The 59,465-nt window shown below is 37.3% G+C and overlaps 1 long non-coding RNA gene across 4 annotated transcripts; it reads left to right on the forward strand.

Annotated features, from left to right (window-relative positions):
* Positions 1–10,799: 10,799 nt before the first annotated feature.
* On the forward strand, positions 10,800–54,019 carry LOC134529769 (uncharacterized). 4 transcript variants are annotated; one of them, XR_010074701.1, is made up of 7 exons: positions 10,811–11,001; positions 15,715–15,758; positions 36,197–36,364; positions 36,749–36,880; positions 41,521–41,622; positions 49,452–49,578; positions 51,659–54,019. It is a non-coding gene; the product is annotated as an uncharacterized LOC134529769 (long non-coding RNA). The 4 variants fall into 4 exon arrangements; XR_010074700.1 differs by having other exon boundaries at positions 10,811–10,958; XR_010074703.1 differs by lacking the exon at positions 36,197–36,364 and having other exon boundaries at positions 10,800–11,001.
* The last annotated feature ends 5,446 nt before the right edge of the window (positions 54,020–59,465 follow it).

Here is a 59,465-nt window from a genome sequence, read left to right on the forward strand (position 1 = left end):
AAAATATGTAATAATAATATTGCAAGATTCAAACTCATTAAATGCAATCTTGAGATCTATGAACAAAGGATGCTGTAAATGTTAGAATTTAAACAACCTGAAGGCGAGGATTTTGATGTATATTGTTACAAAGCGACATTATTACGGGTGAGGAAGTTGGCAATCATGTGAAAAATTAGATTAGAAGCGTCTATCAATAGGTTTGCTTGACTCGAGGTCTCTTGTGCTCCTCGGGAGTTGAAATAGTTGGAGCAAGTTAACCTGGTGGCAAAAAGAGTCGGTAACTTTTAATACACGAAGAAAATGCTATTTGTTGTAAAACAAAGATGGCTGAAAATATAGCAGACATGGTGAGAAATTAGTTTGGAAATGAAGATTCATCTGAAGATAAAACTGCTATTGATTTACCATATATTGGACTACAAATTATGAGAGAGCTTGATGAAGGTAAAAAATATAAATATTGCTTTGACGTCCTTCTGCTTTAGGTCCCTGATTTCCCGTTTGCGAAATTTTCCTCTTTTGCCCGCGTAGCTCTCGTCGGTGAGGAGTGAGTTCAGGCCAACGTGGCCGGGACCGGAAAATACGGGACCTGGAGGGAATTTTAGGTGGGAAGGAAGAACGGTAAGCAGCTCCAAGGATAACTCGGTGATGTCCGTTTCCCTTTTATTTTTGCATAGAGATCCTGCCGCAGCCTGGCTGGCACATCGCGGAATGAGCGCCCTCTCCGCCGTGACCCGGACTCCCGGAAATATGTCTCGTCTTTAGAATACATCGTGACACGAACAGAGGAGGTAACCCCGTAGCTATGAATCCGGTTACGATTGTTCTGTAATGATGCACAGCACATACGCGGTCCATCACGTAAGAAGAATAAGGTCTTATAAGTATTCGTACTGACTGAGAAGTTGGGCGGTTCAGAGATGCGCTTATACAGCCTATGGCTTTTGATGGTGAAGTCCCGGGAAAACTCGTAAAACTGAATGCGTTCAGCGATATAACGAATTCAGCTCAGCTGCAGAGACGACCCGTGACGTTTCACTGTCGGTAAACTTCGAGATAAGAAAACGCGCCTCACGAGCAGCGCGGAGCGGAGTGCGCGTCTGCTCTCTGTCGCGTCCTGAACACCACTGTCGTCCCCTGCCCGCTAGCGAGCTGAGGCCCGCGGGCCGCGGAGGAGGGGAGGGGAAATCGGCCGGCGTGGGAGAGGCCCGCCCCGCGATGCGCCAGGCTGCGATTACATTACTAACATGGCATAAGCACTTGAGAAAAATCACAGAATTATTAACACAACATAACGAGTAATTAATTAAAAAGCGAAATTAGACATGAATTAATTAGTTACGAATAAATGACAAGCGAAGTATTTACACAGTGTTTCAGACGTGAGAGTTTTGTTACGTTACAAAATATACACAATTGTTGAGGCTCGTGACCATTTAAAAATACATAAAAAGCATAATTATTTATAACACAAAAAGAAGCCCACTGGCATGCTAGGGCGCACGCGGGTGCGTCCCTGACCGTAGCACTTCACAGACGGTGCACTGGGGGGGACAAAACCTCCCTTAGGTCCACGTCGGTGGACAGGTATGGCCTCTGCATCAGGGAGGGTACGACGACTGTCGTCAGCTTTTTGACTTAAAACCGCCTGTGGTATGCATAAGCTAACCTATACTAGGAAATGATTGGAAATCTTGTGATTGTTTAATAAAGGACACCAAATAAGTTATATTAAAATTAATGTCCGCTTCAATGTCGTCATCTATTAAAATATTACCGTCACCACCAAATGTAGCTTGATAACATATTGACTCCATCGTTAAAGTCATGCCAAAACAACCAGCAGACGACTTGCCCTCGCAATTCTTCCTCGAGAGGAGGAGCATCGAGAGCATGACCAAAGTGACTTGAGAGCAACTTGCCCCCGCAAGTTAAACGACCATCCGCCATTCTGGTTACGGAAAAGGGCGCCCCGAGATTTGACAGGTCAAAAAGAGACCTCGAGTCTGCCGTCCGCCGCGGTCTCGTGTTCGAGGTCGGGCGCAAGTCCTAGCGGGGTGGCTGGCTTTCTTAGAGATTTCTGTTCCGGGGGGGCGCCAGGTTAGCTCGGTGTCTAACCGTGTGATGGTCGTGGGTTCGTTGCCCCAGCGTGGCCCACTAGAACAGTCGGTGGTGATGGAATTTGTTTCCTGATTAGGTTGGGTTGTTTAGGTAAATTTACATACACTGTTCTGGTTGTTCTACGGGTCGCACGTCGCGCACGGGAGGTGCGGGTGGATGTTTTATTGCTCACGATTTACACTGGTTCATTACATTGGGCGCGAGGTCTACTCGGCGGTACATGACTGCCAGTGAGGCGTCGGAACATGTAGAAGTTTTGGTTACACTATTATTACAATTACACTTGACAACACGGCACCCTGTGGTGCGCTTACGTACACGATTACACTCCACACGTTATCTGAGAGGGACACCTGCGTGCCTCTACGTGTGTTTACTTATTAAGCCCTCACGCCAGTCGCAGTTGAGGGAGAGTGTTCGATTAGAGTCGGCTAATCCCGTAATTGGTAAATTGTGACGCGCGGGCCCACCTGTGTGGACCGTGGCTCTCTACTAAATTAAAAACACGTTTACGATTGGATGTAGCCTGTGCCTGTGCACTGGGTGATTAATTAAAAATTCTGGGGTGGCGGGAAAAGGCCCGTACCATATACTGCACGGCCCCACGTAATGCTTTGTGTGGGGCGTGTTAAATTGACGCGGCTGGGATAGGCCCTACACCCGAAAAGGACCGGGTGCATACGGGGAGTATTAAAAAAAAGGTTTTCGGTTGTGACTATAATTACCAAATGGACGTTCGATGAACACAAAGAAATGATGGTTCCCCGTGGAACGTGCGTCCGTCACGGTCCGCGAGTCGCACTGTACTGGCGTCTGGCCCTGGCGCGTGGGGAGGGGTGAGCTCCCTGTCGCGTCAGAGTTTCCAAAGTTACGTTATTCGTAAAAATCTATATAATTAACTAAATTTAAGTGTCTCTAAATTCACATAATAAAAAATAATGATTAATTTAATATCTATATATGTTTTAGAAATGACATTTAATAAGTTTGTCTAAAATAAGTTTGAATATTAGAGTCAAGCTGGAGACTGTCTGTTTCTTGATAACTACTCCAGTGGCGAATGATAATGCTAATTTGGGGCGGTTTGAGTTACATCACATATTTCACTATTGAATTTAGGCTGAAGACCGCAAGGGTTGCACTCACAGCTGTTTTAGTAGAAAGCTACACGTGAGTGACCCGGGCACTCCTACGTCGCACTTGTGATGCGTGATGTTACTAATTCAATGTGGCGGGTTCGTTAATGTTTGGTGAATTTACTGTATACCTGGCTTGGTTTGTCTTGCCAATTAATGAAGGGTGTTGAAATACCTTAGTACCGTGGCGCTCGCCTGACACGGGTGGGCCATGGCTACGGGTGCGTTCCGTTAGCGGGGTTGGATACTGGCGGTTGCAGGTCGGGCTTTAGGGTGGCCTTCGGCCGGACGACGTCAAGTCAAACAAACCTAATATTTCCGGAAATTTGAGTGGGAGAGGCAATTGCAAATCTCGTAACCTCTTGAGAAATGTTTCCCGATCTGCCATTTGTGGACACACTAGTAAAATATGGTTAATGTCGCCTAATAATGCTCCGCAGCTAAAATTGGGGGTCTCTAAAATCCGTAATTTGTGAAGATGCGTGGGAGAGGCATTATGATTGGAGTGTATCCTAAATGAGGTTACATACGTACGTCGATCGAATGAGTGGAATATTCTCAATAGTTTAGCGTTTATATCGGGATGCAGTGATGTATAAGCGGATGTATGTGCCATACTGTATTGTTTCCAACATGAGTCCCACATTCCTCAGTGGATCTTGTATAAAAGCAGATATAGTCCTGACGCCGTCCCCACTGCCTGTCTTGAAATTACTGAATTTAAATTACATGAACAAGGATTTTGACTCGAGGGCAGGGATCTTTGCCTCCTGGCTGGCAGGGAGGAATCGACAAAGGGCTCCCCGGGCTGTTTAGGCCACCCAGGATGCCGTAACTATTAAAAGCACACGTAAATGTAACTGGTTTTATTGATACGTCACACGATACAGTACTTCACCTGGTACAGTACATCTTCACATAACTGGCAGTATCATCGTCTACCTTTTCATCTCTGCACACACGGCCCTCGATTGGTGGTACTGGTTCACGTCCAGCGGAATTCCTGATGACTACCCCACCGAGGGTCACAGGCTACCCTGAGATTGACGGTGATGACGATGAAGGCACGTGGCGAACTTAGCTGTTTAGGAGAGTGGTAGTCCGGACGGTGAGATACAAGGATAGCTTACTAGTCACTTAACAAATGGCTTATACAAAACACTGAAATTATACACTACACATGGATTGACGTCGACCCAAGTGTCTCCCCGGCTCCTTCAGGCCGTTATGCCTCGCCAGCGCCATCTCTTGAGTGTGTTGTGCGACGCAAGTGTCGGTGACGTGCGACATATGTTTCCTATACAGGATATGACTTATTATTTTATTATAAATATATTTTTGCTTTACGTTTTTGTATATTTTTATTATAATTAATTTTGTATTGAAGGGTTTTGTATTTTATAAGTTTTAATTGTTCAACGGGCGCCAAGGCCGCGGCTTCCGCCTGTGACCAATCAGCGTGTTCCGCGGGCTCGCGGAGAAGGGGGGAGACGCGGGCGCTCAGGCGCAGCAGGAGAGTGGGAGGGCAGTCGTCGCCAGGACTCGGCAGACAGCGGTCACGCGAGTGTCATCGCTCCGCGCTAGCGGGAGCAAGTCGTGGACCCGGCACGAGAGGCGACGGACGTCTTGGGGAAGTCGCTCCGGGACGGTGAGGCAAGCGGGCGCGGTATTTGCAGAGCCAATAGACTTTTGCCGTGCGGAGACGTTTTCATAAACTTTGCAGTCGAGCTTGTCGTTGAGCAGTTACGTTCGCGAGTTTTCGTTTTACTTTTCGCACAAGCGTGTTCTGTTGTCAATTCGGGCGAGTTGCGATTCTTTGTTTCATCCTGGTCATCCGCAGTCTTAGGTTTTGTGTTATTTTTCTTTTAATTTCTTTCTGGCCTGTTCAGACAGACATCCTATCACGCGCGGGTCTTAAGGAGTATATTCTTTACCGTGGGAGTGATAGTCATCACGGCGGGACGTCCCGTAATTTTCTTAGATGGATCAGTGCGCCGAACCGGGTTTCGACCCACCTCGAATTAGTCACAGACGGAAACGTGGCAGCCCCATGTAAAGTGTTCGGGGTCTTGTGCATAAAGGACCATCAAACTTTATTAGAATTGTTTTCATTTAATCTCTGGAGACTAAGTTCCTCGGCCACGCGGCCTGAACCCCCTCTCTACCGAACCCTGAGTAGCCGGCAGTACAGCAGCATTGTCAGGAACTAGTCGACCAGATCACGACAGGCTGATGGCGGAAACTAAGACTAACATTTAAACCCCGGAAATAGAGTTTACCATGGAAATGTCCCGGAGATCGGGATGATACTGATATGGTGGTACCGCTCAGGGAAATTAATATAATTAGCAAGAGATTGTCCTCGTGGTGGCGTGGGGCCACGTAAGCTGGTTACGAGCACAGTGGTACCTGACGTGGAAACTCACTCGCGACCGCGGCACGTCCCAGGAACTGATGCGTTAGAGAGTCGATATTCGCTTTAGGCGCAATGGCGCCCCGCATGGGCAAAGTTCAATTCTCCTGTCGGAGCGATTAAGGTGTGTAGTGCTGGCACCTTGTTGGGCTGCCCAAAACAATAGAAATATGTATTACACTAAACGACTCGTGGACGAGTCACAAATATTTAGCAAACAACCGTACGACACATCGTACGGTCGATATAGGGCCGACTGTGGAGCGGATGAAAATGGATTTGAAAATATTACCTATTGAAGCGACATGCTGATTCTGGCGCGAGAAGTGAAGGCTCCACATGCGCGGAGATACCGGCCCTGGCGACTGCTGGAAGGCGTCTGACTAATTCTCCCTGGCAACTCGGCCAGGGAGGGGGCGATTTCCCACGGGAAGCTACGGAGCGTGGGAAGATGTTGACGGCCAGTTTTGTGATATTAAAACATTAACATTAACATTAATTAACTATTTGGGAATATAAAATATATGAAAAGTTTTAGTTAATTCTTTTAAGTAGAAATGCATGTGCACTATTTCTCAGTTGCATATTGCCACACCCGGCCGGGCGCTTTGCACAACACAGCCGGCCGTGCCTTTCGTCACGCCGTTCGATGCACTGCACTTGCTACGCTGTTCAGCACGCGTGGGCGTGTTCGTTATACCTGCCCTAAATCAGGTGTTGAGGATACATAACGGCCTGTGCTCTCAGAGGGAGCACCGACAGCGGCGTCAGTCCTAATGATGAAATTCTGGTCACTAATGTACTCTCATGTGCAGCGATCTTGGCCAATTTATCCGCCATTTCATTGCCCCCTATGCCGATATGGCCTGGAATCCATATAAAGGGAATCTGATATCCATCACTTTCTTGTTGAAAACAGATGGAGCGAATCTCCCATATCGTGGGCTCCAAGGGGTGAGAAAGTGAGGATAGAGCTTGAATAAAGCAATATGAATCTGTGAGAATAATAGTGTTCCCCAGCTTCTCTCTAACACTATATAATATGGCTTTATAGATGGCAAACGTTTCGGCTTGGAAGATTGTAGAATGGGAAGGTAGTTTGAGTAGGCCTGACTGACGCGTATGTGACAGATAATATGCCGCACCTACATTGTCTCCATCTTTGGATGCATCTGTGAATATGCATCGAAAAAAGGGTAATGAATGTAGAGTATCCAAGAGTTTCTGTTTTGTGTGGTTAGGTGGAGCTGCTTTCGGACCAACCGAAGTATATGTCGGTGTGTAGAAAGACATTTCATAAGGATGTGTATAATTATTAAAAGGAGAGAGGTTGTCAATAGAATGATTGTTAAAGAGCGTAGGTAGCATATCTGGGATCGGTAGTATGATTTTGTCTACTGCTCGAGGAATACTGCTGATGCACCTGGAACATGACTTTATTATCGGAGTAATGTAAAAATTCCTCTACAAGTGTGTGCGGAAACCAGTCCAATCAGCTTTGAGTATATTTTACTTGACGTCGTCCAGCCGAAGGCCACCCCAAAGCCAGACCTGCAACTACCAGTATCCGACCCCGCTAACGGGACGCACCCCTAGCCATGGCCCACCCGAGTCAGGCAAGCCTTCGATGCCAAGGTAGAATCAAAGGCCGTGTCTAATAAGTTAAACACCTCGACCCCAGTTCACTAATAATCAAACATAAATTAATAACAACTCCACTATTAATTAAAAACCCCGCCTAAGGAAAGTGCGACGCAGGAGTGCCCGAGTCACTCACGTGTGAACTTACCTTAATCAGTTTGTGAGTGCCTCCTTTGCGGCCTTCAGCATTAATTAATTATAGTGTTGTGTTGACGTAAATATTACCTCCCTGTTTTTTATATGTAACTAGCCACTGGAGTAGTCAGCATGTGACGAACAGTCTCTGGTGTGACTCTAAGTATTTAAACTTAATTTACGTACATTTTTTAACCATGACGCCGCCGTCAGTGCTCCCTCTGAGAGCACAGGCCGTTATGTGTCCTCAACACCTGATCAGTGCCGCGCCTCGAACGCGCCCGTGCGTGCAACATAGTGCAGTGCCCCGAATGGCGTGACGTCAGTCACGGCCCCCTACGTGTGCAAAGCACCCGGCCGGGTGTGGCACTGCGAAACTAAATAATTTGTTCATGCATTTGATAAAACAAACAAAAACTAATACTTGTAAAATAACTAATAATTAATGTTAATTTAATAATCATTTTGTAAACTGGGATCATTCATAAAACTGGCCGAAATCATCTTCCCGCGCTCCGCAGTTTCCCCGCGGAATTTCCCCCCTCCCTGGTCCCGGTGGCCAGGGAGGTTAGTCAGTCGCCATCCAGCACTCGCCAGGGCCGGCAGCTCACGCACGGGAAGCTCTCAACTTTCGCGCCAACTTCACCAGTCACTGCAATAGGTAATTATAGTAAAACCGTTTAACTCAGCTCCCCGGTCGGCCCGAATCGTCCGTTCGAGATTTCGCACGGTCCTTCAATATAATGTGCAACCCGATAGAGTGCTTTTCGAGTGCTACGTAATTAATTAGGTGACCCTCCATGGCACCTGCGCCTCACGCTAGTGAAATCCCACCTCGGGAATTAGTTCATCGCCCACGCGGGGCGGCACTGCGCCAAACGTGAACTCAAGTTTTAAGACGAGTCATTAACTGGGACGTGCCACGGTCGCGGGCGCGATATCCAGCCGGATCCCGCCGCGTCTGTACCCAGCGTAACGTGGCCCCAGCCACCACGCGGAGTAGCCACCATTGTAGAACCACCTGTGTGGGTTACCCGGACCTGGTCCGAACCCGGGACTAACCACAGTGACTGTAGTGTAGTGTTTTTTATTAAGTAATTTTGTATGACCAGTCGTCCACGTATTTCACGTTGCGTTCCGCAGACTTTCACGTAGGTAGGAACAGACTTACCGCTCACCCGAGCATCCCACTCGCAACTCGCCGGGAACAACCCCTATCAACGTACTTGCCACCGTGTTACCGTGTGGCCGTAAAAAGTCTGCCAATAGAGGGTGGCGTGCGTGGTGCTTAGGTCGACGATGAAGCGGCCAGTCACGTGAGCGTGTCAAGTGTAATGTGTGCGACGGAGTAAACCAGCTAAAAGTACGTGCGTGTTTTTATTAATACGGCGTCCTGGGAGGCCATAACAGCCCGGGGAGCCCTTTGCCAACGCGTCCCTGCCTGCAGCCACGAGGCCAGGAACCCCGCCCTTGAGATCAAAACTAATCAAAACATTTCTAATTCACGTAAAATTCAGATCAGGCAACGGGGATGGCATCAACCATAATTATTAAAGGTTATCTGCCAATCAGATTAATGATTAATAATAATTAATGTGTGAATTTAGAGCTGCTCTCAGTGCTTTATTATTAAAATAATTTCCGAATAACGGAACTTTAGCAACTTTAGCGCGAGAGAACGCTGAGACCTTCCCTCACGCCAAGGGCACACACCAGTACCGAGCGACTCTCAGACCGGGGCGGATGTGCGTTCCACGGGGAGCCATCATCCTTTGTCCACACCGAACACTACTTCTGGTAAATATAGTCAATCAAACCAAATCTCTTTTATTCGTTACCTTAACTCCCAGTGCGTCCCCGGTCCTTTTACGGTGTAGGGCCTAATCCAGCCGCATAATTTTTAAACTCCCCACAAGAGACATTACGTGGGGTAGTCCACTTTACGGCAACAGGCCGACTCCCGCTAACAGTGAACTTTCATTAACGTCGAGAGCATATACACCGACAACAATCACGAGTGAACTTTGTATCTAATTTAACTGCATACCGCGATTCCCACAAGTGAATCCAGACACCGCCCAATTAACGATTTTCGGGATTGATCGCCTCCAATCAACCTCCCCCTTAACCACAACTGGCATGAGGGTTTAACTAGTGATAGTGCGTCACAGCACTCATATTGATCTAATTGTAACTTTGTAAGGTAATTCTGTGTGCGACATGCAAGTGTAGTGTAACTGTAATTTGCGACTGTAATAATTCATCTAATTAAACGGCCATTCCGCACCCCCATTCACGACGTGCCAACAACCATCTAAATCTCGAGTTCGTGTCTATTTTTGCATTCAGCATCCCTACACCAGCTAGGGCCCCCTCCAGCCATGAACTCCGCTGACGATCCTAGTGGGCCACACAGGGGCAACGCACCCACAAGTCCCACATTTGGTTAGCTGCTGAGCTAACCTGGTGCCCTCCTGGAACACAGCAATATAATTGTAATATCTCAAGTTAGTTATGCCCAGGTTCTTTCAATGTGCCAAATCAAAACATCAAGCAACATGTACCACAGGAACAATGTACTATACAAGATCATGCAATCAGGATGAAGTGATAAATTTTCTGTGCCATGTTAACATTGAACTCCATGACCATAATTCCCCTGTATTTTGTTAAAAGAAAAACAAAATCCCTAAGTTGGCGGAAGATGAACTCTTTGGGTGTGTTTGGATGGGTCTCAACCCTGTTTACAATTTAGGCTCCCCCAGAAAGTCACCACAACAGCAAAATAAAGAGCAAATTGCTAATAAAGCTTTCATTGCTTACGTCAAGGAAATTTCAGAACACGTGGTCAGAATTCTTAGGAAGCATGAGATTTATCCTATTGTATCGGAAATATTCAAATATAAAGTTGAAAGCACTGAATTTAGTGTTCACTATGACTGGTCATACTGCTGCCATTCAAGTGGCTGAAGAGAAAGGCGATACAGAACACAACTTCAGAAGGATTCCCTTATAAAAATTGGAAAGATCATTTTATTTATTTATTTTATTTATTTTCTTAGCACCCAATAGACTCAGTTGATGAGCAGTGTCTCTCTGATTATAGGGCTTGTAAACATGGTTACAAAATTAATGAAATACATGTAGATTATGATTACATACACTATTTCTAATATATTTTGTCGTATTTTAGTGCTGAACTTTTCATATACAGTTAATTTTAATAATTTTAAATTAAAAATGGCACTTATTTAGTTTTTTTTGTCAGCTTGGTTTTGTGAATTTGTAGGTGAAATTTATAAATTAACGATTTTTTTTTGTTTAATTTGTAGGGAATTGTTTTTTGTTTTGTTGGCAATTCGTGAGATTTTAATGTGGTCAGTATCGAAATGTAGTTATTTGTAGACTGGTGTCATAATTTCAGTGTTATGATTATTTTAGATATTGTTATATATGAAGTGTCATTTTTGGCAACAAAAAATTAAATAAATAAATGGAAGTCATAAGAGGTACGAAAATCATCATTTGAATTTGTGTCTGTGCAGTTTTGTGGTTAGTACTTTATTGGTGTTCATCAATTTACGTCGTTTTGGAATTAGTTATTTACGTTCGTAACTTGTCTACTGTATTAATAGAAGCTTTAAAGATATGGTTATTTGTAGGATATGCTGGGTTGCTGAAAGAGGAAAGTACACAAAATCATAAATAAGCGTGTTAATTCGTAGCTGTTTAATTTTAGTTACTTTTCTACCTCTGTTGGTATGCAACGTTTGACTCTATAGCCGTGTCTCAATTTACTCTCTTTCTTATCAAAACAGAAGATAAATTTTGAGTCACTACGCCTTAAAATATCTGTAAATGATGTTTTTGGGTAATTCTAATATTACTTGATTATCCTGCCAAAGTGGGTCCTGAATAAACTCTGTTGTGGATAGAACGATGAATGCCAGAGATGCGAAGAAATAATAATTCAAGAGTACCTTTATATAATGAAAAATTATTAAAATTTGTTTAACAAATTATTTACAATTTTAATAACTTCTTTATCAACATTATCTCATTTTAAATTTGGTACCTAAATCGTCTTTTACAACTGTTGATTTGTTAAAAATAGTTTACTAACAATTTTAACTAAATTTTTTGAGTTTTTATAATATACATTTTAAAAATTCTAGTTATTTTTGATGTTGCTGAAGTAAGTTAACCAGAATTTCACTTCTCCGTTTAAACTACACCTTCAAAAATATACCCCTTGTGAAAATTTAACACAACCCTATGGAATGTAAATTAACTTAAAAACCCACAAATCACTATTTCATTTTCATTTTTCATTTCATTTATTAGCGTCCTATATTTGACACCTTTTCTGTAGTCTGTATGAGTTTTTAGTGTGGCTAGTGCAGATATCATTCGTTGAGAAAAATATGCAATACCTACACCATGGTTTCTAGAATCCTGTCAAAATAATAAGATTTTGCAAGAACTCATACTTTCATAAAATTTTACAGTATTTTAAATGGTTATTTGCTGATCGAAGCAAACCTTTACTGTAATCATGGTCACCTAGAACTGCAAATACCTAGCCTTTTTGGGAAAAAGTCACACTACCTATGGCTATGTAATACATTCTGAATTCAGTGAAATATTTAAATTAGTATGTGATATCACACAATAAGTAATTCCTAAGTTCATTATATTGTATTGTGTATTCACAAACCACAAAAATTATATCCGTACATTCAACTCTAACGGACACCTTCAGAGTGATCAGTTAATGTAGGTAAATCCAGAAACTGAAATTTGTACAACTTAAATCCACTTGTCATTACATGTTTACAAGTGTGCTTTTGTGAAACACTTGTAATTGGATTTCTTTATTCACTTTGGAAAATATAACTTGTAAGTTTTAAACTTTTAATTTTGTTAAATGAGCCTCATGGAAATGGTGAAGAGAATTTCATTACAAAGGAAAAAATTATAAATGAAAATACTCCACACAATGTAACAAGTTAAGAATGTAGAATAATGTAATATGGCAATAAAAATGGAAAATATCTTACAATAATCAGAGATAATGGAGTAGGTAAGGTGTGTATCGAATTTAAGCTCAGTCCTCTTGCACTTTATGAATCAGTATGGCACAGTTTAACATATTCATTTTCCATTAGAAACATTTTTTGAGGTTCTTTTTTTATTTCTTTAGAGGGTAATTCAATATTCAAAAATTGTCACTTCTGTAAAGCTTTTTTCTGCTAGAATGTTACGGTACCTAGTGGGTCTCTAATTGAAGCTGCTCATTAATTACTGCTGCTCAGTTTATCAACCACGGTAGTTCTAAGCAGCATTCAGTTTTGAGTATTTTGCTATTATTTTCTAATTTACTGAACTGAAAATGCTTTTCAGAATAGTACCAAAAGTTAACTAGGAACTCACATTTTTTAATAATAATATATGTGAAGACAATTTTTCTTGTGCAGTATATTGAAGTAATTTAAGAAATTTAGAAAAAAATGTACCTTCTGGAATAAAGTACGGTTCAGAGAAAATGTTGATTTGCACCTAAAATGCAATAAAGTTATTTTTTGCAACAGGCAGTAGGTAGCAGTTTTTCCCGGCAACTTTGAATGTAGCTAAAAAAATTTTTAACATGTTTTCATGTTTCTATAATTCAACTACTGTTTCTCAGTAATTATTTAATAGGTTTGAAATCAAGTTACATGTAATTTTTTTACTCATTTATGAAGTAAAACAAAACTTAATCAACTATGAAGTAATTAGTAAATATGTATTGTGTATTTGTGTGGCTGCAAAAAAAATTGAGCAACAAAAATATAATGCATAAGTAACAATCTCAAGTTGAGGATAAGTGTAGTTTCTAGCATAGCATAACTCCTGCCCCTGTACTAATATTTTGGCTAAGAATGTGTTAGATGGCCTAGGTTTTCTTAAGGTTCATAATTATTTTATGATAATGTTTCTTCTATTATGCATATGCATTTCCAGAATTTTGTTTATGCTAAGAAATTTTAATTAATTATTTCTTTTGGTTAGTTTGTATATATTTAGTTGAATGTAGTTTTTTTTTTATTTTTGTTCTATTGCAGTGTGCTTAAATTGGTTACATTAACAGGGGTATTAATTACATTTTTAAATCACCTTGTGGTTTGTGAGGCTGTAACATTGTAGAAGTAGAAGCAAATAGAAAGACCAGGGGTGCGACACTGTTGCCAGTAAGTTATTTTCATGCCTCAAGTTAGTGCGGAGTTAGGAAAACCCATTCACATAGATGCATGACATCGCAGCATTAGACCAGAAGGTTTGCTGGGTGCTGTCTTGCCAGCCAATTAAGATGAACCATGCGGTGGTGTGATGTGATGTACCAGACTTTCAGAGAACAATTTTTTCCTATATTTTTCTATGTACATTCATGTGCCTGGTTCTGTATTGTGATTGGCTGGCTGACCCACTGGGTTGCCTCCGTTTGTTTTCACTTTTGTAAGGGAAGGCAACTTCTTTGTCGCTTGATTGTCACAGCGTGTGTTCGCGTCATTGGCAACCGCATAATTTTATTTGAATGGCGTGACGGGATAATTTCTAGCCTTGTGGACAGGGCCAATTGAGTTTTAACTTTTTTTTTATATAATTTTTGGGCTGATTAATTATAAATTCGACCCCAGGTGTCGGCTTTAGCCCAGGGTGAAAGTTGTCACTCCAGCTCAACCCCTCTCCCCCCTTTCCCGTACCACCGTGTCTTCAATTTTTTTTTATATAACCGAGCGATGAGCTACAGTTAATATAATATCTGTGGAAAGTCATCTGGACTTGAACTGTAAATTGTGATCTATGTGTCTTGGAAAATAATAAAACAGAAGACTGTTTAAAAAAATATTTTTTATTTAAATAATATTTTTTATTTAACAAAATTATAAAAAAAATATCCATTTTATTAATAGTCTTCCTAGCTTTGATGAAAAGACGAACCTGCAAAATAATCTTTGAAGTCATTGCATTTTAACATCATAAACTTTTCAAGTGTATGGCCTATAATGAACTTGTTGCTATAGTGGGTTGGTTTGCCAGGCCAATCTGGAATGTAAGAAGTTCTAATAGAAATGTTTAATGGAAAAAAAAAAAACACTTTTTCAACCAAGTAAACCTTCACATTTATAATATAGTTACAAGGTTTAGTTGGGATACAAAGGTATTGGTATAGATAATCTGTCTACCTTGCAGGAGCGTACACAGAATTTCATAGTGGCTTTCTGTATAAAAACGGGCATTTTAAATGTTATACTTAAGTTCTACTGTTGTGACAGGAGCGACAAGAGGTGCTTTTACTGAGTGACACTCATGTACGTCCAGGTACCAAGTTGTTTTATTGTAGTCTAAGGGCACTGACAAGTACTGCTATAACACACTACAACGGTAAACTGTAAACTTTGGAACTATGGCACTGTCATTTCAAAATGTAGCTGTGCTGTTTTGTCACGGTGTGGTCAGGCTAATTAACAGAACATCAGTCTCTGGAGATAGCCAGTGTCGAACAGTGGTCACTCGTGCCTTGTGCCACTGCTATGGGAGGGGAGATGAGTGCTCTCACTCACAATGGCTAGAAGACTTGGGGATGCTGACATGAGAGAGGTTTAATTGAATCAAGTGTAATCATCAGAATGGAAAACAGTTACTGCAAGAAATTGAATGAATTCCTCAGGATTCATGCTTCTATCCATGGTCCAAATCATACTGGCTGTTCAGATTCACACGGAACCATGACTTCCAGCCAGGGATAGGAAGTGATGTCACCAAACCCTTGATTGTTCTGCCAGTATGCATGTTAACATAAAAAAAAACACATGACAAAAAACTGTGGTTAATCAGTCAGGTTTCTGTTGATTTGCTGTCATATGTGTAGTAATTAGTTTTTAACGACACAGCTGATGTCCGCGATAGCCACTTTGCCGGTGGGTGGGCTCCGATAACGCTCGAGAAATACATTTTGTCAAATTATAAATTTTGTTTCAGGAAAAATATTTATTAAAAGAGGTTATATACTACTTACTATTATTTACCTTTATGTTCTTTCATAAAAATATAATTCTCTTAGTCAGAATTTATTTGAGATTTAACATTAAAATATTCCTCTGTAAACGTGCTGTACTCATCTGTAATGTGTAGGCCTATCTTACAGAGCAAGAATCTTATGTTAATCAAACACAACTGTTTTGTATTGCATACCTGGGGTAATAATGTTTTTTTTTGTTGCAGTGCCAGTACCCAGGAAAAGTCCAGACCGAAATGATAGAAACTAGGTATGTTCATAAAGTATTTATTTCAAGACTTCAGTGATTATTAATTTACTGGTTGTATATGTTGGTATTACTCAATTTTGACGTGTATGAGAATTTGTAATTATGTTTAATCAGGGTGTCTACTAGGTCACGAAAGTCACGAAAAAGTCACGAATGTTGTAAAAGGTCACGAAAGTCCCAAAAAAGTTACCATTTTTTAGTATATTTTGGTAAAAGTCACGAAAAAATTAATTAAAAGGCTAATGTGTATTTCTTGTGCACTGATCTTGTATTTACCATATTTTTTTGTGCTATTGGCAGCTTGCATTTTCAGGAAAATCATCGGTTAAAATGTTCCCACACAATACATTTTCCTGTGTTTAACTAGGCCAGTCCCGCCATTTTCGCCATAAGACGTTTGCTTTAAAATACCTTTCAAAATGTTGCTTGCAGCTTCTATTCTCCTACGTGCAACGTCATAATTTTCACATAGGCTGCAGATAAAATTTTAATAATAGCGATTTGCTCTTCATTATTTAAAAAAAAGTCCATTAGAATGCTTTGAAAACGTAATTTATTCAATTCCATGGCGGCCATGGCGTAGTCAGTTTCATTCTTACTTTACAGAGCGCACAACGATCGCACATAATCGATTGTAGCTGTCAAGGCGTCAATGCGCGAGACCCGCGTCCATATCAATAAGTATTTAACCAAAAATTTGTGCACAAAATGTGTGATGTATTTTCGTGTTTTGATTTTGTTAACGACTATGTTTACAAATTACAAAACACAAAATCGCTTAATTGCCGCCACATTTTATTTTCCAACTGAAATCATTGTCGAAGAGGTTAAAGTGCTACGGAATGTTATTGTAATATTTTCTGTGATATACATAATGTGCTGAAAATGTTTGCCAACAAATGTTAAAGTGTTTTAGCGCTTAAAGTGAGACAAAAAATTGGCATGCGGGAAAGCAGATCTAATTAATTTTATTCAATTAAGTTTCAAACTAACCTTCATTTGTTAACTTTGTATATTTTTGCATGCTTTTACTGCAACTGCATGCTAATAATTTTATTTCCAGTGTTAATTGAATGAAAAGTAACTAAGAAAAAGAAAATGCCTGGCAAATGTTCTTTTAAAGAATATTGGCTCTCAGATGAAAATGATAGGTTTTCAAAGTGGTTGCGTTTTGTTAAAGATGACAAGTACAAGGCATTTTGCACACTCTGTAAATTGAAGTTTGATGTAAGTCACAGTGGTTTGTCATCTGTGAAAGTTCATGAAGCAGGAAAAAAACATCTGGAGCTGTCTTCTGCCATACTACAAAGCAAACAATCAACACTAACACAAGCTCACACATTTGGGTCAGGAAAAAGATTCTACAACTTCCACTTCAAGTAGTTCAAGAACCGTGACTTCTATTGATAAATCATGTACTGAATGTGTAACTCCTTCAAATTCAAAGTCACAACATTTCCCAGGTTCTTTAAATAAATATTGTGTTGATGAGAATGTGTGGAAAGCAGAAATATTGTGGTCACTTAATAAGGTAATGACACACACATCTGACAGAGGTACATGCGCTACTAGTGATTTGTTCCCCATAATGTTCCCCGACAGTGTTATAGCACAAAAATTCAAAATTCAGAAGGATAAAATTGGTTATGTGACATCCTTTGGCCTTGGCCCTTTTTTTCAAGAAAAACTTGCCAATACTTTACAGAAGTGTACATTTTTTGCAGTTTCGCTGGACGAGAGTCTGAATCGTATTGCGCAAAAAAGACAGATGGATATAATTGTTCGTTACTGGGACCCTAGTTTAAACATGGTTTCAACTCGCTACCTGAACTCCGTGTTTCTAGGGCATGCCACTGCAGCTGATCTTCTTGAGTCTTTCACTTCAGGAATGCATGGTTTGGAATTGCCTCTGAAAAATGTTTTGCAGATAGCCCTAGATGGGCCAAATGTGAACCTCAAGTTTCTGAAGGACTTCAACTACATGATGGAAAAATCTGCAGACAACGAAGAAGATAAGAAACTGATTGATGTTGGAACTTGTAGCAGCAAACCACGGTCTGATTACCATTTTTGTTTTGCTGGGTGGATCTTTAGGTTTCACAATGTTATTAGTAATGAACAGAAACAAGGTGTGATTCCGTCTGAAATATAATTACTCCATACTGAGTAAACTTATAGCAGATACAAGAGAATATTAACGTACAATATTAATTACATAATTAAACAGCTCTCAGGTATATTCAGAAAGAAAGAAAGAAAAATTATGGGCCGGCCGTACATGAAATTATCAAAAGTTTCATTTACTAAAAATACATAAACCAATAAAAAAAAATACAAATATATTTAAACCATCCCAATTTACAGTAGCGCCGGAGGTCGGGGCTTCGTTTCGGAGATCACGCTTGAACATGATGCCAGGGCGCTTGTGTCCTGTTGAAGAAGGGAGATGAAAATGCCAATTCGGCGTCCGGCTCTCGGACCCTGTCTGGAACAGTCTGAATCAAAACTGATCAGAACTTGTACACAGACAGTATACGGGGCAGAAAATGCCCGGAAAAGTTAAGGGGAGGTTGAGGAAAGTCGCGGATCGTCACTCACCAGACAGGGGAGTTGGCTTCTATTTAGAGATGCGTCGCCAGCCAGGAACTGGATCCCGCGAATACGCGGCTGGGCGCGGTCGTTTTCATCATTTCAAAAAAAATTAAAAGAAAAATAACTATTACATTTTGTACTACGCAGACGGACTAAACTACTTGAAAAAGATTATAGGGATAGCATCCCTTATTTAGGCGACTACATAGTCGGTTGCGGCCGGATGGAAGTCTTGCAGTGTCTCGTCGACTCGCCGATAATCGCAAAATGGTCCGTCTGCAGTCGCGACGCGAAGTGTCTCTCGAAGAACCGCGTCTCGTAATTAAAAGTAACTGTTCTATCAAAAGTAGAGAGGGGGGGGGGGACTGGGAGTCCGGACCGAAAGGTTCCGAAGTTCCCCGAGTGGGCATCATAAAAAAACTCTGACTGATGTCTCTAAGTTGGTAGCACTGGCCGACCTTAGCGCTACCTGTTGAGGGGTGTCTGAAATAAAAAAGAATCGACTCGCCCAAGGCGTCTGCTTTACCAAGGGAATAAAGGGCGCAGTCTAGTGCTGCGCTCTGGCGGCCTACAGGGTAAGTTGGCTGGGCGGTTCGCGAATTTGCCGCTAGGTATCGTGTGCGGTCCATCTTGGCACACACATTTTTTATGCAAGGCGTCCTTGGAGACGGTCGCTGTCTGCTGGGGTCTCTGACCGGTCATTGGCCTTAGACGAATTCTTAGAACTGAAAAGGGGGGGGGGGGTGGAGTAAGGGGGGGGCAGAAAACGCAACGACGCTGGGAACAATCATCTATGACGTGCTTTTCGAGGAGAGAACCTAATACGTATTCGTGACAGTAAAGGCTATGGTCAGCTCGCCTCTGAGAAATGGTAACAGCTCGTCCAGAGCTGCTGTAGGCGGTTTTAGTCATGAAGTGAAGTAACGTTACGGGCCTGGGGCGTGCCTGTAAGCGAGGGAAATTTTAAACTGGCAGCTAACAAAGTCTTAGATCTGCAAAAGATCCTATAGGTCTCTGGGAAAGGTGCTTTTGTCTACTGGTACAAAGTTTAACTTAGGGGGATACACCAGCCTAACAAAGAGTAGATCACCCAAAGTAACCAAATTATAAAGAAAAATAAAATTTCCAAAAATAATTTAAAATTATATAAAATTAGAAAATAAAAAAAAAGTGTCGAAATTCCTAATTTCCGACACATACTCCCCCACTGAAAGGCGGAGCCAGGGTAAGCAACCAACACTGAACATAAAATGATTGAAATCTGTCATACTTACCCTGTACCAGAATCGACTAAGATAAACTACTTACAATAAACGCAGAATTAATTCCATGACCGTTGACTGTAATACCTTATAGGTCGAATACGTTTATAATTAAATGGGTCCTTTAAAACTCAGTTTTAATTATTTTAAAATATATCCTTAAATTCATATAATAAATAAAAATATTTAATTCAAAGCTTAATTTTATTGTACCTGTATGCTTACATCTATTTATGTCGTTGCTATATTAATGAAATGAAATTCATCCCGTTGATCTCTGATATTGGATATCGTGTAGGAACACAAAATGGGTGCTGTGAGGGAGGCCGAAATGCACTGAGGCCGAAACAAGGGATAAGCGTCCTTGAGCGCTCAGTGACGAATGGGGATTGTAATCCCTGTAAATGGGTATGGTAGCCCTGTATATGAGCGTGATAGCTCTGTAACTTACAAACTAAATGGGAATGAAAACCCCTGTACAATAGTCTTTCCATAAGAAGCCGAAGGCATTGGGACTCAGCCCTGCACAGTCAGGCGATGGAGAATACGGTAGAAATTTGCTGCTTGCCCGAAGGCGAAACAGAACCTCAGTCCCAGGTACCTACATTTATTAACTCACTTAGACTCCATGCTCAGACTGAAGGTTGATCAGACTAACAGACTGGAGCACAGGCACCTAAGAGGGAAATTAACCCCTGAGTTAGTTCGGGTTCGAAACCCAAAAGATCAACGAATTTCGGATGAATGATGGATAATGTAAAAAAAAAAAATATTTGAACTTAAAAGGTTTTCATGTGCACTCAAATTTAATTAATAAAAAAAATGTATACAAAACTGTAACACCTGATATTATAGTCCTAAAAAAAAATATAACTAACTTATAATTAATTTTAATTTTCGCCGTCGGATCTTCCATGGCGGGCATGAAAGTTCACACTGCCTGAGAGGGGATTTGAACATAGGTCGTCCAAAGGGTGTGTGCTCGGGATCTAACCCAGTGACACTCGGTGGTCATAGGATGTTTCACCTAGAGGACCGGGTCGTGGCTCGTTGGCGCAGAGGGCCCTTACTTTAGCGCTGTTCGGTGGCTAGCTTGACCTTGCTCGACTTTTAGGAAACACACAAAAATAAAACCTTGATGCCACCTTGGAAGTCACAATTGCAAAACAATGCAAAATCATATCCTCATAATGATGCAAAATAAACTACTAACTTTGGAGAGAGTGCAATAAAAAAAATGTTAACTTAAAAAAAACTTTTGTAAACATAGATGTACGAGCTGCAGTGCTCAGTTTTCTGTACGTAGCTGTACATCACCTGACAATAAAAAAATACTTAATGTTAAAAAAAAATAGGAAATAAATGGTTTACAATAAAAATCGTAATTACAAAATTTATCACTCACTTACTTTGATAGTTTAAACTTTATCTCTTAGTTGTTCACCTATACGTACTCTATCTTAGCAAAAAAAATCATCATCGCAGTGCTAGCATAAATAAAACGTGTGGGGAAAATTCGACCGACACACTGACAAATATAATCTAATAAACCTTTAGTTGAAGGTAGTGACTGCACCTCTTGTTGGGTGATCACGAAAATCATTTAAATAAAAGCTAGGCACGTGGATGGGTATGGTAACACAATGAAATGATATGTCGAAGTTTATTCACGTTGCTTGTGAACGATGCAATTGGATTAGAGTAGTTGTGTATATTTCTTAAGAGTATATTCATATTTTATATTACTTACATAATGACTGGACCCTTTTTCAGATTTATTTTATGTATTATTAAAAAAATTAATCGTTAAGTTAAGACGCTTAGAAAATGTAAACAATGAGTTTCTTAACATTAGCTAAAACAACATATTTTATATTATCATATTATTTGTATTATTAATATTATTATAAGTTATATAAATATATTATGTTATATCTTAAGTTTCCCTAGATTAAGAAAATACTTTGCTGCTAGATTTAATGCAGTATAGATTATTTATAGTGCGTGTCTTGGTGACATAAAAATAATATTATTAGGACATAAATACAAAGCATGGGTGGTTTGTTTACAAAATACGTGGCATGTGGGAGGAGCACACAGGAGAAGAGAGGGGGGTCCCGCGATGCGCGGTTGGTGGCCATGTTATGAGGTGACGAGATAACATGGCGGCACGCGCAAGCGCAGAGAGACAAAAATACAAACAAACACGACAGTCCGAAAGGACATTATAGTAATTTATTTTTTTGGGGGCCTCATTAGTAAACAAAATACTGGTCGAACACACAACGTGCTCTGTTTATTATTATTACGACCGGCAGACATTTAAGTTGGTATGTCTGTCTGTGTCCCGCAGAGGTAAGCGACCACTGGGACTTGCTGGTGGAGGGGGGGGGGGGGGGTGGTTGTGGAAGTCCGCACTAGCGGGGAGGCATGTACGTATGATAAGATTGCCGCTGTCAACTGACGCGGCAGCCCTCGGCCGTCGGGCGAGGTGAAAGGAGGAGGGGGGGGGGTGTCTGTAACCTTGTGTGTGTCACGTCTGGTAAACGCGCCGCGGTCGGGACAGCTGAGGACAGCTGGCGACGTCTTGCGTGAAAGTTAGATTAATATTGCTTGTAAGGAATTAAAGTTAAAGTTACTTATATTCGCGCAAAAAAAAAATACAACAAGATTCCCGCTCAAATATTTATATAAAAAAATGAAATATCTAATAATTTAATTTACTTTATGTTATTTTTACTGGGATTGTTTAGAGACGAAATCACACACTAATAAACTAGGAACCCCAGCTCTGCTACCATTTTTGTAGCAAGGTTCAAACCATGCTAACTGCTATTATTTTTGTAGCAGGGCCATTCCATTGTCACGGGTGGGACACTTGTGCAGCATTTAATTTATTCAGGGATTTAAAATAAGCTTCAAAAAATATTTATTGTATATTATTTTTGCAGTGTGTGAACTACAGTCACAATGCTATTTATTGGTTAATGGTTTACTTTTAAATCTTCTTCTGATAATTAAATACTAGTGCCTAAACATTTGTCACGGGTGGGACAGAAAAAAGACATAGCCTTAGACACAACAAGTTTCTCGGAAAAAACTCTGTGAATTTATGAGTGTAACACAATTGAACTCATAATAATCTTATATGGGAGGCATTGATCTATACATTACCACATGAGAGGAGGAGCTAAAACACCAATATTGAAAATAATATACAACTTTGTACTGTCACGGGTGGGACCACTCCGTGTCACGGGTGGGACACGATGAGAATTAATCAAGTAAATAAAATTTTAGACCAACTAAAAACTGCATGTTAAACAGTGAATAACTTTGAAAGACAAATTCTACACTTGTGAGAAATTAAAAATAATATAATCAAAGTAATAGTAGTAACAAAAACAAAATGCCCAAAATAATATGTTGTTGGCAAAAGTTTTCTTTTTAACTAAGTTCATGTTTGTTCATAGACATCCAACTGGCAAGGAAAGTCATAAATAACACTATTTCTTATGTTTTTCACTTCAGGTGTTGGCAACAGAGAAAGAACCTGTTCAAATTGCACATAGGAGACATCTTTTTCATCGGCCCTAAATAGTTTGCCACTCACTCCAACAGTTCTCATGCACATGATTTTCAGTTCTCCATCACCTTCTACTTCACTTTGACAAATGGCTGCATACTTATACTTGACAGCATTCTTCTTGCTGGTCGTGACAAATTCTACGAGCAAAAATGTTCCTGGCACTACATTGGCAACATCTGGTTTTGCAACAAATTGAAGAACATCTTGTTTGTTCTTGGGAATCTTTGCAGCATTGGCTATTATCATCGTGATTATTTTCAGAATCTGAGTACACATCTGAATATCTTAGTTTAAAGACTCTACATTTCTTTAGTTCTGAGTAAAATGTACAGCCGATACTAAGGTTTTCACTGTCATACCGTCTGAAGTAATGTTTTGATTGGATACCGTTGATAGCCAGTACATTTTTCCATCTTTTGTCCAACAACTCCCTATTATCCTCAATTTCTGATTTTGAAAGGAGTACAAATTTTACATTTGGGACTGCAGATGATGCAGCAGCAACAAAGTCTTCAGCACATTCTACGACACATTACCGTTGTTTCACTCTGTTCCACACCGCAGGTTTTGAGAGTCCCCCAATACCATCTACCGCACCCTTACCGTGCGAAGTCGCAAAGAAATACCAGTCACCTTCAACACCAAAATCTGTTGGCATAAAACATAGGTTTGACAAGGTAAATTTGTTTTTGAATTGGCTAGCACAGCCATCTGAAAAGATTTTTATGTATTTCAAACTTTCAAATTCTTGTGCCAGTAAATTTGTAATTTTTTTTATACATGTATAAACAAAATACTTGTCATGGCTTAAATCATTGCTTACAATAGCAAAAGAACGTGTAGCTCCTTTTACCCATGCACAAGCTGAGAAGACAGTAATTTGTTTGTGGTTCCAGTGAGCAGACTGGATTTCATCTTGGGGCATAGCAGAATAATTTTCTGCAAAATCAACTTGTAAAATAACATCATCATCCTCTAACATTTCTCTCATATCCTTAAATGCTTGTGATTGAGCTCTTTTTATATACACATGCTTTTTAAATACTTGTAATTGAAGTTCTTTTAGTGCTTCATCAACTGACCCATTAGTTTCAATGAGTTTGGGGCGACCTTCTATATCTTTCCACTGTTTCCAGTTGGTTCTAAGGCAGGATGTATCTGTCTGCTCATCAATTAAAGTGATAAGATTATGAATGCATTTAGTACAGTTTCCAATCATGCAGTTCTCATTTGTCAAATCACAACAGATTATTTCAAGAAGTGTGGAACTATTTGAGGGAAAGTTTGGAACTTTTTTAGCGACAGCCTCAAGAATAAAAGTGAAATTTGAATGGTATTTGCACACACATACATTCTGTGGCATTTCACTTGTCAGAATAACATGCTGAGGACGCAATGTATAAAATGTGGACAGTTTTACTGCACCAAGGTTTTCAGTATTAAATAACTGATACGCTTCCCTTACTGTCATATTCATATGACGTTTTTGTAGCGTCTGTCTTTGACCAGTTTTCGGATCCTTAACTGATTTGACATCCCTAATACCAGGTGACAGGCGACTGATATCATCACGTTCATAAAATTGCTGGACTTCAACAGCAGTGTTTTCACTTAGTGCATTGTTCAATCTTATACCTCCCCTGTTATCCAATTCTGGAAAGATAGTTTTAGCCTCAGTGCCAGGCATATTGTCAAACACTAGTTTTTTTATCACTGCTACTTTTTTCCTTGGGCTACTTGGAAGAGATTTTTTTACTCTATTTACAGCCTTTCCAAGTGACTGAACACACAAATATGAACCTAGTGGTGAGGCAATGTCAGTAGCTTTATTTTCAATACTTGCATTCTTTTTATTTTGCCTGTATTTTCTTTTTCTTTCAGCATCTTTCCGTCTTCTTTCCTTACACAGCCGAATAGATGACATTTCTTTCCCTTTCATCGGATCCTATCTCTTTCTCGTTCCTTTTCTCGATGACTTCTATATATTTTCTCATCCTCTTTAAGCTTTTTTCTGAGCTTTCTCATCCTCTCAGCTGATGTAGTTTTCCCCATGCCTGCACAAACAATACCCCAGAAAATTGTAGATGTATACTGCAATACATTTAAAAAGACAAATTTAAACCAAGTAATGAGATCAATAATTATTACCTACAATATTTGACTTGAAATTAAAACTGCAAAATGAGTTACTGTACTATTGGCATAATTAGGAAAAAATGTCAAAAAGGAGGGCATTGTCCTCTTTTAAAATAATAGGTATAATCTATGAATTTAGCTGACAGTTAGTTAATGCATCACCAGCGCCACTGATCTTGTCACGGGTGGGACAGGTCAAAATGTTTATATATATATAATTGTACTATCTTCATCTGTCCAAATTTTTTGCAACATGATTCACTCAACTAAATCCTTACTTCCACAACATTATAACCCTAAACTCAAACTGGGTTTTACACAAGATACACTTAAGTAAGTTTTTTGTCACGGGTGGGACAACTAAGCACATGCTTTTCTTTTTTCGATAATATCACAAAAATGGCTTACCTTACAAAACAAACTTCATATGCAGCTTGAAGAACAAGATATTAACTTCACTATGAATAAACTGAGAACACTGAAAGTAAGTAATGAAGTATCTACAATGTTGCCAAACTAGACAACAAAAATTGTGTCACAAGCTGACAACTTTCAACACTTAAGACACAACCAATTACTTTCATACATTTAAATATATTTTCAACTTTTTTGTTTTGGCAAATTAACATAGCATATATTTACTTCTCATTTCCCTGAATAATAAACAATTATTCACATTTTTAAAATTTTGGCTCCAGGCTCACTTTGTTATGGAATGGCCCAGCAGCAAACCATGGTCTGATTACCATTTTTTTTTTGCTGGGTGGATCTTTAGGTTTCACAATGTTATTAGTAATGAACAGAAACAAGGTGTGATTCCGTCTGAAATATAATTACTCCATACTGAGTAAACTTATAGCAGATACAAGAGAATATTAACGTACAATATTAATTACATTCTTAAACAGCTCTCAGGTATATTCAGAAAGAAAGAAAAAAATTATGGGCCGGCCGTACATGAAATTATCAAAAGTTTCATTTACTAAAAATACATAAACCAATAAAAAAAATACAAATACAGTAGAACTCCAATTATCCGAATTAATGGGGACCGGGACCCATTCGGATAATCAAATATTCGGATAATTGGATTTTTTTTAAAAAAAATTGCCATTGGAGAGAATAAAAGCTACGTTTTGATATTGCACTATTTTTTTATTGAATTAAATGAAAGAAACATGAAATTTTCACATGTTTTAAATATAAATAAAATGTACTTATGTACAAGTTTAGAAATAAAAATCATTGTTTTTTAAACATCTCCGTCAATGTAAGCTGTTTTGCGGTCTTCAACCGTTTTCGGGCAGCCAGGTCACGCATTCGCTTGACGGTGAGCAGTTGCAAGTGGTCACACTCGGGCTGACGCTCCATCCACTTCAAAGCAGTCTCGAGGCCGGCAAATGCTTCACTAGCTGATGGTCCAGCGTCTACTTCAACATCAGCAGAAAGTTCTTCTTCCACTTCCACTTCAACATCTTCTCTCACACTTACAACAATTTCATCGTCATTGAGAATTTGAAAACCAGGGTCAGACGTGTCACAAGCCATCCACTCTCCTACATCTTCAGCACTTACTTCTGTACAACCAGGAATTTTTACAATCATTTTTCTTATTTCCTCTAGTGACAACGCATCTTTATCATCATCATCCTCTCCATAGTCTTGTTTCTCATTTTCTTCAGATTCTTTTTTTTTGTTCTTCTCAGACGGTAGGCCTTTCAGTTTATTCCACGCACGTCTTAGCGTCAGTGCCGTAACCAAACTCCAAGCTTCCGCTACCATGTAACAGCAGTCCTTTAAATTTATTTTGCTATGATTTGCCAAAACCAATTCTTCATCTTCAGCACCTTCGATCAGCAGTTTTCTCAGCAGTTGCCTTCTGTAATGGCGCTTCATTGTTTCAATAACAGACTGGTCCATGGGTTGCAGCAAACTTGTAACATTGGGAGGCAAAAACGTCGTTTTAAACTGCCCATTCTCTCTTTCCAACAGTTCTGCTGTAGGATGAGTGGGTGCGTTATCAACAATTAAAAGCACCTTACTGCCTTCTTTTCCCACCGATTTTTGGTGCTTTTTCACTTCAGGAATAAACACTTCATCATACCATTCGGTAAACAAAGCTGCAGTCATCCAGGCCTTGGGTTGACTTTTGTAGAAGAGTGGAAGTTCTTTACGTTTTTAAATGCTCTTGGATTTCTTGATTTTCCTATCAAAAGAAGTGGCAGTTTATGATTTCCAGTGGAGTTGGCACAGTTAAGCACTGTAACACGTTCTTTACTGACCTTATGTCCAGGGGCACTAGATTCCCTTTTAGAAGCCAAAGTGGTTTTTGGTAATGCTTTCCAAACAAGGCCAGTTTCATCGGCATTATAAACAAACTCCGGATCATAGGATTCTGATGCAGTTTTAAACTTTTCAATAAAATTTTCAGCAGCTGCAGAGTCTGCTGAAAGCTTCTCACCAGCCAAATCTAACTCGCGTACACCATGCCTGAATTTAAAATTCCTTAGCCAGCCGTTACTAGCCTTAAAATATGAATAACCAAGCTTTTCTGCTAAGATTTTGGCTTTTTCACAAAGGATTGGACCTGAAATCGGATTTCCCATAGAACGTTGCTGCAAAAACCATTTAAACACGGCATCTTCCAAATTTTTGTTGGTTGCTGTCTTCATTGTTTTCCTGGAGGAACTTCCATCTTCATTTTCAAGCACCGAAACAAAGTTTAAAAGTGTTGACTTACTGTTTTTAATGTCAGAAATTGTTGCTTGTCCAACACCATAAATCTCAGACAACTTCTTACCCGTTACGCCTTTATCGAGTTGCTCTATAATTTTCAGTTTGTCCGCTAACGATAGCACAACACGTTTTCTTTTCGAAGCCATGGTATAAAAACAATACAGTACATACGTATTGTACACGCACAAACAAAAGTAAGCCGTAGCGAAAGAGTAGCGTCCTCGAGCAAGGTCAATAGCACACTAGCTAATCAAAACAAACAATGACAGGTGCGCCGTGACTGCAATGCGCCGGAACTTGTCTTAACTTGCCGTTGTGCCTACACACGCGGGGGGAAGTCAGTGTAGGCACAACGGCAAGTTAAGACAAGTCAAGTCAAGACTTGTTTGTGATTCGGATAATCGGCGATTCGGATAGTCGGAGTTCGGATAGTTGGAGTTCTACTGTATATTTAAACCATCCCAATTTACAGTAGCGCCGGAGGTCGGGGCTTCGTTTCGGAGATCACGCTTGAACATGATGCCAGGGCGCTTGTGTCCTGTTGAAGAAGGGAGATGAAAATGCCAATTCGGCGTCCGGCTCTCGGACCCTGTCTGGAACAGTCTGAATCAAAACTGATCAGAACTTGTACACAGACAGTATACGGGGCAGAAAATGCCCGGAAAAGTTAAGGGGAGGTTGAGGAAAGTCGCGGATCGTCACTCACCAGACAGGGGAGTTGGCTTCTATTTACAGATGTGTCGCCAGCCAGAAACTGGATCCCGCGAATACGCGGCTGGGCGTGGTCGTTTTCATCATTTCAAAAAAAATTAAAAGAAAAATAACTATTACATTTTGTACTACGCAGACGGACTAAACTACTTGAAAAAGATTATAGGGATAGCATCCCTTATTTAGGCGACTACATAGTCGGTTGCGGCCGGATGGAAGTCTTGCAGTGTCTCGTCGACTCGCCGATAATCGCAAAATGGTCCGTCTGCAGTCGCGACGCGAAGTGTCTCTCGAAGAACCGCGTCTCGTAATTAAAAGTAACTGTTCTATCAAAAGTAGAGAGGGGGGGGGGGGGGGGGGACTGGGAGTCCGGACCGAAAGGTTCCGAAGTTCCCCGAGTGGGCATCATAAAAAAACTCTGACTGATGTCTCTAAGTTGGTAGCACTGGCCGACCTTAGCGCTACCTGTTGAGGGGTGTCTGAAATAAAAAAGAATCGACTCGCCCAAGGCGTCTGCTTTACCAAGGGAATAAAGGGCGCAGTCTAGTGCTGCGCTCTGGCGGCCTACAGGGTAAGTTGGCTGGGCGGTTCGCGAATTTGCCGCTAGGTATCGTGTGCGGTCCATCTTGGCACACACATTTTTTATGCAAGGCGTCCTTGGAGACTGTCGCTGTCTGCTGGGGTCTCTGACCGGTCATTGGCCTTAGACGAATTCTTAGAACTGAAAAGGGGGGGGGGGGGGTGGAGTAAGGGGGGGCAGAAAACGCAACGACGCTGGGAACAATCATCTATGACGTGCTTTTCGAGGAAAGAACCTAATACGTATTCGTGACAGTAAAGGCTATGGTCAGCTCGCCTCTGAGAAATGGTAACACAGCTCGTCCAGAGCTGCTGTAGGCGGTTTTAGTCATGAAGTGAAGTAACGTTACAGGTCTGGGGCGTGCCTGTAAGCTAGGGAAATTTTAAACTGGCAGCCAACAAAGTCTTAGATCTGCAAAAGATCCTATAGGTCTCTGGGAAAAGTGCTTCTGTCTACTGGCACAAAGTTTAACTTAGGGGGGTTCACCAGCCTAACAAAGAGTAAATCACCCAAAGTAACCAAATTATAAAGAAAATTAAAATTTCCAAAATAATTTAAAATAATATAAAATTAGAAAAGAAAAAAAAAGTGTCGAAATTCCTAATTTCTGGCACAAACTTGCTCTCTTCACACAGTTCATGGGGCTTACAAGACAGGCCACAATAAATGTGAGCGGTAAATAAATAATTTCCTGCGTGCACTATACTACCTTTTTAAAGATTTTCCATCCAGAAGAGCAGACTACACTAAGTCAAGTGGGTCTACTGAGTTCCCTCTGAAAATGTGTTCCATCAGATGGGTGGAAAACTCAAAAGTCATAGAAAGGGCTTTAAAGATGATCCCACATTTGAAAAAATATGTAGCTTTTGTTCAGCCCAAACGACCAGAAACAAAGAACTTCAGTGTTGTTGAAGATTTTCTTAAAGACAGTTTTCTTGAAGCTTAACTTTTTTTCTTGCAATCAGTGGTAAAAGAAGTTGAGCCATACTTGATAAGCTTCCAGAGTGACAATCCAATGTTGCCATTTCTGTATTAGAACTGTATTCAGTGGCACGCAGCATTGCAAGCCGGTTTGTGAAAAGGGATGTCATGAGTTCTGTGAAGAACACAAAACAGCTACTTGCAATTGATGTGAAAAATAACTTGTCATCTACACAAAATGTGGACATAGGATTTGGTGCGAAAAACAGTTGTAAGAATGTAAAAGAACTCGATGTGCAACTATTTAGAAGAGATTGTAGAAGCTTTTTATTTAAAATGTACATGAAATTGACTGGACCAAAGTCTCCATTACGTAAGAGTATGGTAAAAGGAGCTGCTTGCCTTTCACCAACAGTAATGTTGAATGACACATTAAGGGTACAATATGTCACAATTGCCCTTGATGAACTAACTTCAAAAAATCATGTCTCCAACATTGAGGCAGACCTGGTTAAAAAAAATTATCTTGGCATCTGTGAGCAATCTGCTGTTCAAGAAAAGTTGAAGACTTTTGACATAAGTTCACACAGGTTGGATTCTTTCCTCTTTGACATCCTCACAGATGCTAAAGCTAACCAGGCATTGTTGTCATTTTGCACAATTATATTTACATTTTTTCATAGCAATAGTGCAGTTGAGAGGGGATTTTCGATCAATAAAGAGTGTTTGGTTGAGAAAATGAATGAACTCTCTCTTATTTCTCAACGTAGCATTTATTCAGCTGTGCAGGCAGTGGGTGGAATAAATAATATTGAAATATGCAATGGAATGATCCAAGCAGCTAGGCGTGCAAGCTTCAAGAGTAAGGAAGCCCTTGAAAAAAATAATTCAAAAGGAAAGCAAGAGGCTAGCTAACAAGGTAAAAACTGCCATGGAAACGCTTACAAAATTATAAGTCAGGAAGAGAAAACTTATCTTGGAGGCTGAGGAAGAAGCTTCTGCACACCAGAAGGAAATTGACATTGAGAAGAAGAAGCTGAAAAACATGTCAACTAATTAGAAATTTAGTTTCATACTTTACAGTTTGTTAGTGTAAATACTCTCAGGATTTTTCAGTGTAAATACTTGTTCTTCACGGAATACAGAGAAATCAGTCAAGAAGAGTGTTTAACAAGTAACTTAAGTGTATGCAATTAGTTTTGTATGTATGTAGGCTTAACTTATGTCCTTTTTTTCCAGCACTTAGGCCTATACATTTTGATAAAGAAAAGCAAACGTTCAATTTTTTTATTTTTGATGTAAGGTGTAGGCTACACTTAATTTTAGAACATTTAAAAATTATACCATTTTGAAAAGTTTCGTGGTCACACTTCAGTAGAAATTGTCATGAAAAAGTCAAGAAAAAGTCACTAATTTTTCTTTTTGTAACTCAGTAGACACCCTGTTAATGCTCAGTTGGTGGTACTGATTTGTGTATTACCTGGAAGAAGTTATTTTGCAATAAACACAGTCTTGGTGAAAGTTACACGTCGTCTGCATGTCTGTTTTGTGCTTTGATTTTCAAGTTTCCATTGATCTTTGTTTCAAAAATGGAAATGGATTTTTTATTAACAAGTTGTCAAAAATTATTACAATTTTTTTGCTCTTGCGTAGCCTAGCTATGGTGCTTTGAATTTAGTATGGAGTTTTGGTGCCAAATGTCATTTTATGTATCTTGCCACACCATAACATTTTCCCTAAATGGGTTTTTTTAGAAAAATATTTTTCCTTAGTGAAACTTGTGGTAACTGTAACTGGTTTAATGTATGGCAAAAGTTTAACTTAATAAACTTGATAAACTGAAAAGGGGAAGTGTTTTGTTTTTTTCAGGGAATATGATACTGATCTTTAGTCAAACAATCGAAACTTTTTGGGATTGACATTTAAAATAAAATATTTTTAAATTTTCTAAATCCAAATGCAGAGAGCTATAGCAAAATAAATTGGGCATGTATTTCTAAACATAGGATATTGTGGAAATCGAATTAATGCTATCTTTCGAAGAAAAAAAAGAACAAATTATCAATAATGGTTCCAGATATAGAGCAATTTAAGAATTTGCCATAAATCGCACCTGAGAAATGGTATTGAAGACACCATCTTTGGCAGCCAAGAATTTTTTTCTTTGCCTGCCTGAATTGATATGAACCAAAACTATTTCAAGTAGAACCTACACACACTAGGAATAGGGTATTTGATTGTAGTGAAAATATTGATTTAAGGTAAGTGCACCGGTACTCGTCACTGCTCCAATGGTCGTCACTAGCAACTTCAAATGTAAATAACAGAGAAGTAGGTCAATATATCGCCAACTTAAATATTGACAAAAATTTGGTCGACGTTCTAGCTGAAATTACCACAATAGTTTTCGGAACAAACACTATTTTCAATCAAAAAAAGTCAGTGCATCAAAAGTTCGTAGAGCAGTGAAGATAAATAGGGGAATTCCTATACTAAAACACTAAGGACGTTAGAGCACATTTTTACTTCTAATTCTGTAATTTTTCATGTTTATTCGTGATGTTTTGTGCTGAATGTGTTAGTTAAATGTTCTTGAAGAGGTGAAAGTGTTTATTTAAAAAAATTCGTTTTCTTTGTATGATTTAGTTAGGGTGACGAAAACTGGATCAATAAAAACCTTGTATTGCTAGTGTTCGTCATACCTGACGAGCACTGGTACATTTAATATTTTATTTAAAGTTGTGCTAAGTTACACCCTAAAGTTCTTAAATAATATTAGTTCTTTGTTGTTAATAGACAAAGTACGTTATTATGATCAGATCCAGTAGTCGTCACCTATGACGACTTCCGATGCATGTGTATGACGACTTCTGGGTCGGAAATTACTTTACTTTATTGATTGCCGAAATTGAGTAGGCATTGTTGTTTACATTAATTTAGGGGTCATTCGATATATATTTTGACATTAATAAGTAAATTAAACATTGTAATGTGTCTCGTTCTTTAATTACAGGGCAAAATGCCAAAACGGAAAATACTGTTGTATGAAGAGTCAGCCATGGAAGCTGCTCTTAAAGATGTAGCGAATGGTATGAGTATAAAATGAGCAGCGGAAAAAAATAGTGTGCCAAGGAACACATTGTCCGATAAACACAAAGGCAAATCGCCCTTGGGTAGGAAGATGGGCCCTGATTCATTTTTAAATTTTACTTCTGATACTGCATAACATGCTATGTTATGTTGCAGCAACGAATTGAGTCGTATTGCGTACGCGTACAGTATGACGTCGCGTAAATAATAATAAATAGAATATAAACAATTAATAATATTTGATAATTAAACAGTTTTTGTTAACCAAGAAACAATTAAATCTCATTAGAGCGGCTTCATTATATCTCTTTTAAGATAACAAAAAAAAAACGTGAAAATACGCGATAGTGAAAAACAAAAACATACATATTTCTAATTTGTAAAAAAATACTTTGTTACGTTGTTTCTGTTCCAATCTCAAACTTTGTCTACACACATAATACCTTTAATAAACAGTAAAAAAACTTAGACGAGGAATTTCCAAATTATACTTTATTAATAAACAAACATCGTTCTTTGTAACATAAATTCATCGAATATGCGCGCGCATGCGTAAAATATACGAGAAATGCGAGTAACAAAATGCAGCTGTGTGTATCGTTTCGTTACTCGTTTCTAGACGGCACACCCGTTACTCAGTAATGAATACATACGGTTTGCTACAGCTCTAGGTATATATTTTCATGTTAGTTGTGCTGTCCCTCTTTGTTCCGTGAGTGCTGTAAGTAAATTCAAAATTTAATGAGGATTATTCATTATATTACTGAACGATCTTTATGAAATGCCATTTTGATGTTTAAAATATAGTACCAAATAAAATTTGAAGCCCAAATAGTACAATACTATCATTCTGCATCCATGAATTAAAACTAATGCAGCCGAAATCGCACATGACGACTACTGGCACAAACATGTGACGAACACTGGCAAACACGAAAATTTGCATGACGACTACTGGCTCGAAATCACACTTTTTTCAAAATTATAAATCTACAAAAATAATATGTGTTTATCGAAGAGTGTTGGATAGCATTGTAGAGTAAAGTTTGAGATTAAAAACAAACATGTAGGGGCAGTAATACACCTACGAGGTTATGTACACAATTTTTTTTTTCTAAAACTCTTCTTAGCATGACGACTACTGGTACATTTACCTTAAATGTTGTTAGCTTTACAGTAAACATTTTTCAAAACCTATTTAGCCAACGCATTATTCAGAAATATATGTGATTATTATAAGAAATCATTAATAAAATAATTAAATTCTCATGTTTGACCACGTGATTGAAAACGCACGGGATTGGCTGAATCTGGCGTGACGTCACCTGCTTGTGAACAGTAAATGTCAGTCGAAGTTTTGTACGGTCGCGGTGCATCGGTGTTTTCTTCAAGGTTTTTTCGTCATATTAACTAATATTCTTATCTAATAATGACTAAAAGTAAGAAATTATTGTAATTATTTGAAAAAAATACGATGGAGACCAACTTCATTAAAGCTGACAGTGGAAACCTCCCGAGAATAGACGCAATAATGGTCGGACTATTTTTTAAAAACAATCCCAATTTTTATGCTGCAGAATTAAAGAACGTGAAAGTAGCGTTGTAAGTGTTATTATAAATGATTAAAATATTCTTTTAAATAATTAAGTAAATTATAAAACCCTAAAAATGTTTTATTATTGTAAACATTTTATATAATGTTGACAGATTGATTGGATTGACCATTCAAAAACAAAAGTAGGGCTCCCGTTAGAACAAATTTAAAGCGAATAAAAATGAACTGAAGTATGTATTTCAATGTATATAGATATAAAATTATTAACCAAATTATCGTTTTGTGAACCACAGTTATGTCAACATTACTTTAATAGGTAAGAGTTCCATATCGCGTATCCAAATTGATCTCTTGCTATGTACATATATCTGTACATTTTTGTTACTGTGGTACATAATTTTTCTGTTTTAGTTCGTCGAAAGATCCTGGACATAATCAAAATTTGTGGTAAAATAATGACTAATGGTCGTAAGTTGAATGCACGATATATTTCACTTTTTATTCAAATCAAGTTCATAATTCATTGGTGGATCACAAGTTTTTGTTTTATGCAGTATATTTCCACGTACTAAATTTAAACAGCAAGCATCATGTACCACAGGATCAATAATTATAGGATTATGCCACTAGGAGTAAGGGATAAACCTGGATACGTGATACGGAACACATGAAAGCATTAGTACTTGCTGCTATATCTTTCGGGTCTCTGCGAGCGAGCATTAACCACTTTTTACGAATCTTACAGTTCTTCGGAATGCTCACAAATATTTTCTCCGGTGTTTTAACGGACGTGTTAGTGCATTGTGGCAGTACGCACCATTTGTAAGCCATTTCACATAACAGTAAGAATATCAAAGTTCTCACTAGCCGCATTGCGACGTGAAAGCTGACAGTTTGTTTACAAGCATGTGACGTCATGACATCAGGTGACCTGCAAACATGGCGTCTCACCGTTTTGGCAGCTTTTTTTATTCATTTAAACTTTGATGGTGATTTTCATAGAAAATAGATAACTTCACAAAGAATTAATCAAATTGCTTAGGTATTATGTTATAATGAACAATTTTAGACATTTACCTAAAACCTGTCAAATACCCTATTATATATCTATATTCAGAGACATTATTTGTTTATAAATATATAATTAGTACTGGTTTTTTTTTTTTTTTACCAAGAAACTACTGAGAATAGAATTTGCAGTATGCAGTTTTTTTACAATGTAACAATGGGAGGTCATGTATGCTTTTATGTAGTTTTTTTTTTCAGAGGACATATGCATACTAAAATTAATTAATGCCAATAGCAAAAGTCTGATATTCTTGCAAGAAACCACCAAAAACAAAAAAATGGACGTGGGAAATTTAGTTCTAGTTAAGTCTATTCTACAATAGCCTGAACCCTTCGGCACATCCTGTCCTCATCCAGTTGAATGAGGTAAGATTGCCACACATGAGAAGCAGTTTTTATACTAGTTGGATGTCCAAAGCAGAAAGTTCTGAAGTCATCCGACAGGGAGCATTCAACATTCAATCACAGCTTAATTCCTAAATAGTAACTTTTTTTATTAATTTTACACTGTTATTGATTTCATTTGTTATGGATTGAATGCGATATGTTAAAAACAAGCATATTCAACAGAATTCCACATATTTTCTTTGAATTGTAGCTTTTGAATATAGTTGATTCTGGTGTTAAAAAGATCTTGTCACACACAAACAAATTAAATAAGATTTAGTTTTTTCCATGACTTTCTAACAAATTGTTTACCATTTATTTTCTAAATACATACATTAATCTCTTCTTTTTCCATTGTCTTAGGACAAGCTTGGGACAAGAAGTTCAAATTTGTGCAGACACTTTGGACGAGGGATGCAGGGACCTACAACCACTCCTGCCATGACGTCGGAGGACCACGTCGACCGATTGGTGCACTCCGTCCCTCAGACACAGGTTCGGACAGGCTTGGTGTTTGAAGCATTTTTGACATTTCTTGGTTGGTTCATTTTATTTAGAAGCCATCTGTGTGCTGACAGAAATTTAAATGTAAATAATAAAATGTTTAATATTCAGGAAAGTTTCCCTGAAACTGGACATCACGATGATATAACACTTAAAGTTAGGAGGAGTTAATTTTTTTTATGGTGGCAACAGACAGTTGTATATGCACTAATACCACAAATATTTACTTCAAAAGTCTTACTTTTGAAATAAATTGCACTATCAAAAATAATAAACCTTTGGTTTTCTGCAGAATGCCATTAAATATAAACATGGCATAAATGTATCTCTTCAAATAAGGAAGCAGTCGTTGATTTAAAAACTTCTGTGTTTGTTTTTTGTTTTAAGAGAGCTTGTATGAGGGATGTCAGCGTCAATAGTGAATTTTAATTTTATTCAATATAGACATTTTTATATTGCAATAAAAATGTTTTTCAATATTTATTTTACATCAAGAAACAAATAAAAACTATACCAAGTGTGCTCATTTAATGCTAAATGTTAGGTGGCGCTAGGTGTTAGTGCTGTTATTAATTTTATGTAAATTTCTTTGGAACGTAGTATTTAATTTCAAGACATGTGAACCGAAGTTAATTAATGTGTCCGTAACAACATGTCTGCTTTTCTTGCAAAATACCACTAAAAACAGAAATCAATTGTATTTGTTTCTAAAACTTAATGCGGGCTCAGTTTTTCATTGAACAGTAAATGTAAGCTAGAGTTGTGGTGAAGGACTCTGAGATATTTGTGAAATGGTATATGAAGGGAAAGAATGGAGGCTATTAAATTTTGTGAACATTAGGAGAAAAGGTATGGAAGCAATGGTGAGCACAGCAGCAGTTGCGTGAGCCAGACATCAACACATTGTCATTTTTGGTCACAACAATTTTCCAAAAAAAGGTGATATTTCTTTTCCCGGTATTTGTGACTATGGAGCGAGGTGGTGCAGTGGTCTTACATTCCAGAGGAATGTTTGTTTTCCAGTCCAGCCATCCTGAATTTGTTTTTCCATGTTTTCTCAAAATCACTATTGTATTTATGTATTATTGACTGTCGTGTAATGACCTCACTGTCGAGACATAATGGAATAACATTTCCTGACCATTTTCAATTTCTCTGATGTTTCCCAGTTTTCTATAGTTATTAACATATATAAATGGTTTGCCAAGCCATTAAACTCAAGGATTTTCCTGGCATCAGTAGTTAACAGTACTACAGGTTGTTTGGTAGAAGGACCAACAAATTTTTTTGAGATATTGGGGAGATCATTGGCCACAGTTATTACCCTTAGACCTCATATCCTATTTGTCACAGTAATGGAGATATGAATTTTTTTTTATAGTTTGTTGAAAATCTTGCCTTTAAGTCATCATAACTTTTGTATTTGTGATAGTAATAGCAAAATAACTGTTGTTGTATACTGCATTGTATTTTAATTTTAAATAAATCATTATCTGATACAATAGGTTTCAGGAAAATTACTTATGTGCTTCCATAGTCCAAAAAATGTAAATGTAGGGCAAACTTGCATCTTTGAAATTCATTATAAAAAAACTAAATGCTTCTTTTTAATTTTAGCTTTATATTAAAGAGTTCTCTAGTTTATACCCTTTCCAACGGTATTCTACATGTACTAGTTTCCAGAGTCAGGGCTAAGATGAGACTTACTATGTTTATGAAGTTTTTATTAAACTTAAGTTGCAAATATTGCTCAAATTGACGTCCTCCATTCCGTACGCATGCATGATTTTGTATACTGCATTGTATTTTAATTTTAAATAAATCATTATCTGATACAATAGGTTTCAGGAAAATTACTTATGTGCTTCCATAGTCCAAAAAATGTAAATGTAGGGCAAACTTGCATCTTTGAAATTCATTATAAAAAAACTAAATGCTTCTTTTTAATTTTAGCTTTATATTAAAGAGTTCTCTAGTTTATACCCTTTCCAACGGTATTCTACATGTCCTAGAAATCATCCATTATGTAGCCAAAATACGAGATAAGATGTACTAGTTTCCAGAGTCAGGGCTAAGATGAGACTTACTATGTTTATGAAGTTTTTATTAAACTTAAGTTGCAAATATTGCTCAAATTGACGTCCTCCATTCCGTACGCATGCATGATACCTATTTCTTATTTTAACTGTTGGTGTATGGAGTCACGTTTCTGCTCTCATTGTGTCAAATGTGCTGTTAATTTGTTCTAGTAGAGCCCCTCTCGAGGGCATCTCTGTTGCGTAATTTAATTCCTTCTCACATCCCCAGACGTAGATATCCACAGTGTCAGGTCTGGGGATCATGCAGGCCAAGGAATAGGGCCGCCTCTTCCTATCCACGAGTTGGGAAGTGCATTATTTAAATACTCTCTGACATTTAGTTGATGATTTGCCGGACAGCCGTCATTTTGAAACACAAGCTGATAACACTAGTTTGGGTAGATTGTTTATTATAAAATCTAGATAACAGTCTCCGTTTAAGCGATCTGGCAAGAAATATGGTCTGATGAGATTTCGGCCAATAACACTAGCCCAAATGTTCACAGTAAATCTTCTTTGGAAAGAACACTGCCTTATAAGATGGGGTTTTGGTCCTTTTCATCCCAATGGTGTAGATTGTGCATATTTACTATTCCTTAATGATTAAAATTTGACTCATCACACCACAAAATTCGTTACAAAAATGTGATATTTAAAATCTATATGGAGTATAAATTTGCAGAACTCTTGCCATCTAGCATGATCACCCTGTTCGAGACCTACAATAATTATTTAATCCGTGAGGTTTTGACAGTCGCTCAAATGTAAGACTTGTTCCTGTACACTGAGCTAAAAAAAAAACCACAATAAAATAACTTTTGAACAGCAAAAACAAACACAATTAAACATCATTGAAATTATGAAAGTAACTTTAATGTTTTACTTGAATAAATGACCAGTGAAATACCCCTCATTCACATTTGAAATATGTTAAAAATGGTTTTACATCACATTCAAAAGTTGTTTTTTATTACTGTAAAAACAGGGGTGTAATGAAATGCATGCCTCCCATCTTCCTGAAGAACCAACCAGACTTTCCAAACTGATAAGCCAAGTCTTTCAGCAACAACTCATATGCTTGTTGAAGGGTCCTCATCAAATGAATTGAAGTATTCTTTCATCTAGTAGCACATTCTGTTGGTGCTTATTTACTCGAGGTTCTTGAAAATGTAGGTTTTCGGTCTCCGTCAAACGTCGATAAGTAGTTGAAAAGGTCCCGTGGTGTGGCAAATGTCTATTAGGGTATCGCTCATGATAAATTCTTCCCGCTTCACGCGCATTCACTGCCATACGCAAGTAGCATGTCACCATACTCTTTGTTACTGATGTTAGGCATTGTAACAACAACAACAACAACAACAGTGAAAACAAACATAAAAAAAAAACACCTCTTTCAATGAGAAATGTTTAGCCACAGGTTTAACAATAGCAAGTTTTAACAAATGAAACTCAACTACGATGAGAACAATGTGAAACGCAAGGGCACTTCCAATAGCAGAGAAAGTCAAATTGCCATTGAACCTGGGGCTCGATTTTCATACGCACAGTCGCACATCGGCACTCACGACGACATATCGTCAATTTACACGCTCCTGTGCACAAGGCTACAATCACTGGCCAATGAATGAACTGATCAAATGGAACCATCAGCATACACTATAATTAATGGTCATAGCCTTGTATCTGGGAAGCTTGTTAAATGATATCTACCACCTACTCGCAGTGTGCATTTCAGAATTGTGTCCCTGGTCACATCATGAACTTCCAACCCAATGATCAACAAAGACAAGTATCATTTTGGATGCGTAAGAAAGTGACAAACGTTTTACCTGCTTACGTTGAGACCATCACATTGTTCAAACCGGTCCAATTGTAAGTGCCAGTGTTCGGCCTTGGCAAACAAGTATCTCTTATTTTGACCACATAATGGATGATTTCTATTTTCTGTGACATGTAAAATACCATTTTAAAGGTTATAAACTAAGCAACTTTTTAAAATAAAGCTAAATTAAAATAGCATTTAGTTTTTTATAATGAATTTCAAAGTTGAAAGTTTGTCCTATGTTACACATTCTTTGGACTTCGTAAGCTCATAAGTAATTTTCCTGAACTCTATCGTATTAAATAATGATTTATTTAGAATGAAAATACGGCACAGAATACAACATTAATTTTGTGCTATTACTACCACAAATATAAAAGTTATGATGACTTAAAGGTAAGATTTGGGGTGGTCGGCAACAAAAATATTCGTATCTCCATTACCGTGACATTTAGTACATGAGGTCTGAGGGTAATAACTATAGCCAATGACCTCCCCAATACCTAAAAAAAAAATTGTCCTTCTACCAAACATCCTGTATATCTAAACTACATTATTTAATTGATTAAGTGGCAAATAAAGTTAAATACTGCAGACAGGATGAATATTTTTTTATTAAAATTGATTTGTTTCATCTCTAAATTGAAATGTACATAAAATTTAAAAGTATTATGTATATATGATTGTCTCCTGTACAATGATTATTTAAAACATTTGTATGTTGGTTCTAGGTGACAATGCCAAGGCCTAAACGAGTTCGAACTGAGAATGATTTTTTGTTATTTTGTGAATTTATATTGGATTATGAAAATTACCAAGTTATGCAGCAAGAGGTGAGTTGTGCTCATTTTTTATTTTTATGTGAAATATATACAGTAAAACCTCTGTATAACAATCTTAACCTCTTAATGCCTGAATTATGAAAAATAAAGCCAAAAATTTTTTTGTCATGATTTTCATTTTGTTTAGGATATAAATAACACTCACATATAATATCAAACAAATTGAAGCATATTTAATACAATATTCAGCTTTGTAACATATATGATACACCAGGCCACAATGTTATACTATAAGTCTTTTGGATTTCAATTGTTACACAGTCACAGTTATAAGAATAAGTCTTTACAGAAAGCATATTTTATTCAAGAACCAATATTTTTGTATGGTAAACAATAAAACTTGTTAATGCATATTATTACAGTAGATTATAAAATGCAAATATAGTAATAGCTTGAAACAGAGTAATAGTTATGCAACTTTACGAAAAGCCTGCAATACTCATACAACACACTTGCACACAAAAGCTCTTATAGTCAGTAACAAAATTATTTTACATGTTTTTATTTACACAGTTGTAGCTAACTAATAAACATAGCATTAGAACTTTACAAGACATCTGCAATACTCAACATGCATAAACATAAATATTGAACAATATCCTGGTTGGTAAAAACAGATATTTACATTTTAGTTAGAAACCAACTACATATAGCAATAGAGCTTTACAAGAAACTTTAAATTATTGCCATGGAACTTATTTCAGTTTTCAACAATATAATGAATACAAAACTCCAATCATTGTTGACATTTTGCAGAAATAAAATACATAATAAGTTCATTGTTGCTGATTTTCAATGCAAATATTTTTACTGGTGAAATTCACTAAAACAATTTCTCTGGGTAGTAAAGCACAGATGTACACTACTCTTTTCACATTTTACAGCAGTTAGGCCCTTGCAGCTTGGGAACTTGCACCTTTGGCGCTGGATCTCCATTTTGGGCCAGTGACCTATTTGGTCTCGCCTTGATGTATACTCTGGCATAGGTGCTGTTGGTCCTCTTCGTTTTTTCATCTCGAATTGTCTTTCGAGTGAATCAGAAGGCCTGCCCCTTTTCTTCCCTTTGTACTTGCCTTCTTTACAAAGAGCTGATGCGACTTCACATCGAAACCCCAAAAGGTCCAGTCGGTCCTTGTGACTGAAGTTCTGTACATCACAGTGTCTATGATACATCAACCATCCATTGACTAATACCATGTCTATGTAATGGAAAAATATACGGTGATAGTACTTCTTTGAGCGAAGCTGAATCCTATAGTACGAGATTAGTCCATCAAGCAAATCAACTCTGCCCATGAAGTGTTATAAGTGTTTACTGCTTTTGGGCAAGGTATTGTAACCTCAGTTTTGGTTTTCCTGTCAAAACGTTTTACTTCTCCTAGAGGGTATGCACAGTCAAAAGTTGATGCCAGCGTAACGCCCCGATTATCGTACCATTTTATTGCTCTTATCTCTACACCATTCACTTTTGTGGCAACTTCGTCAAATACTCCTCTCCCTCGTTTCTTCATTTCTTTGTCAGTTTGGAACTGCAGGCCAGGAAAGCGATTCACTCTGATTGTACCAAGAACTCCGATACCAATTTCTGCGAGCACAGAAAACAGCTTCAAGGACGAAAACCAATTGTCGCAGTACAATCAATATCCTTCATGTCGGGGAACATTCTCCAGCAGTCGCAAAACTATATTTCCACTAGGGCCTATGTCAGGCATTCCTTCAACCGGAGCTATACTCCCCGTGTACATTTCAAGATTGTGAACAAGGCAATTGGAATCATACAAGATGAATTCCTTGTATCCCCATTTGTGAGGCTTTTTTGGATTGTACTGTTTTAGAGCAGATTTTCCCTTATAGGGAATTATCTGTTCATCTACGCACAACATCTGACGCAAAGGCAAGTTTTTGAACTTTTTCTGCATTTCATCAACTAGAGGGCGAACTTTGAATAACCTGTCACGATTCGGGTCATTTCGAGATGGCAGTTTCGTGTTGTCATTGAAGTGAACACAGGATTTTATAAACTCCCAACGATCACGTGGCATAACATTGGCAACTGTCTCAACTCTTGTGTTGTTTGCCCAAAACATGCAAGACCGAGGTAACTCTAAAACAGACATGAATATGCATGGACCCATGAACTCCTCGATTTCATTTGTGTCCACATTCAAAGGTCTGTTTGGGTTCTTTTGGACTGAAAACAGATTAGATTGCTCCACAATATTGTCCAGAACATCCTCATAAAAAAAACATCCTGAAATAGTAAACAGGGGATTCCACCTCACTATATACCTCACGTAAATTACATGATGGAGATTGTTTTTCACTGTTTTCTTGAGAAACTTTTTCCCAGTGCAGTGATGACTGAGCTATCTTTGCAGTTGTTGCACCCACTGGAGTTGATTCATCACTGCTAACGTCAGAACTATCAGAATTATCAGACAATACATTACCAGATGTACTCCTAAGGGCTTGTCTTTGCTGTCCGGATGTACTAGGTAAATAGTCTGGGTCGGCATCACTGTCATCTAAATCACTATCATTGCTATCTTCAGGGACAGCAAAATCAGTTCTCAGTTTCCTGGAAGTTGTGTTTTCCTCCATCTGCAAAAACAGAAATAAATATATGTGATAAATAACATAAGCAGTACTAATAAAAGTAAATAACTGAACAAAACACACATAACCTATAATTTTCAATACTTTTTCCATTGTTTCCTGTTGTAACAAATACGATACATACAACAAAAACAATGTAATAAACACCAGTACAAGAATTCTTAAACTAAAATATACTAATTTTGGGGTAAATATATCAAACTAAAAGGAATATATTTATTTACAGCCATATCTTACCTTCAAACATAACAAAAAAAATACTATTTCTTGTCGTTCCAAACACAATGGTAACAAACAATATGGCAAACATTCATACAAAAAATAATTCTCAGAAACGCCCACAGAGTGCAGTAAATGCCTTTTAATGTTGAATATGTACTAAATAAATGTATTAAAGTAAAAATAAACACGCTGGCGCCATTTTGTAGGTAAAGAATGAGAGAAAATTGGTATGTATCATATATGATACAGTAGGCAGTAAGAGGTTAATGGGACTGATTTTGTATTGTTGGAAATAGAAATGTTTCTTAATAATGAGGTGAATTCAAAACCAATATCACTTATTATTCTTTATTAAACTTGGAGATATAATTATTAATCTTAAAAACATACATACCCCTTTCTCACCCCTCAAGGGTTGGATTTCCAAAATAATAATTGTGGTTGTAGTTTTCATGTGTTTAGTATTGGTACCCAATATCATTTATTATGTTTAATTAAATTTCGGTGATAAAATTTTTTAATCTTTAAACATACTTATCCCGTTTTCACCCCTTAGGGGTTGAATTTCAAAAATACAAAATTGTGGTTGTAAGTTTTTGTATGTTCATTAATGGTACCCAAAACCATTTTAACGCTTAATTAAATTCAGATATATAATTATATATCTTTAAAACATACGTACCCCTTTTTCCTCTTTGGATAAAATTTTGTAAAATATAAAAATTGTGATTGTTAGTTTTCTTATGTTTAATATTGCTACTCAATATCATATATTATGCTTAGTTGAATTCGGAGACATAATAATAATTCTTAAAACCATACTTACCCCTTTTCTTCCCTTAGGATGAATTAAACACAACAAAAAAAAATATTTTTTATGGTTTTCTTATGTTTATTATTGGTACCCAATATCATATAAATGCTTAATTAAATTCAGAGATATAATTATTAATAGAAAAAACAGATTCCTTTTTCACCTCTTAGGGTTTGAATTTTGCACAATATAAAAATTGTGGTTGGTAGTTTTCATTTATTTATTATTAGTACCCAAAATAATTAATTATGCTTAATTAAATCCAGAGATATATTTATTAATCTTTAAAACATACTACCCTGTTTTTCACCTCTTAGGGGTTGGAATTCACACAGTAAAAAATTGTAAATGAAATTTTTTTGTTGGTCATTATTGGTACCCGAAATCATTCACTATGTTTAATTATATTTGAAAATATATTTATTCATTTTTAAAAATATTTCTCCTTTTTCACATGTTAGGGATTGAATTTTCACGAAATATAAAAATTGTTGCTATAAATTTCTGTATGTTAATAATGGTACCCAAAATTATTCGCTTTGCTTAATTAAATTTGGTGATATAATTATTAATTTTTTTAACATTCTTACTTCTTTTTCACTCCTTAGGGGTTGAATTTCAAAAAATATAAAAATTGTGGATGGAAGTGTTTGTATGGTCATTTAGTTAGAGAGCTATCTAACGAAGATTTTAAGTATTATTTAGATGGAACCTTCTGTCTATCTTTTAGCACTCCATCTTGATTCCTGTAGGGTGAAATAACTAGTGTCATTATTTAAGTTTGACACCCAAAATAAAGAAAATATTCTAACTAAAATCCTCTATTATATAGCCTTTAAAATTCCACACTATTTTACCATCATTAGAGTTAAAAGAGGAGACTATAAGATGCTTTATTTATTTAAAAATGTTTTGTAGCGAAAGTTTGTTGTAGGTATTCAAATATTTATCTCAACAGGAACCCCCTTTTTTTTGTCAGAAATTAACAATTACTCTGTTCAACCAACAAGTAAAATGACATTTTTGATAGGTTGTCCATACATTTTAATGACGTAATATCTTTTTTGAATTTTGTTAGTAAAAATGTTTTTGTCAAGGATCTGATATAAAACTAACCATAATAGTTCATATAAATGCTGCATGATATTTATTAACAAAATTATTTATAACTACTTTAAAAGTTTTTTTCCCTTTGAATATGTATATATGTGTGTGTTTATGTATATGAGGGCGTACCGGTGTTAAGGTTTGAATACTGGTGGAAAATAATGGGCGCCACCACGGGCACATGGACCCGGCTTGAAACTCTAACTCAGGGCGTTATGTGGCCCGTGTGCGGCGAGATATTAGCCCTCCTGAGGTTTAATCCAGCACCTGTTCCTGACCGAGCCCGCTCTCAGCGTCGGGCACGCTTCTAATTAACCGCAGTGGGCTCTCAGGCGTCCCACACGCCACTGACCAGGTTAAGGACCCACGTGGCCCCCCAAACACAAAGACACGTGGTTCAATTAAGTTGGTTTTATTTACTCACGTTACACGCCCTTATAAAACTCCTTCTTTGATACTGTTATAAAACGCCCGAGGCACGAATCGATTTAGGTGAGGAGGCGAACCACGCACGTGGTCGCCTCAAGTTCTTACTTCTTACACGGATGACTAAAAACTCCGGAGAGTAAAGAATTATTAATTAAACAGTCTCTCCGACCGAGAGAGGCCCTGAGGATAGGATGAAAACGATTTGAATAAAATTACTTAACAGAACTACTTCTCGGTGAAACAACGGTGATGTCCTCGGGGTGTCTGCAGAGACGTCCGCTCTCGGCCGGCTGTAGAAGGAGACTGGGGTGAGACAAGGGCTTGCGGAAGGCAACATGGCGCCCTTCGCGCCGAACACAATTACTGTTAACATCTTAGCTATTGCGTGCCCCGGGTTATTATTAAAAATAACATGAACTCTTTATAAAAATTAGCACATCACATCCATGACCAGACCGTCTGTAATTATTACTTATGTTGGTAAAAATAGTTTAAATCAAGTTGTAACGGTTCGTTACATACAATAATAAAAAGATTTAAAGCGTTGATTGTAGTTTTTGTTTTATTCTTTCAAACTAGAATGCACAGACGAATCCAAACACTTTCAATCCTTCGCTCACTCATTCCCGTCGTACATTCGCCTGTCGAGAAATATTCGCAGCCCGGGCGATGAAAATTAATAAACAAAAATAACGTCAATTAAGTCTTTCAACAACCTTTTGCAGGAAATATCCGAAATATGTGCGGCCTAGAACACGGCCGCACCTAGCGAAAAACCGCGAGCCGCCGAAACGCGGCCTCGCCTGGCAGCGATCGCCCGACAACTACTGATGAACTCATGACACATCTCCTCCACGCAGGGAGTAGACGTCACATGACCTCACCGACCAATCTTACGCACTCTTCATTCACACTTACAGATACAAGCCAATAGGAACACAGAACACATATTGAAAACAGTTTTCTCTCCATAGAGCCAGGGACTTTACATTCTCTTTCTCCCTCCCACACCGTGAGACAGCAGTTATCACACATTTCCCACGACCAATGGGGAATCCCAGCTTTTATCTCAGTTAGCGGGGAAGCACTGTTTCTTTCTTTTAAATACCCTCATTTTCCAGCCCCTTCTCAGTCGCACCTGTGTTTCCGTACCATGTGCGTCTCTGCCTGAGGACGGGAGCAGATAGCAGTTCCCGAAACGTCGCTTGTTTCTGTTTAGGTAAAACTATTGTATTTGTTTGTCTTTTCGTTTTGTCATGTTTTTTGTCTCGCTTCAACTGTTGTGCTGAATTATTTTGTTTTTCTATATTTTTTGTTGTCATCATTTGTGGGGATTTTTTCGTTCTCTTAGTACATTTTTCTTTGTTTTTCTTTGTTTGCTGACCATATTCCTGTTTCGGAATATTTTGTGGTGTTCATATCCTTGTTGACAACAGCAATTGTTTGCTTAGTTTTGTGTGTTTTTTGTCTTTTTTTGAGTATTTTTATTTATTTATTTTATTTATTAGTTTTTCTTCAACAGAAAAAGTTCTTAGCAATGGCGTATGTCCAAAAACTTACATCAAGTCATGCACTCCCATTGCACAAATCTTTTAAAGATAACCTGTTTCTTTCTCACTCCCACTTACAGGCCTCTCATGCCTCTCTTTCTAACCATCACACCAGACACAGTCCCGTGTTCTAGAATCATTCCACACGTTAATGAACATTACAAACAGCAATTATAATACAAATTACTTTACAAAATTAAAATCATTTAGAAAAAACCTGAAAAAGTAGGCCTAAACAGACAAAAATCTAGAACAGCGGCTCATTTGTGAATAATTACATAAAAAATAGTAATGATTAAAAATGTCTAATAAAATACAAAATACCTTCTCAAAACACACAGCACGTGCAAATAACATATATTAATATTCATAATGTCTGATTCTACTGTTTCATAACATATACACCACTCAAAAAACATGGACTTATTAATACTTACATATACAAAAAAGACGTTTAAAAGAAAAACATTGAGCTAGGAGGGCAGGGTTCTGCAACGTTACAAAGTTGTATGCTAGTTCCTCGGTCGTCCGCTAGGGAGCGTCCTTGTCCGTGCTTGCACGTATTTTATTAACAAAACATCATAAATTAATTAAACAAAAGACACTCACATACATAGCCGTCGTGACACTATTTTGGGGCGAAAAGAAAAGGATTACAATAATTATTACTACAAATTAGGGGTGCGGCGCACTGCAGCTAAGCACCCTCTTGCTGGGCGACCAACACACGCACACACGCACGCACAAGCGGGAGGTTTGAACAGATGGTGGTGTTTGGGGCAGTGGCATATCGGGCTGAAAGGGGGCCGCAGGCCCGGATGACGTCATATACTATATATGTATATACCTGTATGTCTTGTAAATGTGTGTTTAATAGTAGTTTTATGTATACATTTGTCAGCTGTAATGAGATAGTAGGTTGTGCTTATGTGCAGTGTTAGTCATTTTAGGTCCCTCAACTGTTTGGCTGGCACTCAAAATCCACAGTAAAATAAGTTTAATCTTTGAACAAAATTGTATTTTTATCACTGCATAGTTCTTTTTAATCTAAAGGATTATCCACATTTATGTTTATTGTGTAGGAGCAACATGAAGCAGTTGCAAGTCCTATGGGGAGCACCAAAAGTATAGCAGAAAGTAGCCAATCTGAAGAATCCACCACAGTTAGTGTTCCTGAGAGTAAATCATCAGACTCTGAATCAGGATCAGGTGAGTGAAAATTATTATTATTACTACAGAAGAACTCTCTTATAACATTATCCAAGGAGTCAGAGGAAAAAAAAAATATATATTTTACATATACGTATATGCAGGAAAACTTCATAACAAAGAATTAAAATTTCATAACCTATATTACATGAAAAATTTACTTTATCTTAGTAATGAAATACATTGTAGATAAACAAATTTTTCAACATAGCAAATCATGAAAAAAATTATTCCACATAGCTACTTAAATAAAAAAAGCCTTTTTTATTTCTTATGCTCTACAGAGTCCAAGTAGCCTCTCAGTTACCATAATAACCTCATTTTACAAGTTATGAAAGTCACAAAAAATTAAAGAAACTGAAGGGCTGGTTACAAAAGTCACGAAAAAGTCCCTAAATAAGCAGCAGTAGTGCTGGACCCCTCCAAATAATGCCCTAATTCATTCTAGGAAAACAGAGCACTAATCAAAACAGCTCTAATCAAATACATTTTTTCCATGAGTGTGTATTTTAAACAAAATAATTTGTTTCCTGATCAGGTAAGTGTGCTTGCTGACAAACATTTTAATCAAGACACTACTCCCGTTGTAGCAACTGGCCTCTGCACTTGCTACACAGTTTAATTAAAGAGTTATTATGTTGGCTGAGCATGTTCAGTACTTTGGTTAGGTTTTCTGATATCATTTAAATACGATCTTCTTATTTCTGTCAAGAAGTATTTGTATATTTGCATTACGTTTTATAACCAAGTTACATTGTTTCATGCCTTTTAAGTGTTTCTGATGATTTTCTTGCTTTTTGGTGCATAAGCTGCTTGAAGTTATTTTTACCTGTTCATTTATGTGCTTTGTGGGACCACCTCTCTGGTATAGCCAGGCCACAAAATCATAGCACCCATTTGCTTCGCAATTACAAGATGTTAAAACATTTCAATTAATTTCCAAATGCATATCTATGTGTGAACCAACTCAAGGTGCTAAAGTAAAAATCCAAGTCAGCAGAAAAAGTCCAAAATTGTTGTTTCAGATTGGGCAATCACTCAAATCAGAAGGTGTTTTAACTAACAGGATGTTCAAATTTTATTTCTTGCAAAATTCTTCAAAAATTATTGTGACAAAATTACTCTCTATAGACGACTTTGCTTTTATTTTTGTTTCATAGACTTTGTTTTGTATAGCAATTATGCTACCAATCAATGTTAGGCAGTGGCAGGGCAATGAAATATTTAATGGAAGAAGTGGATTGGTCTGCAAATTTCAATTTTAGTATGTAAATTTAACAGCATAGAATGGCTGTATTAAGATTAACATGTTACATTAATATTAATACGTGATGATAATACATTTTATTTAAGTGAACCTATTTATTTAATGTTCACTAATGGCTAAATTAGCTACCCTCAAAATGTTTTACTAGGAAGCGGATCAAAAACATTTATAGTATTTAATATATAGTCTTTTATCTTGCATGTTTGGAACCATGGGAATGCTGTTTTAAAGATTCTGCTGGATAATCGAACGTCAACATAGTTTGAACGGAAATACGAAAAAGGTTTATATACAGTACAATGGTATTCAAAACAAGTTGTAGTAAGTTTCGCAATAGAAACAAAATGAATGGGAGTTGGTCTTCTTAAAAAAATCATCACAGAAATGTACCCATAAAACGTAAAATGTAACCTGTTAGTAAAAAGGAAATGAAAACAGACTGTAACCGTAAATTGCGGGCGAACTAAAAAAAACCACAGCTCAGTGATGCGTACTGTCCTCCCGAGTCAACAGCCAGAGTCCACCAGATGAGTCGGAATGCCAGATTACAGAAGTGCCAAACCATAGACTGAAGGTTTAAATACCTGTCACTGTAATTTTAGTCATAAAATTTAAATAGAAACTATTTTATTGAATTTATGTAGACTTTTTATCATGTGTATGATTATGAATTTTTTCTAACAGTTTTTTAATGGTTAATTCTTTGTGTACACTGAAAATTTGGGTTTAACTTATCTTTTGTATAAAAAAAATTGTTATTTATTTTATGATTTAAGCCATGTTCTGTATATATTATTTAAACTTTGTTTGCAGATGATGACTCCTATGATCTTGTTACGTGTTACTGTTCCAAGCCATTTGCTGGTCGTCCAATGATAGAGTGCAGTAAGTGTTCAACATGGATACATCTATCGTGTGCTAAAGTTAAGAAAAACAACATTCCTGAAGTGTTCATTTGTGCCAAGTGTAAGCATCATCGAGTCACTCGTGTATTCAACTTGAGACATAAGAAACGTTACAGGTACACTATGTGATGGTGTGAATTGTTTACGTGACGAAACACAGAAAACATTACAGTATGTGATTGTGTGTATTGTTTACTTGAACTGAGCTTTGGGAAGGACGGGATGGGGAGGTTCATTTGCCAAAAACAATTAAAACAAAGAATTGAAAATTGTATGTTTTTTGGTGTCATGACTTACAAATTTATGTAAGACAGCTTGTTTTACCAGTAACATGTTAATGTCATATAATGGAGGAAAGTACTTTACAGGACTGTCATTATAAAACTGTGCAGATAATATTTTATAAAAATGTTAAAAGAAATTTGTCTACAACTGTTTTGCATAAGACTGTTAGATTAATATTTTGTAAAAAACACGTGGGGAATTATATTTAATCATAAATGAAAATTATATGTAGCTTATTTAGAATTATAAAAGCATTATAGTAGGGGAGCCCAATAGGGGATTTTGGGATTTACTTGAGCGTGGCAGAGGAACATAAGGGAGGATACCTTGCGTTTTGTTGAGTACCTCCACCATGTATAAGCCCTTTATATAGGAACGTGCAGCTAGGGCAACCCAACAGAATAGTAAAAAAAAATCAATCGTCATAAATACTCAAGCGTGTCAGATTAAGGTAAGGTGAGTTAATTACTAGCTAAAAAGTATGCATTTCAATAATATTGACGATTTGAGCGTAATGTAAAAAAGTGGGAGGGTCACAAACTTGCAAAAAAAAAGTCGTCTGGACATTCTCAATCGTAGTTTATTTTTATTTTGGAGGAAATAATGCAAAAATAACTGGAAAAAGGTAATCTGCCGATTTCCACAAGCCGAAGTAAGAAAAAATTGTCTAAAAAATTTAGTGCCTGCAGCTGGGGCAAAGCATGTATTCCCCACTCCACGCCTCTCGCTCACGTTAACTTTTTCCGTATCTGTGACTCTCGCACCTGGTTCGCTGGTAATCACCTACCAGAAGCCTGTGAAGATGTTGTCATAACACCAGTTATTCTAGGAGATACTTCTGATTTGGGTATATTTCTTTTCAATACTTTAATAACACGCTGTTCTTGGAATAAATAAAATATTGTTAATTGTTATAACGATAACGATTTCTTGTTACAAATATGGAAACCACAGTTAATATTGACGGCCCAGTTGAATCGGTAGATTTGCAGTACGACGATAATTCCTCGGATAACGATGAAGATTGAAAAAAATATATATTTTTTCAACAATTATATTTTATTTAAAATTTTTTTCTGAATAAATCATATTTCTAAATATCTGCTTAATTTTTTGTGCTTTTATTTGTCACATTTCATGGTTTTTGAAAAGAAAAACATAATTCATAAAATAATTTTTTTCGAGTCTCAGATTAAGAATTCCCCTCCAAATAATCGTCAAATTTTAGGCTAGCACGACTAGGACATTAAGCTGAACCGTCTGTATAAAAATTTGACACGCTCAAGTATTTCAATATGGCTAATTATTTTTTTTCTTCTTTTCATTTTCAAAAATTCACTACGAGCTTGTGTCACTTCCGAATCGTCAGTCTTTTGAATGGGAGCATTTTTAGGGTTTACTAAACATCCCCTCAGTATAACTGATTTGCTCAAATAATTTCTTTTTTTTTTTCTTTTCAATTTTCTACCCTTCTTGATGGCCACCCCTCACCACGCAAGCCGGCAGATTAATATATTTTTGATATCAGAGATATGTTGGGGCACCTAAACTATCTATATCTGACATGCTCAAGTATTTCCATGTAATGGTTTATTTTTACATTTTTGAAAACCTGTAGACGCTTCCCCCACCGCTGAAAGAGAAAACATTATATAACCTTTTATTCTTCCTATCATCTAATCTTCAAAATACAAGATGTCCCCACGACGCTCGAGCAAATCCCCATTTAGCCTCATGGGCTCCCCTACTATTATATTGTTTTCCTGCTTTTGGTGCAATTCAATGTTAAAAAGGTATTGTGTAAATAAATTGTGCTAAAATAATTATTGCTTAGTTGTGAAGAAACTCCTGAACATCTGCTTGTGGTTTATCATGAAAACTACACACTTACATTTTCTTTTGTAATATTGTAAATATCCTATGATTGGAACTTATGTTTACAGTTAGCAAATGCAAAAATAAATCACAGAAAGACTGTTTACAAGTTCTGTAGTTCTTAATTTTAATGTGTGTTCAACCCCATTATTTTCACAATATATAAAATTTAATAATTAATGTTAAGTGTACAGGTTTCTTCTAAAAGGGAAGGATTGAAAATTATTGTTTTTGTGTACTGCTAATATTGCTTGATTATCCCTCAAAGGAAATTTTTTAATTTCTCGTGGATTAAGAAAAACTGTAGTGAGGATGTTGATGAAGTCCAGGGAAATTGTGGGATTAAAATGATTAAAAATCAGAAAATTATTAATCCAAGAACTTTAAAAATTATTCTAAAAATTGAATTATATTGGTTTTAATAATTTTCTATCATTTTTAATTTGTAAAACAACTTAATTTTCTTGATTTCAAAGCCCTTCACAGCTAGTGAACCCTACTTTAACAAAAATTTAAATATTTTAACTAGTGATGGGTCGAGACTCGAAAAATCGAGCGAGTCGAGTCGAGCTGGCGAAACTAAACTCGACTCGAAAACCGAGTTGATTAAGATCGTGTCCTCGAGTCTCGTCAAAGTTTAGTTTTTGGCTCGACCATAATGTTGCACAACTTCCAGTCGTGAAGGTACTTATCCGAAACCATGCACTTTAAAATAAAATATAACGTGTTATTTAGGCCTACCTAGTGGAAAACCTCTGATCCAACACTGAAAACCTTGAAAACGAAGTCGGAAGATTATTTATTTTCGATCGTGTATAACCGCAAACATTGCATCCCATCCTTCAATATGCACTTAATATTTCTAATTGCAACAAAATACCTTTATTTAACTATAACTGAATTAAAAAATGTTCTCTAGATTCAGTCATGAATAAAACCACGAACATCGTCAATATTTGGGCAGCTTTGGAAGTAAATAATATTTACTACTAAACACTAGATAGCCGCCATTTTAACTCCGGGCCAATGGCCTACGTAAGTCATCATACAGCCAGGGAATGTTGCCACTTTGATAAATCGATATCAACAATAATTGAAATCTCCAACCAGTTTTCCATGGCCGAACGGAAAATTGAGGCTGTTGAAGTTTATGTTTACACTTGAAAGTAATGTTTGCGTCTCCGGCGTCGTATTAATCATAAACGGTTTAGAATTAGTGGAATGGATGTGTTTGTACGGCCTGGGACGTCACAAAGTGACGAACAGAAATCAAGAGCAGAGATTTGGGAATTTTTTGAAAAAATTTATGCAAATGCTGCAAAAAATTTACAAGACTCTGTCATAATCAACTTCAAGTCTGATTCGTCACTTGGATGTGCATTTTCACTTAGTGTCAGTATGAAGATAAAAAAAAAAGACAAAAAAAAAGTGTAGGGCAACCTTCAATAATTATATTATATTGAGAAATATTTTACTTCTATTTATTTCGCTCATCATTCTGCAACTTGTACCTCGCTAAGTTTGACTCATCTCGACAAATTTCCATGAGTTCGGCTCGAGTTCGACTCGAAAACAAATTTCTATGAGTTCGACTCGAGCTCGACTCGAAGATAAATTTCTTTGTTTAACTCGAACTCGACTTGATGCTGAAATAGGGTGACTCGACCCATCACTAATTTTAACAACCTAACTGTATTTAATGAGCTGACCTAATGTACCCAAATATTTCTATTTAGTTATGATCACGTAAATTTTCAGATATCTAGTCTTCCCCAAAAAAATTCAATCGAAGACAATGTTAAATATAAAATTTACTCAAAAACACAAAGAGAACTTATTTTTTCGGAATCACTTTGTGAGTGTTTAGCATGCCCTGTGCACTATTAACAATGATTTTAAAAAATGTGTGATGCACCATTAATTTGGTGAAATATTCAATTAATTATAAAATAGTACACCACTTCACAGTCACTAATTTGTAAACTCATTATTTTAATTATTTATTTATTTACAAATTTGTGACATGCCCACCAACAGTTGAGAAACTTTTGAAATTGGCACGACATAAAATGATCAACAAACTACAATACAGACAATTAAACAAATGACAAAGCAGGCAGGCACGACCAGTGGCAAGGCATGACCTTCAGGGAAGCTCCGCTCGCAGGTCTGTTTCCCATTCCCAGAAGCTGCTTCTCTACATATTAAGGTAATTTTTGTGAATTTAAAAATACCATGAAATCCAACCCATTTCATGAAAAAAGTGAGATATTTTAAAAATGCTGTATTCACCAAATATTGTTTTAATGAGCTCATCTTACATTTTAAACCCTAGTTATTTACCCATTTCCATTGTTAATGGCAGCCTGGTAAATTAATTTAAGTACCTGTTTCTGTGTCGCATTAAGGTAGATCGATCGTGACTATCAATTTATACATTGTTTTAACTTAAACGTTTTAATGGCCATTGCAAAGGGGTGTCTGTGTCATGTGTTGTAGTCTATGGTAGATGTTTATTTATTTTTTCCCACTTTGGGTACACGTGACAAAACGAAAACTGTTAGTTCTAGAGTTTAAAATGTAAGAAATAATCAGCAATTTCAGTTGTCCATGTGTATTTTTTATACTACTGTTTCACATAACAGTAGTGAAAAATCTCTAAGATACTTATTACGTGTTAAAAATACAGAGTTTAGTTAATTTTTTTGATAATGTGCATACATTATTTAATGGGTATTTTTTATCGCACGAATGACTTAAACTTTGATATACGACAAACTTACTAGGTATGATATGTCAATTATTCATACACAGTTGAATGTTTGTTAATTCAGTGTGTTGGTATTTGAAGTCAAATTGAATGCAAATAATAAACTATTCATATTGGAAGCTTTGAGTATTCACACATGCCTAGAAATGAACCATTCTTTTGATTATATAGATATTTTTAAATAGACAAAGAAATTAAAAAGTGTTCAGATGTTGCAGACTAATTTCCCTGTGAAATAGTTAATTTACAAAAATTTAAATAGACCTATGAAGGAATATGTGTTATCAAAAGAAAAAGGCTTAAAAAGCTAATGCTACCATACTTTTTTTTTACTTTCTACTGAATCTTTTAAGTGTGGTTTGAAATTACAACTAAAGAACGTCAAAAAACCCAAAAATATTCTTCATAAAAGTTTCAAAGTATTACTTTTTACTTATTTGTTACTGACCAATACAAGACTTTGCTACTTATTACTTAAGATGTATAATGTAGTTAATTCAGTGAATTGTTATAAAAATAGGGTAACAGGGCTACTATAAAAGTTCTGAGCCATCAAAACTTATGATTCTGTGAAACCATAAATGGGTATATGAATTTAATATAAAAACCAAAGAATTTGAAGCCATAAATTCATATATTGATTTCATTTAATACATCAAGCACACATTTGAAGTTTGTATGAAATACATGCTTACAAATAACGTGTGTAAAACAGCGTACTTGGAAACACATTTCCTGCTGCTTCGGTGTATGAGGCACATTGGGCTAGATTGAGGAGGAAATGCATTATTGTAGCCCACTAAGGATTACAGTCCCCCCAAACTGATTTCTCTGTGACCTTATGTAGCCAAGTTGCAATAAATTTCTTATTCTGTCTTCTCAATTTTTTTTTATCCAGGAAGGAAGGGGTCCGGACCCCTCAGACACCTCCCCTGACTACGTCCCTGTTAAGAAACGGGACCGCTCTCCACTGTTGAAACATCCTGCCGCACATTCTGCATACCCTGAGAAGCCTCACACATTTTCACAGTCTTCTGTGCATCTTCATCAATGAACGAGTCAACATTTTTATGTGCACAATGCCTGGATATTCAGCATGCAACAGTTTCAAAATTTTCTACTGTAGCTCAGGGGGGAATTACAACATGGTCACCCCACGTTATACATCCTTCCTGACATGCAAGAACAAAGCACTTAAGAAAGTTCTGATTACTGGGGTCATTTATGTGATTACGCTAATCCTCTTTGGCCATTTTCAACACTAGTGACAGCACTGGATTATTGTTTGTTGCTTCTGCTATCACTTGCACAGTAATAGGGATGTAAAAAATATCACAGAATTAGTATACATATTCATTAAGACTATCCAGCAAGTGTAAGCATGACATGACTTCAGCATTCCCCATAAATGATACTGTCATACTTTCCTATATTCAATTTTGTAGTTATGTGTCACCAATATCACTGCCCTGCGCTGTAACCGAGAATTAGCTAGAGTAGGAAATCCCTGGACTTGCAAACATTTTCTTCAGAAAGACAATCATCCTAAATTCACATATGGACGTTTAACCTCAAAATTTATGGACCTAATAAAGAATTTTTTTATTACTGAAAAATTAATTTGAAGAATTATTTTTTGTTCTGATTATTTTGTTTTATCAGACAAACAGTCTATTACACTGCAATCTAAGGATAAGACGTACAGTAAAATATACTTCTATAATTTAGCAATAGCATAATTGCCATTTTCTTTTTAATCAATTTGAAGGGGGTACGTCCCATTTAGGTTGTTATTTTATATTTATGTTATACACGGTTAAAATTGTGTACTTTTTAAATGTTTTAACATCACAAAATTAAAAATATACGGAATGTTCACGAACTGCGGGGCATAAATTTAACGGGTCGTAGGGAATGCCAAAACGAGCATTGGTTGTTAAGAAACATGTCCGGAAAGGAAACACTACAATCTACGGGCATGGACAGTTGTGCACAAATTTGAGTTTGGTGAGCTACAGGGTACTATGCCAATTGCTGAGAGGACACGCAATCGCAGCACAATGACTTTTAAACGAGCCGGGCACAGACATTTAGGTACACTAGCAACCAGCAGTCTGGTGTACAGCACAGTGGATGGTTGTTTGTGCTACGTTTACATGTTTGTGTTTGGGCGATTAGCGCAGTGTTTACTGTTAGTGAGTACTTCGTGCAATTACAGATCTGACAAACAGCAATAGCACAGCAGATTTTTACATCCACAGAAATTGTTGATATGTTAATGGTGTATGGGTATGTAAAAAAAATTGCTGCAGGGAGCAGTGTGCATTTACTGAGGGAACATTCACAACAGACACGTACCAAATAGGAAGACCTTCGTACGGCTGAACCAGTGACTGCTTGAAACTGGAAGTTCATACCACGAAGGGTGATTGATGTACACCAAACTCTGTATGGCTAACTCTGAATGTTTGTGCTGGCTCATCACCTGCTTCCCATAGAGCATTTTAACGCTACTGCACAGCGATCGCATGTCCTCAGCCAATAGAGTAGTTCCCTAAAGCCTGCCAGATTCAAATTTGTGCTATTATTTGCATCTATAATATTGCATGGTTTCATTTCCGGACATATTGTTCGTTAACAAAAATGGCTTGTTTTGGCATTCCCCATCACCCACTAAATTTATAACACACTCTTTTCGAACATCCTGTATATTGCCTACTTGTTGCTAATTAACTGCCATGGTTACATTTACAATATTTTTCATGAGATTCCAGTTCGGTAAATT

This window comes from Bacillus rossius, chromosome 2 (assembly GCF_032445375.1).
Source record: "Bacillus rossius redtenbacheri isolate Brsri chromosome 2, Brsri_v3, whole genome shotgun sequence".
NCBI classification, from domain to species: domain Eukaryota; kingdom Metazoa; phylum Arthropoda; class Insecta; order Phasmatodea; family Bacillidae; genus Bacillus; species Bacillus rossius.